This window comes from Neolamprologus brichardi, chromosome 13 (assembly GCF_056152115.1).
Source record: "Neolamprologus brichardi isolate AB-2024 chromosome 13, ASM5615211v1, whole genome shotgun sequence".
Classification (NCBI taxonomy): Eukaryota; Metazoa; Chordata; class Actinopteri; order Cichliformes; family Cichlidae; genus Neolamprologus; species Neolamprologus brichardi.
In genome coordinates this window covers 21,622,650-21,694,738 of record NC_142116.1, presented here as the reverse complement: position 1 = coordinate 21,694,738, position 72,089 = coordinate 21,622,650, and the positions used below count along the sequence as shown (strand labels likewise).

The 72,089-nt window shown below is 41.6% G+C and overlaps 2 protein-coding genes across 3 annotated transcripts; both read left to right on the top strand.

Annotated features, from left to right (window-relative positions):
• The first annotated feature begins 32,899 nt into the window (after nucleotides 1-32,899).
• sptlc3 (serine palmitoyltransferase, long chain base subunit 3) lies at nucleotides 32,900-54,752 on the top strand. Of its 2 annotated transcripts, none has more exons than XM_006806937.3 (12): nucleotides 32,900-33,155; nucleotides 36,670-36,861; nucleotides 37,591-37,745; nucleotides 39,040-39,188; nucleotides 42,506-42,630; nucleotides 43,858-43,951; nucleotides 45,861-45,966; nucleotides 47,135-47,354; nucleotides 49,626-49,752; nucleotides 52,558-52,693; nucleotides 53,744-53,873; nucleotides 53,959-54,752. In XM_006806937.3, the coding sequence occupies exons 1-12, from the start codon at nucleotides 33,054-33,056 to the stop codon at nucleotides 54,070-54,072; spliced, it is 1,650 nt and encodes a 549-aa protein (XP_006807000.1). In that variant the 5' UTR covers nucleotides 32,900-33,053; the 3' UTR covers nucleotides 54,073-54,752. The 2 variants fall into 2 exon arrangements, with proteins under 2 accessions (XP_006807000.1, XP_006807001.1); XM_006806938.3 differs by lacking the exon at nucleotides 32,900-33,155 and adding an exon at nucleotides 33,488-33,737.
• A 3,189-nt stretch (nucleotides 54,753-57,941) lies between these two features.
• On the top strand, nucleotides 57,942-68,876 carry ism1 (isthmin 1). Its single transcript, XM_006806939.2, has 6 exons — nucleotides 57,942-59,024; nucleotides 64,004-64,219; nucleotides 65,046-65,310; nucleotides 66,811-66,954; nucleotides 67,100-67,189; nucleotides 67,495-68,876. The coding sequence occupies exons 1-6, from the start codon at nucleotides 58,887-58,889 to the stop codon at nucleotides 68,010-68,012; spliced, it is 1,371 nt and encodes a 456-aa protein (XP_006807002.1). The 5' UTR covers nucleotides 57,942-58,886; the 3' UTR covers nucleotides 68,013-68,876.
• Nucleotides 68,877-72,089: the final 3,213 nt, after the last annotated feature.

Here is a 72,089-nt window from a genome sequence, read left to right as displayed (position 1 = left end):
CCTTTGAATGGAAAAATTGCATAGATTTTCCAAGCAAAGGGTTCTGCTAAATGTAAAAAACGGTGTATGTATTTGCATGTCATTAAGGCATGTGACACCAGCTTGCAAAAATTTGACATATTAGGAGGATGAAACATTCAAGATGTGGTTCCAAAAGTGGAATCAAGAGGCACCTTGAGTAAAGTTCTTAGATAACTTTTACAAACCAGAGCAAAACCAAGCTAGATGGTATCTACGGGCCGGCTGAGCCGCCCTTCATATCGGCAAATCTTGCCTGATCAGGACCCGCCCAGCACGTTTTTCTCTTTTTTGTCATCTTCTCCATGTTTGGCTCGTCACTACTCTTCACACCAACAGAACTATACCAGTAACAATGACAAAATGCAGGCTTATGTGCAACGTACCTAATGGCAGATCTGTGGTTGTTACCAGTGCTCGTGGTACACTGCTGCTGGCGTCACACAACAGATGCGCTGGCCTCTTCACGTGCACTAAGCAGGAGTACAGAATCGTCATCCAGGCAGGTAATTGGCTGATGTTTACACCGCCCTTGGCATGCCCCTCCTCCCCCGCTTGACACATCTGTAGTGTTCATTAGAGCCGAGGAGCCCTGTGCTATCCTGTGTTAACAAATCTGACTTCCCAGGCTGCTCAGTATGCAAAGCAAGTTTCCAGAGCTCAGTGCTTAGATTCATGTTGGGCCAAATCAAAAATTGAACTTGAATAGCCTTTAGACTAATTTTAGAAGAGAAAATGTAATGTAAATGCATTAAGATCCAGTTTACGCTTTGCTGAATCCTTTCATAAATAGCTACTGATGTTCCCTGGAGAGCTCATGCTATTTTCTATAAATAAGTCATGCTTTCTCATTATATTAATATCATGGTTAAAACACACACAATAAGGTTAAGAACTACCAGAGAGTGCATAGGAACAAAATGAAAAAAACAAAAAAAACAGAGGGAGCGATAAGAAATATAAAGCATATAAAAACTGGTATCGAGGAAAAAAGCAGCGGAAGGCTTACCCCAGGTGCTCAAACGCCAGATGGAGAAACAGCTGAATCAAGTCCAGCAAAATAGACTTGTCATCAGTTCCAGCCTCAAAATCTTCATTAAACCCAAACTAAAGAGAGACAGACGAAGTAAGCGAGAAGGGGAGACGTAAATGCTAACAACAGCTTGTGTAAGGACAAATTAAAATTTAAAGTGGTTTCACGGCACAGCAATTTAACTCTGAAATCCAAGGCTTAATAGATTAAATCACAGAACTATGTGCATGCCAAACTTTCTATTAATTAATGATTTAAGAACACAGTAATTACACAACCACAGTCTATGACTAGTGATTTCAAGAGAAAGGAGCGAGTGCTCTTCTATCATTTTCATTATGTAAGTCGGGATGTTATTCACCAAATGCATCCTTCATTGAATTACTGGATGTATTTCATAAAATTAGAATCATCTGTCACACCATATTCCCTCGTCTCTTTGAGAATGGCGCTACTTGACGACACGAACTGAACATAACTGTGAGTTATGTTTTAATCGCATTAATTTGCACACTTTGGAATCCTGACTGTTTATCGTGGGTATGAGAGTCTGACTCATCACATCGCTTCCTTACACCATTTGAAATATGAAAAACAATTTCCTAAAAAGCCTTTCATACTTACAGACTGAAATCAGATTCTCAGAGTGCTCGCTGTAATTATGATTAACACAAAAGTGCTGCAAGTTACATAAAGTAGTAAAGCATAACAGGGCTCGTATAGAGTTGCGTACTGTATGACTAAAAAAGTAGGACATGAGATGAGATGTAAAAAGTTAACTGTGCCTATAATAAGGTCTGGATGGTTAACACCGTTTGGCTTATTCTTAATAATATGCTTGGATATAATTTGTTTATATATGTTACATTACTGTGAAACTCAAAAGACTTGATAAAAGAATATTTGCATTACAAACTGGTATAGTGTCACGGCTGGCGCGGCAGGCCGTGTGGAGATAAAGTGAGGACCCAAGTGCAGGCAGAGGTTGGTATGAGGAGTGAGTTTATTTAAGGTGCAGATGGTGAGGACAGGAAGTAAGAAATAACTAAACTGGGAAAACCTAAATACATGAAACCAAAACTCATGGAGTGGCATGCAAAGGAACACAGGAAGGACCACGGAGGAAACACAGGGAGACTCAGGGACGATATCACAGACGAACCAGCAGGAGAAAACGCAGGGCTTATATATTCACAGGGGCAATCAGGGAACGGGAAACAGGAGGGAAACACAGCTGGGAGAAATCAGAACTGACGAGACAAGGAAGCAAAGCAGAATACACGAGACACAGACCTTCAAAGTAAAACAGGAAGTACGCAGAGACAGCCTGGAGGGAGAAAGAGAACATGGAGGAGCACATGACGGGATGAGGAAACACAGAACACAAGGAGTGGGAACACGGCACCAGGACTAACACCACAGAGGTCAACTATACGAGAGGAAATTACTAAATACACAGAGAACTAAACAGAATACAGGAAACCTAAACTAGAACACTGGACACTATGAAATAAACTAAGATACAAAGAGAACCTTAAACATCAAACATAATATAAAAGACGCAAGGAACTCAAACGCTGCGTCGAGAGACCCAGGATCCTGACATACAGTCACTCTTTTCTAAAACATAATCCAGTGATTTCAACTACTTTATTTCATTTCCTTCTTCTACATATCAACCTACTATCAGCCTCCTGGAGGATCACAAAGAGGTTTTATTTCCTGCTCAAGGACACTTCAGCATGTGCAGGTGCTGAAAATCAGACAGTCAGTCTCATGGTTGCTGTAAAACTTGCTTTTCTTCTTACGTAAGCTGGGAGTTTTGCATATAAAGTTACTGATGAATCTTCAATTCGGTTACAACAATTTTTGTTTCTCATCTATTAAACTTCATTTATTATTATCATACACTGTTTTAAAGGTGCACCGTGTAGCTTTTATAACCAGTGTTATATTAAGTCGGTGGACTAGCGGTATATAAAGACAATAATGGTTTGAATTTGCCTCATAAAGCACTTTCCCATATCTTTCAAGTCTTTTTGTGCCTTTCTCCATTTTAAGCGAAATTATAGGCAATTGGCCTCTGGGAAATCATTTCACTTGTGGTGGAGGGAACACAACAATGGACTGTAATAACACATGACCTTCGAGGTGTGAGGTGACAGCAAAACTCCTCTCCAAGATGGCCAGCCACAGCCAAATTAGTAGGTGCAATGTGTTTTTGTGTGTGCCTCTGTGTGTGTGTGGGTGCGCGTGCATGTGTGTGTGCGCATTTGTGTTTGTGAGAGGGAGAAAGAGAGAGAGAGGAGCCTCAAGGCATTACCTGAAAGAGCTATATGTGAGAACAAAAATGTCTGACACAGTTGGATTGGAAATTAAGCATCATGTGTCCTGCCTCCTTCACGCTCTATCTAGGCAGCTCCCTCAATTAATTTCCAGAGGTGAGAGTGCTCCTGAAGCGTCTATCTCCTGTGTGCTGCATATAAAAGGGGAAACTTCAAACAATCTTTCAAGCTAAATGTTTTGTTTACATGAAAATACACCAGGCTGGCATAAAGCTTGCTACCCCGGTGTGTGATTTTAATTAAGATGCTGGCACTGTGGAATCAGAAAGGCATGATGCCCAACAAAAAGTAGTTCTTTCGCTTTATCCGCTGCTACCTTAAAAGGCACTCCAGCGAGTCTCCCTTCCGTTAAACGTCCGTACCTTTATGAAGAACCACAAGCCGAAATAACACAGCAAAACTCACAAACTGAACAGATTGTGTGAAGAAGGGGCATGAAAGAGAAAAACGAGTAAAGTTCACATTGTGTACTTAAACATGCGGAAAGCATTCCCACCCTCATAAAAGAAAGTCTTTGTTTTTTTTACTGTTTTAAATTATGTATTGTTCATGCTGGCTTGTCGTCTTATTTTTTTGTTTTTTTTACTGGCGTATTGGCACTTTGCCGTGCATTATTGCCACCATTAACACCCTGTGCAGCTGGAGGAAATTAGAGTCACATTGTCTAGTGATCACGGCCTGCGTGTGCATGTTTGCAAACACACTGATAGAAGACATGGCACCAACAATAATCTGCCGCTCTCCATCCTCAGCAGTGGCAGAATTCAAACGCGGCGAGGTCAGAGTAGCTCCTGGCAGGCTAATGAAGCTGAACCATACACACACATGCACATTAAAGGAAAAAGCAAACTATTTCAATACACACACGCAAATCACTGATAGCGCAAGCTTTCATTAAATGGTTTGATGAGAATGTAAATTACACAGGACTCTCTCTCAACATCATCACAATCAAGAAAATTTGCAGCATCTATGCCAAAGAGCACTGAAGCTGCTCTGCCAGCATGCAGCTTACCAGACTTTGTGTGTTTTTCCTCTGATGTGTTTTGGTGTAGCTGTAGTTGTTGCCTATCCAAGACAGTCCAAATGATTTTAAATTAACCCTCGTAGTGTCTCCACAAAGACATTTCATCTGCATATTTCAAATGCAACTACGTGACTCTGAACAAACTTTTAATCTTGCTCTCCTGCTGATGTCCGCATTCATATGAAAACAGAATCTGTAATATAGATTAGATTCAAACTTAACCACACACACTGTAGCCCACAGTGAGGATATATATATATATATTCCCTACAAGAATGATATAGTTGGACCAGAGGCATTAAAATATTGTCCCTGAAAGTCAGTCCCAGTCTGACTTCATCATTACTGTGTCAGGGCTTGGACAGCCCCACATGGAGACCTCTGACTCGATCTACTGCCTTTCTGATTGCCGTGGGAGATTAGCTGACCTCAGGACCTGAAAGGAGCTGGTATTACTCACCTTGACCATGCTCTATGTGTTTGAGGGTTTTCAATCAGAGCTGGCACCAAGCTTCTTTTCCCCAGCAACAACACTTGGAGGTCAGTGTTCTCTATAAAATATGCTTGTGACAAATAGCTTTTAGAGGTAGATGTGTCTGCATAAAGGAGACAGGGAGGTAAAGAATGGCACAGAGCAATCTTAGGACACTTTCAAGTTTTGTCTTTTTTTTTATGTTTCAGACTCATTTTAAATGGATTTAATTCAGGTTTGTTTTTATCCACAACCCACAACAGTCTACAACAACAAAGTTGTGTAGAGTTTTGTATTCAAGCCATTTACTTGAATACAAAGTACCTTTGACAGGAATGAGACTCTTAAATGTTCTTGGAAATGATGCTACAAGCTTGACAAACATTATGCTCACCAGAATCACTCCAATAGGTTGATCCGAAGCACCGGGTCATGGCCATTTTTATGTCTCAGGGATGTTGTCTGAGAGATGTTCTCTTAGGTTTTGTCTCTCACAGGGCTTCTCCAACTTTTTTTTTTTTAGCTCAAATACCAGTTATAAAATGTTCTTCACACGTGGCTGCTGTACTGCTCGAGACTGAAAGAAACAAGTTTTGAGTTTGCTGGTGTGACTGTTAAATGGTGAGATGGTTTCAAAAAAAATTAAACATTGAAATGAAAGGGTGTAATTGGTGTAATTGGTGTAATGGCTGTAATGCGTGTAATGCGTACAGGTCTATTTCGGTGGTCGATTTCTCCCCTATAATTTAGTATCATCTGAGGATATTTAATATTTTCAGCAAAAGAAACAAAAGTTTCATATCAATTTTAAGCTTTGTTTTGAACCCACCTTTCATTTCATCGCTTTTAAGCTCAAAGACGCATTTCCACACCAGTGGTCTCAGAACACAAAAAACAACATGCACTGTCATCAGCACCCCAACTGACTGAACGATGACTGAGGGCAGCCTATTGGCTTGTCAGATGCTGATCAAAAGCTTTTGCTGCGGCCGTGCATGTCCAAAAGAGAAATATCTCTGATATCAGTACTCTTGGTGGAAAACTAACTGGACAGAGGTACCAAGCTGAGGCGCTCTAACCTATACTTGGGTCATTCTTGCACCAACACCCCACCCTTGTGAGCCAGGTCTTCCTTGCAAGCATAATGAGACACTTCCTTAGCCACCATCCAGTCCCGATACGTCTCCTATTAAACGTGCCGGGTTCATGTGTTCATTGGAAGCAGCCACAACCAATGAACATTGTATTGATGCAGGCTGTACACATCCAAGAGTAGAGACCAACTCCAAATGTGGAAGCTTGTGGAGTACATGCACGGACAGATGACTGCTTGCATTATATCCAGAGGAAGCCATACCTCATATTAAACATCCTGTATATGCATAAAAATTTATATTATAGTGCTGGAATATAAAACAAGCGGCACAGTGGTCTGTTGCCTCACAGCAAGAAGTCTAATTATAACATCAGGCTCAGGCCTCTCTATGTGGAATAATCATGTTTACTCCATAGCAGAGTACTCCGACTTCATCGTGGAGTACCCACAGAGTACTCTGGGTACAGTCCAAATACATGCAGTTAGTGGTGTTAGGTTCATTCTCTCTGTGTCGTCCCTGCAAAACACTGGTGATCTTTCCAGAGTGTAACCCACCTCTCACCCTATGGCAGTTTGGAAAGGCTCGAGCCCTTCTGAAAAAATGGATGGCTGGGTGGTCTTTAAAATCTATTTAAAACAGAAACTTAGAGTGTCCCCTTATGTCCTTTTAATCTAATTTTTACCTTAATGAGACATTTGTAAATTTTGACTGCTAAAACATGAATCTCATCTTATCCCTTTTTAGGCCTAGATGACATTCAAGTGTATTTTGACTTTCTTTTTCTCCAGTATTCCAAATAGGTTTAATATGGGCCAGCAGTCTCAGCAACGATGAACAGAGAGGACTCTTTTCTCAGCTGAGCTCTTTGGGTTTGGAAAGTTCTGGGACTAGATTTATGCTGATTTAACTATTTCAGAGCTCTGTTGTGAATGTTAATTATCAGTGGGTATGTGCCTACTTTATTATGTATCCATTTGTTAGCAGTTTTCTTTCTTTCAACCAAATGAAGCAGAGGGTGGGGTGATGATCAAATATTTTGAGAAATGTTCCTTATTATTACACCATGTACTTACACCAGCTTCCTATTTGCTTTTTGTCCCCAACCGTACATGATATATTTGGAACAAGTAAAGTGGTTCTCTCACTGAGCACAGTTTTCGAAACTATGATAAGATAAGAGCATTACACAAAGGGTCATTTAACACTGTAATAAGTTGCTTTGTATTTTTTGTTTAATTTAACGTGTGTGAGAAAATGGATTAAAGAGCCAACATTGCAAGGCTGCACCTAATACAAGGATGTTAATGTTAATATTTAATGTTAAACATAGTCAGTGTACCAGGATGTAATTTGGATGTGCTGATGATCATTGCTGTAAGCAGCAATCGGTCTCTTAAGTCTAACATCATTAGCCATGACTGGGTCCAAACTCAATCAAACACTGAGAGTTAAAAACAGTCCAAATGCTTTCACTTCCAATAAAATAATCAGTGAATAAATAATCCAAGCATCCATGAATAAAAAAAATTTCCGAAGTGTAACAGAGTTTGCAGTTAGCAGGAAGTTAGCTGGCTAAACGTGATATACTCTGAAATTGTATGGCAGGGAAAAGAAGCTGACAAGGGACCAAACTCAGAAGAACACCTGTGATGATCCATCCACAACATGAGGTTAGTCATTAATATACTGGTTTGGAGTATTCCTGATGGATTACTCCTAATCCTTAGCTTCATGTACCCATTCAAATTTTTGTTAGCATCAGACTGTGAACCTGCGGTCTGTAGTTACGTTGCAAGGTTTTAAACATTGAGCTTAAAGATGGCATGCACATGAGTATTGCTAATAAAAAGTTAGAGAGGCCTACAATGATCACAAATTAGTTTTAGGAGCTTCTTTATATTAAATATAACAAGATGCACAGCAAGACGTTAAAAAGACAGCAGCCTTAATGAAAGAAGCAGGAGCTTCAGAGAAACAGGGTTGGTATGTCATTACTTAACAAGCAGATACCGGAAGCCAAGCACGTTCCAAAAAGGCATTTTTTATAGGTACTCTTCTAGATTTTAATACACCCGTTTTAAGAAAAATATATATTAAATCCAATTGAAGTTAATTCTGAAATATTGCAAATTGTGGAACACTTCAAAGAGTTTGCCAAATGCACTGTATAGATTAGAAGACACCTATTGGGTGGAAAGTCCCCAAGCAGGCAGGCAGAATGATTCTCCAAGCAGCTCATGTGCAAAGTGCTAAAACAGAGGATACACTGTCATAACTGCAGAATAACACACTAAGCAGTGCTTAGGAGTGAAAAGCATAACACAGGATGATAATAAAATTGTACTTTTTCCTCAATTGCTACAAGCATCAATAATTAATTTCATATTTGGGGAAAAACAACTGCAAGTTTTTATTCCTAGCTATTCTAAACAGGCCTATAATTTTAAAAACATCAACAAGCATTTTAATATCCTGAATCGCTTTGATCCTGCATGCATTACGATCTCACTCTTGGGAATTTCTGGTATAATCCTTTTTGATTAGCATCTCTTAGCTTGTCCTACCTTTTTGTTCACCTCAAAACTTAAACACACACACACACACACACACATGAGAGAGAGAGAGGGGGGGGAAGAGAGAAGGAGCGATCAAGTCCAAAGATGTTTTAAACATGAGGGGGTTTTGTTGCCTGTGTTTTGCTCTCAGCCATAATTAAATTCTTAATTAGCAAGCCCTCTGGAAGAAATACATCAAGATAGAATTCAATTTAGAGCCCTTACTCATTTGGCCAACAGTAAAAGAAGAGAGGGGGGAAGAGACAGCGCAGAGGTAAGGAGGCAAACCTAGCAGCAATAAACGAGCACGCTGTTTTAACTTTGACTTGCTCCGTGGTAATGCTGCTCCAGCAAATATAACTGTTTCTGCTGCATCCATATGAAAAACTCAGTGAGACACTCTTTGCTACATTTTGTCCATCAACTGTGACGTACTGAGGAGATGTCATTATTAGTTTCTTTTGTTTCTCCAGCCCTTTTATTGTAAGAACTGAGAATATGACAGTCATTTCTATGTCTACTGGATGGACTACTTACCGTGTACCAGAATGCCCTGCTGCTGCATAGACACTCCTTAGACACGGTTGAGTTTTTTTGGAAAAGTAACTTGAAGCTAAAAGAAAAAGTATTGTATGTGCAAAAAGTAACGTAACCCTGTTGTACACATCTTATGATCCTGATCATCCTTCTCCTTATCCCTCAGAGTTAACCACGCCACAGTGAACCAGGAAACTTCTACCCACAGGCTGGCCTGACAACTTCAACTCATCGAAGTGGGAAATAGAGAATCCATTTTTTAATATGCCTGCTAAGGTCTTTAGTCATGCCTGGCCTCTCCCTGCGTCTGTCTGGCCTATCCAAGAACGGCTGCGACATAGCTCTGAGGTTCCGAGGAGGAGTGTGGATTTGCTGCAGCCCTTTGATGTGTCAGCAGTGCGTTGGCGGCACACCTCTGTGAAATATTGAAATGTGATGCAATGACGATAGGTAAGGGTGAAGAACTGCCAGGGGCTAACTGAATGCGCTCTTCCCTGCATGGCATTCCTTGGCTCTAGGTCCTCAATTCCTTCCTTGAAATTGGCAGATGTGTTGTGTGGTTGTGTGTGTGTCAGTGTGCGTGAGTTTGTGTGGAAATGCGTGACTGCATTACAAATAAGCGTGTGTCAACACAAGCGCCTGTTGAAGTGTTCGGTAAGCTGGGGTGCAATGAGGAAAACAAAAAGCCCAAGTGTTCTCCGGTATTGGTTTTGTCTAAAAATAAAGTGATATACAAAAATAGACTGATTTGGGAGAAGAACGCTCAGCTCAGCTACACAAACTTGTGGTGTGCTATAGTGTCAGCTCCCAGAGGGTCCCAGTGTACACGGAGGCAAGATAATAAATTTACTCATAGTCCGACCTTCGCTTGCGCTGCAGAACCCTACGGATTTGGAGTCTGACCGCAAGCACTCTGCATCCTGGGAGAACGGAGGCCTCACTGCCGGTAGCTGTGAAGCTCAGGTAGTGGAGCTGGGAGTGAGGAAGATGATTGTGCAGTCAGATCGGCTCTGCGGAGGCGAGGGTTTAGAGGCTTTAACATGTACGCAGCACATGTAATCCCCAAGCTCCAGGATAGGACTGCGTGCCAGTAGGATTCTCAATATAACTGCCATTCTGATGGAGGACTGAAAAAAGATATTTTATTGTAACAACATTCACTTAGCACATGCTGCAGCATAACAGATTCTTCATACGTGCCACAAAGTCCAACAGACTCAGGGCTCTGTGTTTATGTTTTAGCTACATAGTTAAATAACTCTGGAGGCTCAGTTTGGCTGCTTGCATCTCAGCCTACAAGTGAGTTTGCCTTGATTCATCAAATAAAATCAGCAGGTTTAATGAGTGCGTGGAGATCCTGGTATAACCTTAGTGTGCAGCTCTGCATGCTAAACCCCTTCATCTAATCAATGAAATAGAGATACTACTCAGAGCATGAGGGATAATGCTTCATTTCCCCTAAAAAGAACTGGAAATTCTCTGAGCTAGAAGATGAGGGCACAGCGGTCATCAAAGTTTTCTGCCTGTGTGTTCTCCCCCTCCTCTTTCCCCTATCGTACCTTTCCCTTCCCTTGGTTCACACCTCCCAGAGGGAGGGTGAGGAAACAACACATCAGCACTGCTGCACTGTGCAGGAGAACAAAAGCAGGAATACGGCACTCTTAAGTATAGCTAGAGTTAGTCACTAATTTATGCATTAACTGGGACTAAAAAGGCAAATCTTTTAATACCTTTGTCAACTTAAGAAATTCCACCAGTGGATGAATTTATGACACAGATGCCTATATCACAGATAAAAGTAATTAATTATTGCTATATGTTAAATTCCATACATATATGCTCATGCACAATAGCATTGGTTTGGGAACATATTTTTCTCACTGTATTAGCAAAAACAAACAAATACAGCTTCACAGAAAACAGATAATAAAAGTCTTCTTATTGTAAATCTTTTAGATGTGCAGACGTCTGGGCACCTTTTCATTTGCTTGACACCCTTCTGCTTTTATCAGAACTTCCCTAACTTGTTATGTCTTGCTGGACAGGTCAGTACCTTTCATTACAAATTGCCACCTGATGTCATTTACAGAGCTTTTTAATTCCTCGGACAATGTCTCTACCTCGGGCCCTTCACACATGGGTGGCTGCCACTCAATACAATCCCTGAAACCTTCTGACAAAGCAGCAAAGTTGCTGCTTCAGTTCTGCTAATGCACTGCCCACATTATACCTTCTCTGTGAACACAGCTCTTCAAACCTTGCAGTAACACTTAGAAATTATGGGCTCCTCAGACCTACTGACTTAGGACCTGCAGAGCATGGCTATAAAAATATATCAAAGGACTTCAAGCTGGCAGTTTCCAGTGACTGTAATGTCATTAAGAAATGGAAGTAAACAGGAAGTGGAGAATTCAAAATAAAATCAGAAAGACCAAGAAGATTTCCAATAAAACTGCGTGTTAGTTCAACACAGACAAAGGTTTAGCTGGCCAAGGATTGGGATACTCTTAATACAAAGATGGGGTCTACAAAAAATTGAATCAGTAAAGCTAATGCCTAAAATATACTAAATGCACAACAGTACTGTTCCAGCTACACAGTACACTTTACAGGAGCTGCTGGGCCCTGAAAACCCATGCCATGAAATGTGGAAGAATGCTATTTTTGTGCATTTGTTGATGCCAGAGGAGGTTTGGGATTTTAGAACTTACTGAGTCAGCAGAGCGTTGGTGACTTTCACGCACTCTGCGCCTCAGCGACCCCAATCTGTAACTTTACAGTACTTGGTCTGCCACTTGATGGTTGAGTTGCCACAGTTCCTGAAAGCTTCCACTTTACAATAAAAAAAATTGCAGTTCATCATGGAATATTTAGACTGTTGCAACAGTGGCATCCTATCCGGTCTTTAAGTCTGACATCATTAGCCGTTTCCAGGTCCAAACTCTGCTTCAGGTCCCAAAGTCAAATGAACACTCCGGCATCACTGAGAGTTACAAACTCAATTATTCCATCTTTAATAAAATGATAGGTGTGTTTGCTCTACCAGGTGTAACAATTAAGTATAAAATCCAGGCATCCATGAAAACAGGATTTATGAAATTTAACGGAGTTAGAAGTTAGCTCGCTAGTTTCCACCTAAACATGATATACCATGTTCTGACTGTGAGATTTCTGAAAAAATTAAAACCACAGCTCTGCTATCACTTCCAACATAAATGAAGACAAAAAAAAATAAACAGTAATGACGTTTGTAGGGTTACTGAAGTTGGGCTAGCTGGTATATAATGATGTGTTACGTGGTGGCTAGCTACTCAGCTATATAAACACATTAGCACAGTGAAGCAGGAGAATGAATGCTAACTTTTTTCCATTTGATAAAAGTAAATGTGAGGGTTCCTGATGGTTAGTAACAAATGCAAGCGCATGGCAGGATGCTGTAAACGGACCAACCTTAAGTCAGGAGAACAACTGAGATATCCACAATACGAGGTTAGTCATTAATATACTGCTGCATGGGCTGGGCTGTAGTTACATGTAAGGTTTTAAAAACTGAGCTTTAAAATGAATAGTGGTAATAAAAACCGAGAGAGACCGACTGTGATTACTGACTATTTTTAGGGACTTGTTCAGATTAAATAGAACAAGATACAAAGCACTAAAACACGTTAAAAACACAACAGCCTTAATAAACGAAGAGTAGTTTGGACCCAGAACCAGGGTTCATACGTCATCATTTAAAGACTGGATTACAGAACCACAACTCAGTGAGCTCTTTAGAAAAACCTTGAATTCAAAGATTACGGGGTGTGGCCTGATACTTTCCTACATATAGTGTATATTAAATCACAGAATTCACAGTCATTTTGGAAGAAAGTTTGATAGATCAATGAATTTCAACTTGAGCTCTTTTGTTAGTCGAGCACAATTAGCAGCATTTAGTGAGTAACTTACCTACTTTTAGGGATTCACAAGTGAACAGAGGCTGGCAGGGCAATGATCTGAAACGCACCTCATAATCCAAATGAACTGCTAAAATTAAAATGACAGTTTTTGAACAGCATTTACTGTCACATAACTTAAACACCATTCAAAAAAATCTTTGGATAGACCTTAAACATCTGTGCATGCAAGACATCCTAAAAATATCTCAACGATTAGAGTGAACTGCAGGGAAGAGTGGGTAAAATGTTCTACACTGACTCTTCAAAAAAAAATTGTCCTTTTTTCCGTGTTTTATGTGTGATAATAGGTCTGCAGAGCTCATATTGTCAGTGTGGTCAGTAAATAACTGATCCATTACCTTGATGCCATCTATTATGAAGAGATGGCCACAATCTAGTTATTAAGTTGCTGTGCCTTATTAGCCAATGTTCACAACTAATGACATAATGCCCCGCATTACCGACTGGTGTCATGCAATACCTCAAGCCATTCAATACCATGTTTCTCAAATTACTAACAGGATCTACTTTAAGATATACTATGAGAATGTGAGCAAAAATTGATCTATTTCCTAATTTACAGAATTAGATCAATGTATAAAGAAATCAATTTCATCACAATGTGAACACTAAAATGATCTGATTGGGTTATGCCAGCTATTATCACCATCTATAATACAGTCCTGCCATTTTGAAAAAAAAATTCTTTAAACACATTTATATGCATGAACAAATGATGTTATATTATTAGGTTAAAGTGGATTGTGTGCTCATTCAGCCTAAATAATGTGGTACAAGTGGCTATCTGAGCGAGAATAAATTAGATTTTATTCCCTCAAGTGTCTGCGTGTCATACTACTACAGAAGCAAGTCTTGGTTCAGGGCGTCCTCCCTTTTTTTTTCTCTAGTCAGTAAGTGATACTCATTTCAACAGAAGGAGAAGCTCTTGTTTTCTAGAAATCCCATGTTTCATTTGAAATACCTGTCAGCCGGGAGACTGCCTTGAGACAAGCTTATTCATTCCATCACATGTCTTCTCTGAGCACTTGCCCCGTGTGCTGCCATGCTGTGGGGAGTCCATAATATCACCCTCTATTAGGAACTTGACTTTAACATAGGGAGCAGCCCCATAATGGCAAGCAAAGCAGATTGATGCTGGTTTGAGGGGGTTAATTATATCTAGGTCACTGTTTTTATGAGTTCTAAGTATGAGTAAAACACTGACACAACTGAGAAAAAAAGCTACATAGGAAGAACGCAAACACAAAGGAGAATTTGCATGTTTGTGTGCCTGTGCAGACAAGAGATACACACATGTGCACATATACACACTGCATAGTAAATCCAAAAATACTACATTTAGAAGCCTCAAGAGCAACTAAGCCACTGGATGGATGCATGCCTGGAAACTGGGTCATCTAAAGCCTTAAATGCAGACTTTTTTTTCAGATTCCAAGTAATTCTTTTAATCTTCAACATCTTGCATTTGCATTTGCGCTACATGCTGTAGAATATGGAGAGCAATGTGACAAGCAAAGACTGTATAAGATTACAGTCTGAGCAGAACTGGTAACCATGGCCCACAACAGCTTCTTGAGAAATGGTACTTGTGAATGGAGCAGTGTCCCAGTGCATGGTGAAGGTAAGTATACATCATCCTTCAATTACTGCAAAACAAGGCAAAAATATTAAAGGGAAAAACGGTTTTTATACGTTCTTTATGCTATTAAGATATTTCTAAACACCCCTAAATGGCTCAAACAGCTCTTTTCACTTGCATGCACAAGGCAAACCTGAGGTGACATTAATAGCATGACATCTCATGCTGTGGCCTAACATTTCACCCCCTCCTTGGTCAGCTAATTGGGTCATTCTCACTTGGGTTTGTTAATGTAACCCTTGATGCTCTCATATGCTGTGTATTTCATATTTCTTCATTTCTGCTTGATCTGATATATCCTCTTTGGTATTCATAAGTTGCACTACGTTGCCATGAACTCTAAAACAGATTGCTAAATATATTTACATTTATACATTTGCATATCACAGCTCAGTGACCAAAAAGGTATCTAAAGACGGCCTCTGTGTTTAGGTGTTCCGCTGCTTTTCATTTTCACACTTGAGGCTTTGAGTTTGAAGATGTTAGTGTTTGCAGATTCCAATATAGTTTGATCTAATAATCATTTCATAACAGGAAGCACATCCACTGATAGCTTAAATGGGTCCAGCATCTGCCAGTAGCCACAGCTGAGACTATGGCTACATGAGGGCTGTTAATACTACCTCTCAAAAGTTCATGCAGGGATCATGTAATTGTGGGTTAAAATAAGCGGTTTAAAGTTATCTAATATTCTGCAAATCATAGCCCGTTATCTTTATAAAGCTACTATAGTGGACAAAAGCCTTGAATAGTTTGTTGGTTCAGGCCAAAAGACTTGTCCACCCCTCCAAAGGAATGAAATTAATTTTATATGACATGGTATTTCATACGAGAGATTGCCAAACAAAATTAAAAACTAAGGATTTTATGCAATACAATATACTAGTGCCTTCGTACAACAGTGCAAACTTGCTCTAATCAGAATAGGAAGACAAGTGTGAGGTCCAATCACGCAACTGAGCAATGAGCCATGCACATCAGTCGCTAGTATGAAAAACATACTTCTCACAGGTCTTGAACAGACAGCTTCATTAAATGATAGCACCAAGACACTCGTCTCAGCTTCAACAGTAACGAGGTGAACACAAGGATGTTGGCCTTTTGAGCAGAGTTGCAAAGAAAGCACCACTTCAGCCACTCTTCAGTGACATTTTTTTTTCTTCCATCTTTTAACCTTTTTGTTTTATTGGTAAGTCTCAGACACTTTTCAACTCCAGCTAGAAGCCAAGCATCACGATCTTTTAATACAAAACCAGTTCAACATAGCCAGGCTTTCTATGCCTGTTACATCCTGGGTTAATAAAGCCGATGTGCACTTACATGAAAGGGACATTTGATGCATCATTTAAATCTTCTTCTGCAAAAGTGTACCCAATGTGCCGGCTAATTGAGATGGACAGGTTACGGAGCGATATGGACAACGTGGTAGAGCAAGATCCAACACTGCAAACAACAGAGCAATGCTGCAGAAAATTTTAAAAGATCAGATGGAGATTTGTTAGATGTCCAATCCAAACAAACCAAACTCTTCTTGCCTGGCAACTAAAAGAAGCTTGAAAACATTGCATGGGAGACTTTGTTTAGCCTGCTGTTGGATCAGTGGAGTTTGTTAAAAGTACAGATAAAAACTAAAAAACTTTCAGAGCAAGTGAAAATGTTATGTTATGGCTTTTCTTAGACAATATTCAACAATACTACAAGAGGGATTTTGAAGCACTCTGTTAATAAGCACTCACCATTTACTTTCTTAGGTACACCTGTCAGCTGCTAATTAACACAAATATCTGATCTCAGGAAGGTACACAAGTCACTACGTTTAGTAAGCGTGTAGACCTGGTGAAGACAACCTGCTTCAAATCAAGCATCAGGACGGCAAAGAAAAAGAGATTTAAGTGACTTTGAACGTGGCATGATTGCTGGTCTGAGCATTTCAGAAACTGCCTACAGGGATTCACACACTGGTGATGGCAAACTACATTGTAGCCACAGCCACCCTGGGGCGCACTGACAGAGGCGAGGCTGCCGGACACTGGCGCCACCAGGCCCTCTGACCACCACCAGTGGGCAACGGGTGAAGTGTCTTGCCCAAGGACACAACGACCAAGACTGTCCAAGCCGGGGCTTGAACCAGCAACCTTCCGATTACAAGACGAACTCCCAACTCTTGGGCCACGATCGCCCCGCGATCAGGAAAGTACAGGAAACTGAGGCTACAATTCACAATTTACATAGGCTCAACAATAGAAGATTGATAGCTGATCATATCCATTCCCTTATAACCACAGTGTACCCATCTTCTGATGGCCGCTATACTTTTTGGTATACTACGCCTGCTATCACAGTGTACCAAAAAGCATTGGCATGAAAGAAGGTAAAATGTTTGTGCATATGAATTATTTTATCCTCTCCACTCACGCTTCTAAAAAGTGAGAAACTAATGATAACCATGATCCAGACATTAGAGAGCTACAGCTGTAAACTCAGTCTTTTCTCTAGGAAATATCTCAGCGTATAACTTCAAAGTGGCGGTGGCCATTTTCCAAATAATCATCCAGAACTTCAACTAGAACACCATTATGCGGCTACTGTTCAAAAATTCCTGTCTGCAATTTTAGCGTGCACCCCGGAGTGCATTATTAGGTTGCCGCTCTGATTTATTCTTGCAGACACTGTATATCAATCTAAACGATGTCTTTCATATCTTGGTCTGTTTGGGATGATGCATGTAAGCGCTGTTTAATTGAGCTGTTCAGCTCCTCCCCAGCGTCCCTTAGTGACATTTACTGGCAGTTCCGATGAAAAAGAGAATTTGCATTTCAAACACTGGTTAAACTATTCCCAAGGGAAATGCAATTTTTTATTCATATAACATTGATCTTTTCACTGTTGTTTATTACTTTTGCACCATGATTATTTGATTATTTCAAAATGAATGTGTCAGGATTGTTTACTGCACAAGGTAAGTGACACGAGGCGCTAGAGAGATCTGAGTGTTGCTCTTTTGAAGTTCAGGAGACAGCGTGGAACACACGCTGGGAAAATGTCCCTACTTTAATTCTATGTTAGAGGTAGAACTAAAAAAAATACATTACATATAGATTACTTTTCTACATTACTACATTTCACAACATATTAAAGCCTGATGTTTTAACAGCCTGATCTTCTTTGGATATCACTAGAAAGAAGTGCATGTTAGATACAGCTTTACTGGACATTGGCCAGTTTTCAAGTCCATATGATGTTGGACTGCAACTATGTGCAAACAGTGCAGCTAACTGTGCATTGTACTTGATGCTAGTAAGTGGGTGTCATGTTTGCTGCCACCTGCACACGCTATCTAGGCAGATCTCTGGATTGCATTTCCAGAAGTACAAATATGCCTGAAGGGCACTGCTATATGGCATATTCAACAAAAGAGCAAGTTTGGAAAATATCCCAACCTAAATTCTCCTCAAATTGCTGAAATTATGTCCAGTGGGATAAAAATGACAGCTAAAGAAGTCATTCTTTTCTCTTATAGTAAAAATGCCCCATCACATGTGGCAACATCCGCCTCTCTCCTCTCATCACCACCTCCAGCCCTCATAAATAATTAAAGATTTAATCTGTGATATTTTCAAAGGTCAGATGCACAACAAAGAGAGAGAAATGCCAGTCCTTCCTCTGCAGGAGCGCGCTTGGTAATTACTCCATACTGGGTTTATGTTTTCACCTTGAAAGCTCTATCAAGTGGGCCAACAGATACGATGCATGCGGGGAGGGGAGGGAGGCATGCTAGGAAGAAAAGGTGGCGAGGCCAACATTACCAAACAATACTGAATCTGCCATTGTCAAAAAATACACCTCATGAATGTTTTATTCCTTTGTTTGGAGCTGGGCGGGACCGCCATGGGCAGCTGTACTCGGTGACAACCAGAGAGGACAGCCCCACTTAACCTGGCCCCTGGTTCAGAGAAAGAGGCCACGGACACTTTCATGCATAAATGTCTGCTTCATGCATTTAATGGATGTGGTCCTGATGGATTTTTTTCTCCTGATGCATTATCAATGAGAGCTGCTCTCCGCATCACGGCTCCAGCACCGCCAGACGGGGCTCTATCATCTATTTCCTTCTTCAGTGCTTCTCTCAACTTAGAACCAATGGAAATTTAAAAATACACCTTCAGGTGAAGTTTGAATCTTTAAGTAGCAGGCTGTCTTTGAGGTAGCACGGGCACTTGTATTTCTTTTATGTTGCCAGGTAAAAACATGAGCTTATTACAATATTGGCATATTATCATTGTTATTATTATTACATGCAAAATACATCCATGAAAAATACAAAAGTAATCTGATTAAAAAACATAAGTTTCCATCTGACCTTTTCAAATCCCATTCTCTTTTTATTGTTTCCCTTTCTTTAATAATTCTGCTAAAGCTGTCAGGCTGAATGACCACTCACTGAATATGTAGGAGTTCTAAAGTGGGGTTTTTATTGAAATCATATTCAAACGCTCTTCCACTCTGTTAGCGTAGCTGACTCATCTGCTTGTTCTCTCCCTCAGATTTCAGCTCAGAGTGGAAGGGTTATTTCACATCGTGCCACCCTAGGAATATATGAAGCAAGTTTGCCTTCACTTGGAGGTAGCCTTAGTCTTACTCTTTCCCTCTCTCTGGGTGACACACTTCACTAGTGCTCCCTTTGTGCTGTCTTGTCCGTAAAGCTGAAAAAGAAAGATGCTGTCAGACAGATGTGAAAAGTTGATTGTGTTTATCTTGCAAACAGAGAGTACAGGACTTTGATTTGATGTTTTTTTGTTCCCCTACAGTCAAACACGACATCAACAAAGAATTGTAGGTTTTGTTGGGGTTTTTTTTATTTGTTTGCTTTTAAATTCACTCACTGTCATATGCGTTACTGTCCACCGCCCATACCAGCGTCTCTCCTCCACGAATTTCATTCACTCTCGAACATAATTATCTTTCTCATCTTTTTTCAGCATTATCGTCCCTTCACGCAAATTGCTTCTTGGTATTCTTATTTTTCTTGTAGTAAATCTTTTCAGTGCTTGAGAGTATGTAGTGATATGCAGGAAATAAACCTGGAAACCCAGAAACAGGAAAAGATGGCCATGAGCTATACTGTAGAGGAGAAATCTGCACAAAAGTATTTTCACTACATCCTGTTTTTTCAATTGAATGAATTCCATTTTATATATATATATATATATATATATATATATATATATATATATATATATATATATATACATATATATATATATATATATATATATATATATATATATGGCGTTAACGTTAAAATGACGTTAACGCCATAACCGCATTAACACGGCAAATCTCCGTTAGTGAGTTAGCGCGGATCGCCCCGTGCGTGGGGCTGCACGGCGTCAACGCGTTAGCACGGTTAGCTCATTAACGCGTTTCCTACTGTTCTTAAGTAGAATTTTCAGGTATCTGTACTTTACTTGAGTCTTTATTTATCTTGTAACCCCCTACATTTTTACACAAATATGTTTGCTTTCTTCTCAAAATGCTCAATAATTTAGGTTTAAGACGGGACTTAGTATTTCCCATCACTACATGTCTTGAAAACATAAAACGTTTGCTAGCCAAAGGTACAGCTGCTGTATGTTCAAGGGAAAGACAACAATGAGAAATAACTTCAGTCAGAGATGGAGAAAGATGTAAGAAAGAGAGGAGAGGAGAAGAAGAAGAGAGGTTAGATTATAAGGTAGGGACTGCTCAGTGACATTTGATAAACTGGAAATTGTAACCCTACATGTAATGTTGTAACTGTTTTCTCACAATGTGAAACGTCCAGCAAAACAAATTAAAGTATACTAACTAACTCTGTGTTATTCAAGCGCTGCATGATCATACTGTGAAGGCTAAACTCTTTACTTTACAGTATTGTGGTCACAGTTGCAGTAATGCACTGGAGCAGAGCAGCTGCGGTGATCATGGTCAGTGTAAGTTTACATCAAGGGCAGCAAACATAAAACTAAATTTAAGGTGGTGCTGATTAGACTGGCTCACAGAATCCCACATTTATACAAGCTTTATAGTGCATAGGGGTTGGAAATCAGGCCTCAAAAAGCAGGAGCAGAAACTGATCACGATCTCTAGGCAGTATCTACTGGAGCTCGCAGCAGAAATGTGTTTTGTTGATCTATCTCTAATTGATTCTTTTCCCCCCACTGCATCATTACAGCTGATCTTGGGGTTCCCACATCTGTTGGATCCCACTTTAACCCCTGACTACACTCATTTTCCTGTTTTGGATATGGAAGCAAAGTCACCCATCTTCAATATAAGCAACAGCAAACAGAGTTAGTTTTTTATTAATGCTCTTTTTTTTTCTCTGCTTGTGTTCCACATAGCAGATGTTCAAGCTGAGCGTCTTCATTACAGTTTGAATTTAAGTTGAAATAAAGTTTATATTCACTTCTGTTAATATTATTTTATTATGATGTTAACATCACAAGAGGTTCAGTAGCTCCAGTAGCTACTTTTTACCCATATACGTTGAGTACATTTCAGAGCCTGTACTGTTTCACTTTTGCTTGTGTAAAGAAGATAAATAAGTACTTAAGCTTTTATCGGGGCACTTTCTAACACAGGGATCTGTACCTAAGTGATTGCATGTACCTTTGCCACCTCTGCCTAATGCACATCAAGGCTTTTTCACACCACTTGAGATTGTTAGATGGCTATCTAGTTATCAATCTAGCCTTTCTAAGTAATCTCTAAGGATGTTAATTAATATGGAATGCAGTCCTTGTAATCAAACGTGTGTCAAACTGTGTGCGTCTACGAGCAAAAAAGGGAGAACGGGAATATGTGTGTGAGTGTGTGTATTGGTGCATGTCTTTCTCATCCCAGACACAGCTGATTCATATGAGTCTAAGGGGTGTTTATTTGTCAGAAGTTGTGTCTGGCACCCTGCATTTGTAGCACCCACTGTTTGTAACCTCCCCTCTGCCTTTGAGTTAGAATGTTTCTGTCAAGCAGCAAACCCAGCTTGGCAGGCCCAAAACAGCCTGCCTTTCCATTAAACATTCATGAACCGCAGTGCAGTGGCACCAATGCAGAAAGGTCACTCGAGAATGATCGGTTTTGTCGTATACAGCACCCTGCAACAACATGCCTACTTTTAATAAATAAATGCATTCCTCACAGTCCTGCACCTGGTACCCTGTTTGTTTTGTAACAGAAACAGAAGATGGTATCGCTGCACGTCTTCTTTACTGGATATTGCATTGAAGAAAATAATTTGAAACCATCCCTCACTCACTCAAATCCCACCCGTGACACTAATTGTACCGTTAAAGGGGCAGTTCACCCTAAACATAGCGGAACTTTCTCCTAAAGAATGAAGACTGCAGTCTACAACTCAGGTAGTTACAACTCAGGTAGTTTCAGAGTAACTAGCTGAAGTTTTGGGGATGATAGTAGTAGTTCAAAAATGTGCATTTGTAAATATCAGTGTCAGCATGCCTTGTCAGGATAAAATGACAACAGTTATCCTCTCAGTAAAATACCCGACATTCAAAATGAGTAGAAAGTTACTGCTAAAGTTTCCTCTATCTACACTGAGTTGAACAGCTGGCAGATGTGAATTCTCTCGGGCTTTGAGCACCAAAAAAGGCCCATTAGTATAAAGTACAGTACTTCTATTAATGGACTCTTTTGAAGTGCATAATTATGTTCAGCAAATGATGTCCAACAATGGCTTCAGGCATTTAATGAAGCAAGAGCGAGGTCTTTTATATTGTATAGCACGCTTCCTCCAAGTATAACTTTTTGCTGTTAAGCTCCTTTTCTCGCACAAATGTACTTGCAACACCGAGCAACTTATTGGTCACATTGTTATGTAAGCGCACAAATATGCATGAGCACCAGTTGCAAATGTTATCATCACCCTTTTGGTTGTTGTGTTTACGGACAGTTCTCTTAAGTACAAACTGCAGTGGTACTATAAAGATGCTGTGTAAATGGTCATAAAATGCGCACATTGTCATTTTATCTTTAGCAGTCGTGGGTTGTTTAAAGCACACAGACGTAACTGAGGCCATTAGAGAGTAATCACTGGGGATCTGATTCAATGTACTGGGAAGGGCTGCTGGAAGGGGCAGCAAAACAAATCACATTACACCTCAATTAACACCAGGGAGGCCTCTGGAGTCCAGTTTCATTCGTGGCAATAAAACTCTCTGTCTCTCACTAGCACACTTTCTGCATGCAAATGAAACCCACATTGCACATCTGATGCAATAAGCGCAAGAAAAGAAGAGAGACACATTTACTGTATGTGTGTATAATTGCAATTTCAGCAGAGCTAGTTACAGTAGTGAACTGCCGCCCCTCCCTCTGACCCTTCCCGTCTCACTTGGTTAATTATGAAATGCTGCATCTGCCTCAGAGGGCGTTGAGCGGATAAGACCACCCTGTGGAGTGGCTGGTGTCACCATCAAGAGACAAGGACAGTTCCACAGTGCAGCTCAGGGCCAATTACCCACCTGCTGCATGACTTCAGTTCAGGGGTGTCATTTCATCCTAATACCACTGCTATAATTGCTGTTGTTTTCCCAGTTAGAGGGTTATGGAAATGAGATCTTAAGTGCCACTCAAATTAGACCATGCTTTATAACTGGTCAGCTTTGTCTGAACTGTTAGATTCAAGAGCAGGAATTGCTCAGTGCCAACTATCATATTAGTATTAAATGTTCATTTAAATGGATTAGGGAATCTCGGTAACATATTAATCTAATTACACGGTCAATTAAGCTTAATTGTACCTGTTGAAACATTCTTATAGCCTATAGTGTTGCAGCTTTTTAATACATCATTTTATTTGTGGAAAAGAATTAATTAAAAAACATATAAAATGTAACTTGAACGTGTTCTCATTAAACAAACCCTTTCCATGCTACTGCAATTGCTGAAGCAGCATCATTGTTATTCAGCTGTATTATGGCAAGATTAAGAAACTGGAGCACATGGTAAACAAAACAGTAGCACGAAGACTTATCGCTGTCACTATCTGTTTTTCACACTGGCGTTCTGGAATAACGTGTCTCCTGTTAATTTCACAGTCAATTCCAGAGGCTGAATGGCGCTCTTCTTCTCTTGCCATTATTTCCCTCAGGGCACCACACGAGGGCTTCTAACAGCAGGGGACAAATCAAGGTCAATGAAAAATTATAGACACTGAAAGGCTAAGACCTGTACTCTATTATGGCCTCTATGACAATCATTGCTGATATTAAGTTGGATGGGTTTGTTAAAAAAAAGGGAGGAAAAAAAGATATCGTATAAGGCTTGGTCTCACAGGGATGCACTCTAAAATTGCCTTTCAAATTAAGTGTACAAATGTTTAGTAACTAAAGTAGAGAGCTTTCTATTCAGCGAACAGTGTAGTACAGATCTTAGCTGTATTAAATGTCCAGATAAGATGTTTTGAGTGGTAATGCAATCCTTCCCTTAGCTGCCCCTCACTCTGCAGTGACTAACCATTCAGTTCTATGCTTCAGCTGACTTTAGCCTCCAAACATATTAGTGAAGATGATGATGAGTGACAGGGACTTTTACGTCTCGCCCTAATTAACAAGACACTCTTGTCCCCCCTTAACATTTGCTATCGGAGAAGGGTTGACACATGCCCGTCAGTCAATCACCTCTCCTTCTGCCCCTCTTCCGAATGCACACGACCCTCCCCCATCGCCTTCACACTCGCAGGCCTGTTGCCACCAGTGTCACAGCCAGCTGGCATCAGTCTCGACATCTCTTTTTCCCTTCTTCCAAACGCAAACTGAGAAACGGCACAGCAAAATAAAGAATATGAAAATCTCCATATGCCAGAATCAAATATGTACTTTTCAGTGCTAGGAAATCTGTTTACCAGTCGGTCCAATATCGCTGGAGGAAAGCAGCTCTGAAGAGGCGCTTGTTTTTTATTTGGCTCCTTCTAAAATGAAATTGCGAAGGTAGCCTGAAAATAGCTAGTATCTTTAGATCAGCATACGATAATGATATTCATGTGAAGCCTGAGCTACAACGAATGCAGTCTGGTGGCACAGAGGTGGAGCACAGCGGTGCAATTTCTCCAACTCAACTCAGAGCATTACTGACTACTACTAATACTGCAGCTTTTTGTATCAAATAAAGAAGCACGATTTTAAAAAGCATCACCTACTGATGTAAGTTTGTTCACAGAATCTGTGACCACTGTAAAACAAGACAGAGTAGTACTGTGACATCTTTTCCCTTGGTGTAGTTGACCGAGTAGTAGATTTACTTTATGCACTAACAGTAACAGGAGCTTAGCTAGAGGACGTGCTAGACGCTTGAGAAAAACTGTGCTAAATGCATCCATTTGTTTGCATTGATCTTTATTTCATGGTGTGAAGGTGAACCATTAACGTCTTTCTTTGCTTTAGGAGTTTCCTGTATTGACTTTGGGATTCTTCCAAAGTGTGACCAGCCACTCAAATGTCCACAAATGAGAAGAAGCACTGAACAACACAGAGACTGAGAATTTCATGTGTTTTTTAAGTCAACTGGCTCTTTCCTCAAGCTTCCCAGAACGCCAACCGCTGACACATTCCTCTTCTTTCCCACAATCTAAATATTTGCATTGGTAATTACATTTGCACCCAGTTTTAGTTAAATGAGGGACACGAACGTCAAGCTTTCAGGGTTGCGTCACACAACCCAGGAAAGTGCAAAGCCCCACATAGCTTATAAGGCTTACTAACAGTAATTTCCAGCTGTAGTTGGAATAATAACAAACAGTGAATATAAAACTGCAGTACTTTAGTTTTCCATTGAGGCAAAGTGTCGGAAATGAGTGGAACTGCAGTGTGTCATAATGTGGACTGATACTCTCATAATAATCATGCTCCACTGTAAAAAGAAAAAGAAAAAGAAAAAAAAGCCATCTGTCTTTCCTGCTCTTTTTATTTCTCTTTCACTTTGACTGCATGGCAACTCCAACCCCTACTGGTCTCACTTATCTTGTAGCCTGACGCACTGATGTGCACAGCCGTGAGTGATTGCATATAATGAAATATTGCCGTTTAATATATCTGCATAGTGTGTACAGTGTCACTTTAGTGTCTTGCTTTAATCAACTTTTGTTACACACACACAATAGCGGTGTGGTTCGAACAGAGCACTGGTTTAGTTTCACAGAGAAAGTCTGAATATTTGTCCTTTTATCTTTTCTTTGCAAAAGCCGCACACTGATTTGATTTGAAAGTTGTTTAATTTACTTTTGAACAACAACATAAAAACAGATCAATATTTCAAACTGGCGAGACTGAGGCAATCAGCCCATCTCAGTCTGCAACAAAGCTCCATGAAATGTTTTACATCTTAGTCTAATTCATGCTCCTGTAAGCAGACATTTTTTTTAACATAAAGGAAGCAGAAACCTTAGAAAACAACAATTGTGCTCTCAGTCAGAAAGCCATCTATATAAATACGTGCTAGTTCAAATACGTGAAAATGCAATCGATTGTGCAGACAGTTTTCACGCTAAACTTTCTATAGGTTAGTTTGGAGTGGAAACAATGGTTTTGTCGCATGAGTTGTACATTCGATCAGGAGAAAAGCAGCAGAAACAAAAGTCCTGCTGGATTTCAGAACAGAATACTGTCGTCGAAGGCAATCTCTAAGGCAAAAAACACAGTTTATGACTGTAAATCGTTGGATGGACTAAATGAAATAATTCAGAACTAGAGTTCACTTCTTATCAGGCTACATTTCGAGGTTTTGCTCAATATGAAACAGAGTAAAAACAAAGTTAACAATCTAGTTAACAAGCATACATTTGCAGCTGCAAAGGTGGCACTTCCAGCTGACATTGGACACAATGTGAGCAACAGTTGATACCACTCTATATAATTTATGCAAGCTTTTGGTGAATTAATAGAGCTTATGGTGATATTACGTCTACAATATAAAATTCCCTTTAAACTGTGACTGAATATAGATCTACCTAACAGCATAGAATTGTTGTTTGTAACAAGTTAACAGAGGACTTAATTGGAGGCACTCGTGGAGCCACAAATTACAGACTTTGTTCATTTATTTAAGGTTAATTCAGTGTGTGGAAGCTCCATCGGTACGTAGTTTGAATTGTTCATAACAGCCAAACGTTAAGAAGGTCTACTCTCCTCTGTTCATTTCTATTGTTTTGAAATTGCTTCATTAATTTTTATTTCTAAAACAGCATGTGCTGTGTGTTGTGCTGCTGATTCAATCAGCTTTTTTTCTTGCAAAAGAATAACTGATTAAACTGTTATATAGTTGCTCTGTCAAACAGAAGTATAATGACTAACATCTGAGGCTGAGCTACCACTTCCCTCCACATATCCTCATTTACTCCTTTTTCTTGACAGCCCAGCTCCTATAAACTCCTTCCTTTTTACAGCGGGAAAATGGCTATCTGTGCCACTGTGTGTCTCATCACAGGAGACAACATTTTTTCGACGTTATCCTGAACGCAGCAAACTCCCATCTATCCTCCCGGACACGTTTTGCAGAGTTTGACAATGACTTCAAAACGGCCTAGTGTGGGAGGAGAAATCATCTGTTATTCAGCCCACGACGGTCCATACATCAGCTGCCCTGGAGTGGAGCTCGCTTCCAGGAGGCCCTCCCTTTTTTGTGCCTGTCCAGCTACCTATCTGGACGGCCAACTGACAACATCAAGGAGATTTAGAGCAGAGTCTCAGTGGGCCTGGTCTGAACAATCCCAGTAGATGGGAAACAGTAATTACAGCTAGAAGGCTCACTGAGAGTCTGGAGCCTTGCAGAGATTCAGTGTCATAAGGCCAATAGATTCCTGGTTACCTGGAACAAATGGTTGCTTCAGCTGTCAGAGCAGAAAAAGAGCTACAGATTTGAGCAAATTTGACTTCAGAGGAGGTGATTTAGTGGTTTAGCTGTCTACTTAGTGCCATAATTCTACCCAGATGGGAACATTAAGACTTTACGTTGACATTATTACTTGTGTATGAGTTATTTAAGATTAATAACACTTCAGAAGAGCCAATTTAACTTCACAAAATGCTTAGCTACCTATATTATTCTTAAAGTATATTTTAAATTCTCTCATGGTGTTAATAATCTGTGTTTAAGATCACTGCAATAAACTCATGTGGTGTAGACCAAGATGAGACAATAGGGAAACAATAGGCACATAAATACATGACATACCCTGAGAAGATAGTTTCTCAAGCCCTTTAGTGACTCATTCGCAATATCTGCAGGATTTAATTAGGATCAACACAGACAATAAAGTGCCACCCTGACCTACAGAGGCCCAGAAATTTACAGCAGGGTCCACACAGCCTCTGGTGGTGTCTGCAGCATTATCTATTTCTAAATCTTCCTGCTTCATATTCTCCACCATCTCCCTGATTCACTCGACAACTCTGTCATTCCGCCGCTCTCTTTTACTCTAACCTTTCAAGCCACAATCTCACTTTCTCCCACTCTCTCTATAAATATCTGTCTCTGAGACAGTCTTTTTCCCCACTTCTCCCGCTTGCTTCTGAAGAGAACAGGGGAATCTTCCATCCCCTGTGGATCTGAACACCCACTCAAGGTTAGCAGTACTGCAGATGCAGGAGCTAACAGATCAGGCTTTTAACCGTCACACAGAACTTAAGACATTTGTACAGGCCGTTGCATTAATAGGCCTCACTGCCAAGTACTAACTCACTTATCTACCAAACAAACAAAAAGCCCAAAAATATTATAGCTGGATTAAATTCTTAAATTTTTCATTCTGTTCCCGCTTTCTCCAAAATAATACAGCAGAAACACAATTAAACTTGTACATCTCATTTTGCTGAGTGAAAGCACAGTTTGTATTCTTACCCCTGCAAAGCAAAAGCAACAACATCTTCCTTTTATGCATCAAAGTTTTGTTATTTTCTCATTTCCCTTGGTGGTTTAAAAGGATAGATTTCTTTTGATCTGATGATCTGTACCTCCTAGCAAACTCAAAGAAAAACACAAAAACACTTAAGACTTATAAGGAGTCACCCTGAGAAAAGAGTGATTGCATTGTTTTCTCTAATGAATCATTCAAACTATGGAATATTCTTAATTATATCTGAAGCCATCCATCAATACAAACTGTCACTGGGCCAGAGGCGGTACACCCTGGACAGGTCACCAGTCTGTCACATGGATAATTTATGTGATAATTATGTAATATTTAAAACAGAAAGCATTATTTGTTTCTGTCTGGTCCATATCTATAAACTACTCCAGGTTAGTTTATTCGAAGGTTCCATGTGTGAGTTTCTACTTAACTGTTGGCATCATCTAACAACGCACACTTGAAAAAGCAGCTCATTTGCACTTTTTTGATTTATATTGGGATTGTTACTAAGAGTGGTAGGACATGGCAACGCCCCAACTGGAAAAACCAGCCAAGACTGATCACACCTCTCCTACCATTCCAACATCCACATCTAAGAAATTGGAGCTTATTCTGTTTGTTAGTCTCACACAATGTGAATGTCTACAGTAGTGCTTAAATTTAAAATGTAGCATAGCACATAGATACAATTTCAATATTCAACAAATAATGATTTTTCTTTCTTAATTTTCTCTGATGTGGGTAATGGGGTCAGCCAGGCCTGACGAAGAAATTACATGATTTAATGGCACCCCAGGGGAAGTTTAAATATAGCTCTGCATTCCAACTAGCCTCCGACGGCACAGCAGGACATCAGTTCATCCATAAACAAGTGTCCAAAGCCTGGATGGGCTTGGCTTTAAGTATTACTGAGAGCAAATATTGCACGATAGGGATGACGTGCTCATCTGCTATTGTAAACACATTTGCTCATTCATTTCATTATAGGGAAAACATGGGTGTGGGTGAAGGAAAGTGAAGGCTCTGTGTGTGGCTGTACATGTTATGGTGCTGTTACTGCACTGCCACAAGGTGGCAGGACAACACACATCTGCTCCACATGAAAAATCTTTATTAGTGTGTTCATCCTTGTTCCTCTTTCACAAGAGTCACACAGAAATAAATGAGGAAAAATGTAATTAGTTAAGCTAGTAACACAGTGAATGAAGGTTTATTGAAAAACATGCAAGCAGAATAAATATGGATTAGCATTCATCGTGTTTTTTTGTTTTTTTAAGAAAAACCCATCTTATTTTACATTCATATGAAATCAGTGTGTTCAAAAACCCACCAGGCAGCTTATTCCCTGTATAGTGTCTCACCAATCATCTGCATTCATGTTAGGAAAACTCATGTGCTGAGCCTCAAAAATGGTTTAACCACCAAATCTTAATTAACAAAACACCAGTAATGCAATAATGTGGAATTGAGAGAAGAGACGTCAAGGTGATGAATACAAGAAGACATGCTGTAAAAGACCTAAAACATCAATGGGGTATTTAACAGGACAGGTTTCAAGTGACGAATTTAAGTCCAATCCTCAGTCACACCGCATAGCACGAAAAATGCTCAGTGAAGTGTAACATTCAGTTCTCCCTGTGGAAATTAGTCTAATTCTGTGATCCTCCTTAAAGACTGATCACCTTTAGTTAAACTCAGAGCGACAGCACGCTCAAGTGCAAGCTGAAATATATCTAAAAGTTCAGTGCTGGAAACTTCAAACTGTAAATTGTGTTTGCCTAAAAGTGCGAACTGATTGAAAAATTAATAAATAATAATATTTGCAAACCCAAAAGGAACAGTACTTTCCAGATTGACGTAGCTAATGAAGCCTGACAGATGTAGGTTACATCTGGTCCCACTGGTAAAAAGCAATCCTCCATTTAAGACTCCAAGCTAAGCTAAGAGGAGGTGAGAGCTGTGGATACCTTTAATTTACTCAGCCTGCTGAATGCTACTCTCCATTCAATCATTCTCTCCGTAACGATTGGATGCAAGGCTGACTGGTCTGGATTCATCACGTCCTTTTCTCTACGCTTCACTCAAACTGCAATACTCACCGTCTCCCAGCACTCTTCTGTCAGCTTTCCTAGTTTACCCTTATGCAAGTGTCAGCCTGTGTTCCCCCCCCCCCCCCCCCCCCCCCGCCTCCCTGACAGCGGTCTTGAGTTATTAGACAACACCAAACCTCATCAGTTAGTGTCATGAAAAGGCAGCTCTGAGATGATGGTGGATGACACATGTCATCCCAAAGGGCTTTAGTGTTTTCAGCCAAAACATCACGCAATGCATTCAAAGAAGATCTGATTCTAGCAGCTTTGCAATTTAAATGAAGACTTTAAGAAATCTAGACACACGTCAAACAGACAGCACAATTTCCGATTGCCCTGGGTTGGGAAAGGAAGAAATTATGTCTGTCAAATGAATGTGAAAGCTATAGTCTCATATCTATAGTTATAAGTGATTGGTGTTTAAATGACATGAAAGTGAAAAGTATCAGATGGTGAAAAATGCCCCATATTGCAGTTCAAACACTGCCAGCAGAAGAGCCAGAAAGAAAGAAAGCAGCTAGTGTACAACAGACACTCTTATCCAAAACACTTCCTAGCATAATGTTCAGACACGCACTTGCATTCCACACTACAAGTTCCTCGTAACACTATCACTTGGATGTTCTGGTTCACATGTTCAGCTTGTGAACACCCACTGAGACAAACTCTCCTAAAGAACACGCCAAGGAAAAAAACCCTCATCTCTCATCACATTTACTGCCACAGCACCTCCCATAATCTGGTTTACAATGCACAGAAAACTTAAGTCCGCCACAAGACCACTGTGTAGGTGCTGACCTTTCACCAACAAACAATCGCTTTGTGCTTGCCCAAAAGGGAAAATCTCAAGAATGCAGGCAGACACCAAACTGTCAGCAGCCCGCATGCAGCAGTACGTTTACGAGGCTGTTTTGATTTGGCCTATGTCAGAAACAGTGTGTCTGATTTATGACGCTTTGGTAGATCATCAACTACCAAGACTAACTGCGGTGACCGATAATTGTCGCACACTTTTCGGCTCTCTGTGCTCTGCAAACTTAATACTTGCTCTGTGACAGTCGAACAAGCACAAGTTCAAGCTCGGGTATGAGGAAGAATGGCGCCTCGATGATCCTTGAGTCAGATTGAGACAGTTTATCAGCTAGAGATGAACCTGAACAGGTCTTCTAACCCGTGAATGCGCTGAGAAAAAAACCCATGTTGACTATCATATATTCTATTTTGAGCTGTTTTATGTCAAAATAATACAGTTTGGTACTGAATTGTGCAATGTTGATAGAAAGCCTAAAAGTAATAAGTAATGTGTTTAGCATGATATTACACTGTGATCAGATTAAAAGTTGTTAAGCAATGTTAGTACACCACACACTCAAATGTAAGATAAAGCTAGAGGAAATGACGTCTGCAAATTAGACACAAGATATAAAAATTGCTTTTCTACACTCTAATCATGTGTTATTTCATTGTCTGGTGTAGCTGAATGACTACCACCGTAAACCTCTATTAATATTCACACTTACACAACTATCTCTGTGTCAAAATGCTATATTGCAGTAAAAGCACTGGTTTTAAAAGCTTGTTAATCTAAAAGTCTCATTAAAATTAGCAAAATAGGAGTTAAGCATCAAAAGCAAAGGATAAGTACTTGATATGAATGTCAACGCTGATAGCTATGCTGTATTATCAATTATATTTCTGGATTTCATTGATGATGATGCTGCATAAGTAGGTGGAGGTCATTTCAAGTAGGTTATATTGTTGTAAAACAATGTAAGACAACTACTGAACAACTGAACTGAACTACCATATGTAGACTATTCATCTGCTAGGTAACAAATAACTAATAATGTAGTAAATGAAGAGTGCAAATATTAGAGTATATATTAAGTTGCACCTATCCATAAGAACGTATCTAACTGAGAATGGCAGTGGGTGCTGGAGCTTGTCCCAGGTTACCAGTACACGTTACCAGTCCACCACAATAGTAGTTGCTTAGCTAGTATCCTATTATTAGGCTCCATTAAATGTAAGTACTCAAATTACTAGAACTCTAATCACTAACGCAGCCTGAGTAAATGTGCTTTAATTAAAGCAGATGTATAGCGTTCATTTTGTAATGCAGCATTTTGTAATAAGCGGAAGTTTGGGTGAGGGGGAGGTATTCAAAATAAAGGAGAAGTCTTCCTATTTAAACAAAATCGAAACAGTAAGAATCGGAAGCGTGACTTTGTTTTGGAGAAGCCGCCAGTACAAGCTGAAACGTTTCAAAAGAGGCTTAACCGGCGCAAGAGAGAAGGAGGAAGTCACCTTTGGAAGTTGGGCACAGCACACCGGTTATACCTGTCAGTCAGAGCTGAGCCCGTGCTTTCAAGAACATGGCAACAATTGCTGCTGACGGAAACTTAAAACCATACTTGAGAAAGAATGGAGTGAAACGCGAACATATCGGGAAAAACGGCTATCATAACCACAAGGAGGTATGTCTGTCTGTCAGCGGAATGCATTTATGAAAATAATTTGTTTTATTTCGTGCGCTCTATGTGTGACCGGCTTTATAGCAGTGGCAAGAATTTTAATACAATATATTGTGTGTTATAGTTAAATAACACAGGAAGTTTGCTTTTATTTTGAGCTCTTCTTCGCTAAACAAGACAAATATGACGTCGGCATGTTTTGTAAGTGTTCACCTACTTAAAAAAAAAAAAGAGAAGTATCACACCACTACGAAAGTTAGGCAACACCCACAACTGCAACAGCATAACTGTGTCGTTACAATTGTAATATGCCATAGAGTTTTATAATGTGCCAGTTCTTAGTTTACAATCGATTTAAACTGTAAAATATCGACAGCAGGATGATGAGTGCTGTTTAGTTCCCCTGCATATAAAAATGGACAATGTAAAGAGCAATAATAATGCAATACCCCGCCCTGAAACCTCTTTTGACTCACATAGATTTTCTTTGTCTTCAGGCCGACATGTGAGCCAAGTGAAGTTAGGCTAGAGTTTGTTTTAAAATGCATTTGTCTGTTGTGTAGGATGCTGGTTGGTGAGTCGCTGGTGAGTGAGATGTAACTGATTTATCTGAGCCATGAAGGTTCAAGCAATGTCTATATTATTTAATAGTTGAATAATTGAAAACGTGGACAGTCTTAACTGCCTTACAAGTTAAGTTTGTATAACCCTACATACAAACAATCTATGTCGTAGCATATTTTGCTAAATTGACAGTATACAGTCTACAAGCTATAGCTTAGCATCATTTTTGTGGTTGCTAGTTTTTTGTAGCTATTTCCAGTACTACCTACGTATTTAGTCACTGTCTTAAGGGTTCTTCGCACTCCTGAAAATGTTTCTGTTAAAATGTCATAAAAGAATTTAAAAAATGTTTTTAGCTTGACATAACCTGCCTGAAGTGAAATATCTGTGCTTGGCTTGTGGTGTAGTGGGTTAGCTGTCGGCCATATTGCTTCATCAATGCCTCTGTGCTGGTTTTACAACATAAAACAAGACTTTCTGGTTGCCTTGTGCCCTTCAAAAACCCCAATGACACACATGCAGCCACTATGCTTGTTCTAGTTTGTTATTAAGAATGCTAGTTTATGCACTTAATACTTCTAGGCTGGACGACTCTAGGCTAATTTCACACTGCAGGCGAAAGCGCATCAAATCCTTAGCCTTAGGCTACGTTCACACTGCAGGCAAAAGCGCATCAAATCCGATTTTTTTGACCCTATGTGACCCATATCCGATCATGGTATGACAGTGTGAACGACACAAATCTGATATTTTCAAATCCGATCTGGGTCACTTTCGTATGTGGTACTGAATCCGATACATATCTGATGTTTTAGAAAGCGACTGCTGTTTGAACGGTCATGTCGCATCCGTCTTTTACATCACTGACACGAGACAGATGCCAATTATAATGTTATTTACATTATTATGTAAATAACAAAATAACTTAAAGCAAAAATTGGGAAACGTAAAGACCGAAGTCTTTATATTAAGGGCCATCAGTCAAACAATATTGTTTGCTCTGGGTCTAAACAGAGGCGTGAGTGACGTCTTCTTTTGCGCATGCGGGCCGCTTTGAGCGTTCACACTAGAGCGCGTTTGCTGTCGCATTTTATTTGTAGTGTGAACAAGCAGACAAAAAAATCGGATTTGATCAAAAAAATCGGAATTGAGCATTAAGACCTGCAGTGTGAACGTAGCCTAATTTGTTATTATGTACAGCAGGATATCCAGAAACAAGATTACTGACAGGAACTACAAAGAGAGAGCATATTTCACCTATACTGGCTTCTCTTTGTTGGCTTCCTGTTTAATCCAGAATCAAATATAACATCCTTCTCATCATGTACATACATCTTGATTAATCACACGCCATCTTATCTTAATGACCTTATAGTGTCAACCCAACAGAGCACTTAGTTCTCAGACTGCAGGTTTATTTGTGGTTCCTAGAGTATTTATTTAAAAGTAGAATGGGAGGAACAGCCTTTAGATTTCAGGCCGGGACCCGGGAACCCGGGACAGGAGACAGACACCATCTCTACTTTTAAGATTAGGCTTAAAACTTTCCTTTTTGGTAAAGCTTATAGAGCTGGATCAGTTGAACCTGAGTTCTTATGTAGTTACACTGCAATAAGTCTAGGATGATGGAGGATTCTCATCATGCACTGATGTGCACAGTGTTTCTTTTTCATTCACCTTTTTCACTCACTGTGTTTATACCCATGTCTGCATTTAATCATTAGTTATTATTATTCTCTGGCTCTCTTCCACAGCATGTCTTTTTCCTGTCTTCCTCCCCTCACCCCCAACTCCCCTGACCAGTTGGGGATGCGGGACAACTGGTGTTGTGAATTGGCACTATATAAATAAAATTGAATTGAATTAAATACAAACACAAAGTGAAGAAGAAGTAATCCTTCTTCTTCCAGCTGCTCCCTTTAGGGGTCTCATCAGGCCTCAGCCCTCCTCCTTCACTACATCTATAAACCTCCTTTGTGGTCTTCCTCCTTTCCTCCTGCCTGCAGCTCCATATTCAATATGGAGCTGCCAATTCCATATTATTTGTCCAGTGTTTCTACTGTCTCTAATTTGCACAAGTCCAAACCATCTCAACCTTGGCTCTCATGTCCAAACTGCTCAGCCTGAGCTGCCTCCCCGATATACTCACTTCTAATATTGTCCATTGAAAATCAATGAAAATCCTAACATCTTCAACACTGCCACCTCCAGCTCGGTGTCCTGTCTTTTTGTTAGTGCCACCAGTTCCAAACCATACATCACAGGAGTTTTCACTACTATCTTGTAAACCTTTCCCTTAACTTATGCTGCTGTCTTCCTGCCGCAAGCACGAGAAGTACTTCAATATGCACATATCTCACTAATATGCAAATATATGTAATGAGGCATAATCAAATTTTCTACTGAATACCTCTGGTATGACGTATGTATGGCATTGCTTTCTTCTTTCACGATTTTGCTGACAAACATGTCCACAGAGTAAAGCAGCATTAAATTGGTAAACAGTACTTAGACCAAAGTTATTAAACCAAAATGTATAAACTGAATATTATCTATTTAAAATGTATTCTTCATAACAAAACATTTACAATATTTATCCTTGTGATTCCAGTTTTAGGCATAGATTCGACGGTCAGTTGCCAGAACTCTTTTTGTGAAGTGAAAACCTATTACATGTAGTATATAATATGGTAACAATAGTTAAAGTATTATAACAAATTCAACTTTTCCAGAAAAATTTATTTTTGTCCAGTTATCATTTCTGTGGATGATCTTGTAGGTTTTTTTTGTAATAATAGGCCTAGTCTACATGTTACGGATGACTAGGCCACAGTCTCTCTATTTTTCAGGTTAATTGGCACGTTAACTACAAACCCTTTATTTGAACTCAAAGTGTGTGTCTGTGTTCTTGTGTAGAATGTAAGACAGCTTATGTGGGCTTTTTGTTGTATAGAAAAATGGCCAGGGGACCGACGTTGCCTCCAGACGCCACAAGCATGAGCCCTTTGAGCAGGCTCCCATGTATGTTGCCGTGCTAACATACCTGGGCTTTGGCATTGTCACCCTGTTTGGCTACCTCAGAGACTTCCTCAGAGCTGTGGGTTTGGAGAAGTGCAACATTGCCCAGGAAAGAGAGAAACAGAAGGTAAGTTACACATGCAAATAGTACAAACAGACATATTGTAGGGTCTCACACAAAATGCAGACACAAATACCCATGCAGACAGTTGGAGTAGAGTAACATGCATGTGGTGTCAGTACGTTTTGTTTTCCTCTATTTATGTCATTTTTTTCCTTAAGCTCTCCCTCTGTTTTCATCCTCTGTGTTCCTCTACACTATAACGTTGCCATGAGTGAGGCAGGACACCGCAGAGAATATCTGTTGAAGATCTAATTAAATCTCAGAGGATTCAAGCGCCTTCTTTGTTACTGTGCTTCAGATTTTAGATAAGGCCTTGGCATTGCCATAGTAGCTTTTGTGTTGCCACAGATTTGATTTTCCAAATCCAGAAATTAGAGTTAGGATATTTGTTGTTGTCAGATTTGTTTTTGTCTAGGCCTTATTAAAAAGGTAAAAGCCTTTAAGAAAAATCTGAAGCAGTGCCCTGTCATTATTTCTGTGACTATTTCTTTTGTCAGAAACCTAAAAAGAAATAACCAGTGAGTTCTGCCCTGTCTTTGAACAGGAGTCACTTTATGATATGACATATGACCATACCGTAAAGACTAAGTCTCACATAATCTTGAAAATACTCAAACATTGGATATTGGATCAATGAAGATTTCTTGGACTAGAATGAAAACATAAAAACACAAAAATGCTAGATCTAGTACCAGTTAATAAATGAATCGTGCTTATGCTTTTCCTCCTTAGGATTTTGTCCCACTTTATCAAGATTTTGAGAACTTTTACACTCGAAACCTGTACATGAGGGTACGAGACAACTGGAACCGCCCCATATGCAGCCTACCAGGACCTGTCTTTGACCTGATGGAAAGGGTATCTGATGACTACAACTGGACATTCAGGTACTGCAATCGAGTGATCTATGATAGATATACTGTAAATAGCATAAACAGTATAATGGAGGAGGTGAATCATTACGATCACTCACAGATAAGGTGAAAAACATTGTGTCCTGTTAAAAACACATGTCGAGGTCTGAGGTACATGGACAGGTGTGAAGAACTGAGTTAGTTTAGTAAGGGCCAAATTGTTATGGTCAGTCGACTGGGTTGGAGCGCCTCCAAAACGACAAGGCTTGTGAGCTGACCCCCACTGGGTTTTGGGTAATGTGCTGTAAAAATCTGAAAGGATGTGGTGCATCCTAGCTCCAGATACCACAGGGCATCCGCCAAGGTCTCGTAGAGTCCATAGCTCAGTGGGGTGGACCTTTTTTGGGCAGCACACAAAAGACTAATAGCATGCTGGCTTAAAGTGTTTTGGCTTGTCAGTGTATACCGCTCACCTTAAAAATGCTTAAAACTCGCCAGACAGTCTTTTTGCACAAAATCATCTCTCTTCTGAGGGTAAAGAGTGGACATCCCAGATTTAACTAGCTTGGTAACCTCTATAAGCTGTTTGCAAAGGTGGAAACATGGTTATTTGTCATCAGTAAAGATATGCCACTCCAAAGAATCTGGGTCATAGTTGATATTCCTCTTTGCTACAGAACAGGGTTGGAGAAATATAATATGGAAAAGAGTATGAAGAGAGCCACAGGGTAGAAATATGACATTATGAGTGTGACGTAAACGTGGATTACATATTTAAACACGTTTAATGTGACTGGAAAAAGTAGAGACGTGGTACTGTGGTGCATAGTTTTGATTGGCTTTGTAGCGGTATAAAGGGGTACGGGAAGTTTGAGAAGAAGTAGGTCAGATGACAAAAAGGAAAAATTCTTTTTAGATAGTTTTAGATTCAGATTACCTCTGATAGGGATGCACACTCTTGAACTCATGTGATGTTTACCTGAACTCGCTTTAGTGCCTGAAATGATTACAACAGTTCCCAGTGTACACACACAATCCTACATTTTATAGTGAAGCATAATCTCTTAATTAACACTAAAAATGTTTTATGTACAATACATAACTACTACTGCTTTTGGATCCAGTCAGTGCCACTGTTGTCTTCAAAACATGTTTTATAATTCTATTTCCCCTATCAATAGAAGAAGTGGAGTTTTTGATTAGCAAATAACATATTTAATTGAATATGCTATTTAAAAATTTGATATGTAATGAATTCACTGGGCATGTGTATGAATCAGGGAAAAACAGACAAACTAATTGAGTCCTGATGTTTGTATAATTGCAGGTTTACCGGGAAGACAATACACAATGTTATCAACATGGGCTCGTACAACTACCTTGGCTTTGCTGAGAACAATGCTGATTTCCTGAAAACTGTGGCAGACAAAGTGCGCCAGTATGGGGTTGGGGTTTGCAGCACAAGACAGGAAATAGGTGAGTTTGTGGTTAAGATTCTGTTGTAAAGATTAAAAAAACAAACCTATTGCCACTTTGCTTTGTGTCACTTCTCTCTGTGAGCTGGTTTTACAAGGGCAGTTGATTTGATTTAGGGAAAAAATAGTCCACCATACAAGAAAAACATAACAGCTATATGGTAGTGTTTATTATCCTTACATATCTTATATGTGCCTCTATTTTAAAAAAGTTATCTGTCAGGCCTTGTTGACGCTGAATGGTATCAAACTGAAAATGAAACTTGTCACCATCATTTTTTAGGTTTCCTGCATACGGCGTGCACATTTAAATATCTGCCAGTGGCTACAGTGTTGTATGAATTATTCACCTTTTGCTAAATTATATAGCATTTGGGCATACGTTGAGATCATTATATATCGGTCCAAAGTGAGAAGCTGGGGGGCTACAGTCTTGTGGAACCTAACATTATAAAGCACTCTTGACATTAAAAACCTATATGTACATGCATTCAAAGGAAGTGTTATAACAGCAAGGATCAGAAAGTAAATGGGATCTGTGGCTTCTGATGAAAGTCCTTTGAACTTCATTCTGAATTTGATGGTATTTAAGTGTTTATGTGGATGTAATATTCTAGAATTGCAATGGTGCGGCGAGGAAATCGAATGATTGGCCATCAATTGGGTGTTTCTTCACCAAAGCCCCGCTGATACACTTTACAGAGCTTGAGGAACAGGCGATGCAGAAAAGTGTTTCTCTCTCTCTCAAAGCAAACCTCTCAGCGAGGTTTGCGTTGTGACACTTCAGAGACCAATGTGTTATTTCTGCAGAGAGCAGGCTAGCAGTAGGTTAGCTGACATGCAAGTTCAGATCAAGCGGAGTCACTGAGCGTTGCAGGATACCAGCTATTTGACAAGAGGAGAGAAAATCAGAGGAACTTAAGGACATGTGATTGTTAGTTATGCGTATGTTTGGCAGAGCAAGTATGACTACAAGCTGAATCCCCCCCCACACACACACACACATGGGTGGTGTGGAGTGTGCACATACACACTTCACACCATCTATTATTCATCTATGTGATTTATTTATATGTTTATTTCCCTTTCAAAATTCAACTGTTTTAGCCTGGGTTTCTAATGCGTGTTTTAGCTGGCTCACCGGGAAGCTTAAGGAATAACAAGCATTCTTCCCATGAGACATTATTGTGCATAAATTATTAAAGATCCCAACGTCTCTGTGGCACTAGTGATGCCATCACCGACACAGCAGTTTTTACTGTTGACGTGTGGAAAATCTTCAAAGTCAAATTGTCAGGATTGCTTTTGACTGAATTGTCAGCAATTTAGAAAAAATACAACAAATGTAATTAAAAAAACATTTAGACATGTAATTCTTTTTTTTCTATTTCACTCTTGTCAGTCATTGACATCATTAATTTAATTTCATCTCATCTCGCCTCTCACCTTTTCCAATATTAAATCATCTTAGAAAATGCAGTTAAACACTCAGGTCAACTTCCAGTTCTGAACATTTCAATAAAATGACTCACAATATGTTTCGAGCCCACACAGGGAGTGTTTTTCTTTTTTTATTATCAAAAAGGCATTTAGAACTACACACAAAGTGCACTGAAAGCACACCCTGTGAATAAACACCCATGTCAAACATTCATAGAGTTACCTTGATGGGTAGCTTATTGGCACTGCTTTTCATGTAATCATTAATAGATAATAATGTCAAACATTCAGATGCATAAAAATATACTGGGTACAGCTACCAAACACAAGGTAGTAAAAATTCTGGTATTAGTATACTAGTGCAATAGGGCTGTTGTGCCTTTTTATATATTAAAACATGCTACACTAACTTTATAATGGTTCGCTGACTCAAGGTTTGTGTCAGAAATGATTAACCTTTGTTATTCTGTCTATTTTCTTGTCCTTAAAAAAGCCTCGGTCATATAGTTCCCAATAAAAGCAACAGATTTAACTATGAGAACTATCAGATTTGCATGCACAGTCTTCACTGTGACTGCCCTTCTCATCAACCAGCCTTGATAGCACAAAGGTGACCATGGTAACTCAGAGGAACAGTGACCAATTTTTAAAAGGTGTAGGTTTTATTTTAAGCAAAGTGATCGGGCTCCGTCCTGACTGTCTTATCTGTAGAGTATCGGGACCTAGAGTGGCCTTCTGAGGTTAACATATCAATAAGAAGGCATGGCACGCTTAAAAAGCCACAGCTCAGTAAAATGTTGTATTAAGAGAGCAAATGTCAATGCAGCCTGATTTAAAAAGAAGAAGAAGAAGAAGAAAGCGCTGCACATGCCGGCAGGGCCTGTGAGCCTGAGTGGTCGAGGAAATGTATGAATCGATTTTGGCGTAAGGCCTGATGGAAAGCAGGGAATGGGAATCGCCATAAAGACAGAACTGCTTCTCTGCGTTATGTTTTTTTTATACACATAACTCAATAACCATTTCTCCAGTCCTTCCTGAAACATCCAGGCTGTTTGAAGCTCGCTCTCTGTGGTTACTGACTGTTATTGATTAGTGCTCCACATGTGTGCAATTTATGCCCCATTTTTTAAATGTTAATGCAGTAGTGATGTATTGTATTATCTAAGCACTCATTAGAAATTTGCTTTACAAAGTAGCTTTAATTCAGTGTGCAATACCTGGTAACTACAATGTAGTATTACAGTAAGCACAGATGCACTGTAATGTTTTTGTGCTGTACAGAATACAACATCGTCCCTGCAGACATAAAATACAGTGTACGTGCACCTTTTATTGCCCACCTCCCTCCCCATAGCTCACAATTATAACAGCAATTCTTCTGTTTATCAGATAAGCACAAGGGCAGGTACCTGAAAATCCCACTTTATTGCACAAAATTGAAAAAATGCCACATCAGGTGACAGATTGCAATCTGATCAATTTTCCAAATGAATTCTGGTCTCCACCTGTCACATAGGGTTATCACCACCTGAGCTGGCTCAGTCCTAAAATGTACAACAGAACCATTTCAGTCCTCGCCAGACCTCCCTTAATATTACCTGGGATGAAATACGGCAGTTGAACTAAATTACAAATTTACCCCATCTTGGATCTTTATAAATCTCCTCAGATCCCCAGACAGCAAGAGCCGCTGATGCTGATCTAGGCGTTTGCTTCTGGGTCTCTTACTTTTTTATCAGGAGACATTCATCTCTGACAAACCTTGTGATTGGATGACAAAGACCGGCAAAGCCTAGAGACTAAAGGATTACCAGATGTGCCAACAGGTACAGTGATGTTGTCGGGGTGAGTCATCTTTTTCTGATTTCTATCATATAGGCAACCTGAGCATCCATGAAGAGCTAGAACAACTTGTGGCCAATTTCCTTGGAGTCGAGTCCGCTATGACTTATGGGATGGGTTTCGCCACCAACTCAATGAATATTCCAGCACTTGTGGGCAAGGTATGTGAGATTTTATACACTCAGCCTTATACAGAAAATCTTTGCAAGTGTAATTTTCACAATGCAGCAGATATCAGTCTGGATTTTTTCTCTTCTGTGGTATTGTCTCAATTAATGAACAGTCAAATAAACTTAACTGCAAACAGTCTGACCCACAGCTGCTAATTAAAATCATAATTACACAAAACAGTAGCCAGAAGGATGAGGATCTGGGCATGCATAGCTGCTTTCAGTCAGATATACAAGGAAGGGCAGATTTTGTTAAGAGCACTCCTCAAGGGTGGGATTACCCATCCTCTGGCCTCTCGGTGCACCAGAGTGGCTGATGCAGAGGCCTGTGGGTTACCAGGGGCAACACACAGCATGAATATCTGTGATTGGACTGGACAGGAGGAAGAGGAGGTTGACTGTTTAAGTGATGAGAACAGGGTCGTTTATGCAGCTCAAGAGGTGTAGCAGCCCCTTAGGCTGCAGCCCCCCACAGTAACCCTGCAGAGGCTGGAGGTCAACCCTCACTGCCAGCTCTATCCTACAGGGACAGGCTGTGCCAGGACAGGCCTTGCTGTGCAGGCAGACCAACATTAGAGTGACAGCTGCTGGTAGACCAGGGACCAGGCTGGCTGGACCCGAGGCCAAACTGAGCAGATCTGTCACTGAGACAGTGTCAACATAGCCTCTACAAGACTCATTCAGACTAATGAAGTCAAATGCTTAGAGCTTGTGCCGTATATATATGCTAATGCACCAGAGAGATTTTCAGTGGAACAACTGAATTAATTTGCATACTGATTTTTTTTAAGGAACATGGAGTACTGTGCTGTCGGTTATGAAAATTGCAATGCGTCTGTGGGTCAGAACTTCAGACATCAAAGAAGTAAAAAACTGCTAACATGCAGTACCTACAACTTATTTTTGCACAGAGAACCAGACCCAATTATGAATGAGGCCTGGATTAAGGGGCGGGGGAAGAGGTGTGAACTACCTTTGTTTAGCCACACATTCTTCAGTTAGAAAGAAAAGATCAACAGATCAAGTTTTACCTTTTTATCTGTAATGAAAAATGTATGTCATATACCCCATTTAATGTGTTTGCAGAGGCATTTTGAGCATTAGATTAGAAAATTTTGATTCAGCAATGCAGAAGCATAACAATTGACTATTACCCCGAAAGCACAAAGCATACCTTGTGAAATTTAAATAAAGTCTTTTCTCTTTGCTGTTCTCCAGGGTTGTTTGATACTAAGTGACGAGCTCAATCACACTTCTCTCATCTTGGGAGCCAGACTGTCAGGAGCAACCATCCGAGTGTTCAAACACAACAGTGAGTCCAATCACCTAGTACATAAATAGTCCATGCATCATAGTACAAAACAACACTTTTTTTATTATTATTATTCTTACGTTTAACCACCACGCCTTCTGTGCCTTTTTGTCATCAAGCTGACTCTTGAGAAAGTTTCAGTTACTGTTTGCAGCCACTTCTGCTCACAGTATCGGGTGTTTTCTTCACCTAATTGTATACTGGTGCAGCTGTGAGAAGCAGGTTCCTGTTCTTTTGTGTGGTACAGGATTTACCTTAGGAAAGACCTACATTCTGTGTTTAATGCAATAGGTTTGGTTTGAAATCACTTATGTTTTATTCAGCAGCAGCAGCCGTGAAGCAATAGTGAAGTTGGTTGGTTGAGGGTTTTTTTTAAACAAAACATCATCTTTACTTAAACTTTTTGTTCTCTGGTATATTGTCAAGAGGAAAAATATCAAGCGTGGATGGTACAACATCCATTGCTCGCATTAGATACATCCCTGTCCTTTCAGCAGACAGCACAAATGAGCCAGTCCTCTGGCAGCAAATTTTTCCTGACAGGTACAAGCAGAGTCAGTTATGGGTCCTCAAAGCAGATCCCAGAGGCCTGTCTAAAGGCAAAGAGCCCTCAGGCACCTGAGCTGCTGACCCCTCCTTGCCACTAATCCTCCTGCGCTAGGCACTCAGAAACTCTTTTATTTCTAATATTTGCATAGAGGGTTATGCCACAACAAAAGATTTGGCCACAACAAAAGATTTATGAACAACTCCAATGCTTGTATTTTTTTGTAGTGATACATATTGGTGCAAGCACTCTCTAAAATCTCTTAAGGTTTATTTTTAGCAGAGATGGAATTCATACTATGGAGCAAACAAACTGGTTTGTCCAGCAGATTTGTCATACATGTGTGTGAGAATTACCACGTTGTTTAGTTATAATGCACAGACAGTAGTCCTACTCTTTCGAATAATCAAATGTATTTATGTTTTATTTATTAAGCCAGTAGCGTGGTGTGTACCCCGAAGGTGAGAGCACAGATAAGATATCGTGGAATCATTTTATGGATCGAAGCTGAAGATAACCATCCTCAGTCATACAGTATCTCATATCACGCTGTGGCTTATCTTATATCAGTGTTTCACTGTGAAATAATCTTTTGCTCACTCTTGACTGTGCAGACAGAAAGCCACAGTGAATTCCTTTTTTTCATTTCTGCTTTCCTCAGCCGAGACATTGTTCTGCTAAGCCTCGGGAAGGAATTTTAGCAGCGGAGCATCTGTTGCCTCTCAAGTGAACCTGTTTTTGTTTTGAAGTAGGAGCATCAATCATCTATGACAGATTATTAGCCACGACAGCTTTCCTCACTCCTCAGCAGGAAATGGTTGGATTGCAGTCATACTTTGAATAACGCACTTTCATAACAACTGGAGCTGTTTAATACTGCCATCTGCTGGTATGCACTAAAGGATCATTAGTATTGTCATAACTGAGTTTTAGTCACCGGGAAATGTTTTTGCCAAGTAAATTTTTTGTAACAAAAACAATGCAGATTGCACATCACCGCTCAGGCTTAGCCACATTTTTAACCTAGTCAGATATCTCAGGTGTTTGTAAGCGTCACAGTGCAAGGGTGTTTCCAGTGTGTTGTTTGTGAAAGGTGTCTTTGACAAATAAAGTAGTGTCTTGTGAAATCCATGAAGTATCTGCCCCAGTGGAAATGATTTCTTCCCACTCTCAGGTTTGCGTTGATGTTCGGTGTTCCGCACAAGCTATAGCACTGGAGTGTTATCACGTATGCTGTGTCATAACACATATCCAAACTAGGATTGCCAGCATACTTTTTTTTATTGTTAGGGTCTGTCTTCTTTTGCTGTGTCTCTTCCTCTTATTCTCCCTTATGTGATGTTTTGTGTGCACGTATGTCAGACATGCAGAGTCTGGAGAAGATGCTAAAAGAAGCAGTTTGCTCAGGACAGCCTCGGACCCACAGGCCCTGGAAAAAGATTCTCATCGTGGTGGAAGGCATCTACAGGTCAGCCGTCATTACACCCCACACATTATAATATAGCTACTTTATAGCTAATTTATAACCTGAGGTTCCTGTTATGGTCTCTTGTTCAATCGCTTCCTTTTCTGCACTCTTGAATAATGAATGTCTGTGTGTATGCAAGCGTATGGCAGTGCATGGGTGTGTGTGTGCATGTGCATGTGGTCGGGTACCATTTGATTACCGTAGAAAGGAGAAAGGTATTGTCTGCCTCTCCTGCCAGTGAGCTATCCTGAGTCTTAGTGACCCTCTCCATCTGCTCATTAGCTCCAAATCAAGGCCAAATGGAGCCATAGAGATTGACTTGGCTACACCCCCAGCTCCAACTGTTTATCATGGCCATTTTCTGTTCTCCTTTCTTCCCTCTTTTTGCTCTCAGCTGCACTTGCATTTTAGTCCTCCTAAAGTAAAATATGATGCTGTGAAGATTACTTGTTTTATGTCAATTTTTTTTCATCAAAAAAAGAAGAAAGCCTTAAACGTGGCCATCAGCTGGTCTTAATATAATGTAATTAGTCCCACAACAATCCTGGTACTTTGAAAGACAGCCTAATTGCACATCCTCAGACTGTCTTTGTCAGACAGTAATGTCTAAGACATGAGAATGAAATGGCGCCTTTCAGCAAAGCACAGAAAGAACTAATGCTCCGTCTATCACCTCCCAGCAACATCAAAAGGCTTGGATAAAGAGTACGCATACTTTAGCTATAGCCCGAGTCTGCCTTTGATGTCCACATCGGTCCTGGTGAAACCCTGTCTTATGTCATTTGGGCTGCAGACGTTCTCAGCCATAGCAACCAGAGCAGGTCTGGGATTGCTCCATTCCCCAGCCGTATAATCACTCATGCTGTCTATTTGTAGCCTTAAAAGGTTTGCATCTGAGGGGAGGAAGAAATGGAAGAAAGGTGGGAGTAAAGTGAAAGAGGCCAGCAGGAAAGATTCTTGGAAGACTGTGCCGTGTCAGATTATATAATATGCATTTGTAGAAGCAGAGATGCTCTGCTGTGGATATGGTTAGTTCAGGGTCAGACTCTTTCCTTTTAAAGTTAATCACTTTAACAGTTTGGTTTGTAATTTCTTAAAAGTGTGTGTCCATGTTGATCCCTTTTTACACGTATGCTTTGTGTGTGTGTGTGCGATTCTCTGCCAATAGCATGGAGGGTTCAGTGGTGCGATTGCCTGAAGTCATCGCTCTGAAGAAGAAATATAAAGCGTACCTGTACCTGGATGAAGCCCACAGCATCGGAGCAGTGGGCCAAACAGGGAGGGGTGTGACCGAGCTGTTTAATGTGAACCCGGCTGATGTGGACGTGATGATGGGGACTTTTACAAAGAGCTTCGGGGCGTCTGGAGGCTATATCGCAGGGAAAAAGGTTACTGCAAGTTTACTCTCATTTGATCAGTGTTTCTCAGCATTTGTGTATTTATATTACATACAAGGGACCAAGTAAGCAGTCATGGTCCTCAGTGCTGCTTCCCAATGCATATAAGCTTTCCAGGACACTCCAGACTTGACACTTTTCTGACCTTTTTAGGGAGACTGGACAGATAAGACTCTATCGTCAACACGGCAGTGATGTTGTTACATTTATCAGCCTCCCTGGTTTTCTCAAAAGAATACGATCCATCATCGCTGTTTTCATTTCCCTCCACATCGCCAGTTCATAGTAATCTTGTGAAAGAGAAGAACTGCCGCAGACCTGTTGCTTTACAGAAGAATTAAAAATGGAAATAACACTCCTTGGACAAAATAGGGTCGTGACAGAATGTTTTAAGAAAATAAGCTGATTGGATTAATCGCACTGAAACAATCCCAACAGCCTTGGGTGAATTAGCATCACAGAAAATCAAATTAATGAGCCGGCTTTTTAAATTCTTACATGGTTTAAATAACCTGACAAGCATTGTGTAACACAATTAACCCTTCTGGCTCCGGAGCAGGTTTAAACATCACACAAGAGTATTTTCAAATGTTTAGATTTTGAAATGTAAATTTTTATGATGCATGTTATATTCTGCGCCACGGCTGTTTATTAAAAATGTATGGAAGTCAATTATACGCACTCCCTCTCGCTTAGCCCTCACATGTCCCACAAATGTTCCCCAGGCTGCGTCTCTGGGCACTTTTTTTTCCTTTTCTTTTTTTTACTCCATTAAATAGTACACTTTGGTACATAACCACACCAGTTTTGTGGCAGTTGATTAGAAAGCAACAACAGAAACGACCATGTTGTTTGAATTAGTTATTCAGAGAAGGACCCTTCCTTCTTTCCCCTTCAGTTTCCCCCAGCCCTGCTCTGCCATAATAAGAAGGTAAAGCTGGCAGAGGGCCAGCCCCTTCTTGTGGCAGGCATCAGAACTGCGCTCCAGATTTAACAGGATGACTTTTAACAAGCATGATAATGTTTGAAGTATGAACACTCTTCCTGGTGTGACAGCTGGCTGCAGTAAAGTCCTAAAGGAAAAAAGGCAGGAAAAGAGAGAGAACCTTTAGATTTGACGTATTTGTTGTTGTGGTGAAATACCCCAAGTCCTACATTAACTGGATTTGGGTTGACCAACAAAAGACTGTGCAGATGTGCTCTGGAAAACAGTCATGTTATAGCTATTTTATGAGGGTACCAAAAATAAATACCCCAATAAATACACCCAGAGTTATTTCTATGTCACTGCAAACTTATATTTAGGAGTCTTTATTCATTATGCCATCTCTGAAAATGTGGATGAGATTGAAATTAGGTTATTAAATAAATCTGTTGAAGTTTAAGTGGGCTTGCTGTTCTGGAAGCGCCTCTACTCCAGGGCTTTGTGAACACGTATTCCCACATCGGTGCTGTGGCCACCGTGCGGCTGAGGAAACCCTCTGAGCTGTCAGTCCATGCCCCAAGCATGAGATGAATTTTGGACGTGTCCTCTTAAACGGTTTATCTTGGTTGCACCGTAATCCTGCAGGACCACAAAGCTGTGAAAATCTCCCGCCTTAAACGAAAACAGATGTCAGGTTGTTTCAGGGTTCTTATCCTACATTCAAGCACTTCCCCTGAAATCCTTTCCCCCTCATGCGCTTGAGGAAGCCGCAGCCACCGCCCAGCAGGGACAGATGGTGGTGAGTGGAAGCGGTGGCCAGACAGCATCTCCGGCTTACGTGTCATCACCCCGCAACCCCGGCTTGCCACCGAGCAGCAGCCCATCACAGCTCCCCAACCTCAGGCCGCTTACACACATACGCTCTAGGGACCCGTGACCAAATCGGTTTCCTGAAATCCTCCTCTTCTCTTGTCAGCCACTAGCAGAATTAATCTCCTGCTGACATTTAGGAATAATGAGCACGACAGACCTCATTCTGGCTCATTTTGACTTTGGTTCTTTCTTATATTCATGTGTTGGCTTCCCCCACCCCAGAGTGGAGAGCAGGAAAGGATCCAGGACTATTTTACAGTCAGTGCCAAGACAGTCACAGTGACAGAGAAACGACTTGAAGTATTTTAATTGCTTCTCAGGTGTTGACTATACATGAGCTCTCCCTAGTGGTGTTCGAATATACTGCAGGGTCACACAAGAGGTTCAGAACTGTTGCTTTGTTTTCTGCGAATAGTTGTGCAGTTGTGCTTTTTCAGCGTTTGACTCTGTATCCCATGTTGCAGGAACTGGTGGACTACCTGCGGACACATTCTCACAGTGCAGTATACGCCACGGCCATGTCCCCTCCTGCCACTGAGCAGATAATACGTGCCATGAAGTGCATCATGGGAAAAGATGGAAGCACAGAGGGTAAGTATAGCGGCCGACACACGTTCTTTGCATGTCTGGTTTAAAAAAATTTCTACACCTTTATATAATTTTTATGGAAACAACAGCAAACAGAATCCAGAGGACACCACCGATGTTAACATTAGCAGTGAGACCTGCAGGGAAATGCAAACAGCTGCCTGGTCAGAAAATGTGGAAGTAATTACAGGGGTCTGCAGCGGTAAGGAGCAGGGAGACGAGCAGTCCCTGAGCACACGTGACCCTATGGTGGAGGAAATCATTTTCATGTGTGTGTTGTAGAGAACGCTGCTGCTCTGAAAAGTAGCTGCTCTAATGGCATCAGACACGAGGGCAGGGGAAGCGGTCGTTACCAGACCAGACGCGATACCACCGGAGCAATTCTCTCTGAGTTATTGTAGCTGTACTCCTGGTAATGGAAGGAGTGCTAACGGGAGTAGCATTAGTGCATCTAGTGCCTAGTAAGTAATGACAGATTACACATTAGAGTTATACCAAATTTACAGTATTTACAGCATGCGCCATGAGGCAAAGCTAGGCAGCCGTGACAAACAAAATGAAACGCTTCTGTCATCACTTCAAGGTAGGGATGGGTATTGATAAGATTTTCACGATTCCGATTCCATTTTCGATTCTGTTTAACGATTCGATTCTTTATCGATTCTCTTATCGATTATTTTTTTTAAAAAAAAAGGAGAACACTAAGGTCAATTAGCTTAGATCTTTGTTTTATATCTTCTCTTTGAACAAGATAGAAATTTAGGAGTAACATGGCCTTACAAACCCAACAGTGAGATCTTAACAGATCCAACCTACGGCTCTTCAATGGGGTGTCACAGGGTCCCCAGGAAAAAAAATTGTGAATGTAAAATAATAAAATAAATATTCTTCTGTAGCAATTACACAAGAATATCCAATAATGTCCCTGCCTACAATTAAACACATTCACTTACCGAAAATCGGGGGCATCTGCTGTGGCAAATGGGTGCAAGCCTTTTACCACAAACTTAGTCACTGCTCGGTGACGTTCGTCTATCCTGGCCTGAAAGGAGACGCTACCGGTAGACTGCAGCGAGAACTGCCAGCATCTGAGCCAGACTCTGTCTGTCTCTCTCATCACCTAAATGCACAGTAATGGCAGGTTTTGTAATAAGGCAGATCGCGCTAACATAATATGCACTGTTAGTTGATTATTTACCTGCAGCATTAACGGGAGAGGACGTGCAAACGTTACCGCTGCTGCTGGGTTGAGATTCACGAGTCCGGAGCGGAATTAAAAACACGACATTTATTTAAGGTTATCGTGTGTTTTGTGAGCAAATGCTTTTGCATATTCGTAGTGTTTCCTCCCTTAAATGAAATATCTACTTTGCAAGTATTGCAAGTTGCCCTGTTGTCATCCGTTCCCGTAAAGTATAACCAAACTTTTTAGCGTTTGAGCCGCCATGTTTCCTGCCAGGTAAATGACGCTCCGCAACGTGGTGACGTCATTCGGGGCGACTGGAATCGATAAGGGAATCGTTTGCAAAAATGGCAAACGATTCCAAGGAATTGAAACAGTGGGAACCGGTTCTCAACAAGAACCGGTTTTCGATACCCATCCCTACTTCAAGGACTAGACCCTGCTGCGTTGCGGTCGAGGTAGATGCTGCAGTTTCTTGCTGAGATGACTAACTTTTTCATCTGGCTCTGAAGCAGACATGCTTTGTATCTGACGTAGTCCGGTGAAATATCTGTTGTGGACAAAAAATTGCCTTGACCTGTCTTATAGATGAGAGGGAAAGCAGTTTTTCTAAACATCACTCCCAGTGTCCATAGAAAAAACAAAGAAACAACAACTTTAAAATCTCACTGTGACAAGAAACCTAACAGAGCCCTTGAATATCTGTGTCATAAGTCTTTATTCCTCTTCCTCCAAGTCCTCCTCTGTCTTCTTCATCTTTTCCCTTTGATGTTGAATTTCACACAAGTCCGACAGACAGCAACGTCCACACGTTCTCGCCTGCTCGTACGATTCCTGTGTCTGGCAGCAGGTTTTTGACCTTCGTGCCCTCTATCTTAGCAGAGAGAAACAATTTACAAAATGGGGCCTGGGCTTTTTTGGCAGATGTCCGAATGTTATGCCCCCCCCTTTCTCTCCCTCTCTCTCCTTCTCCCTCTTCTGAGATAAGGGGATTTAAAGTGCTCTCTTACGTCCCTTTGAAAGAACTGCCAATCTGTTCCCAGGTAATCAGAGGGAAACAGAGTTGTGTTCCAAGGCCGGCCATGCCAAACTCTGCAGCAGCTACAGAGCAAGCGGGCTCCCCAGTGATTCGCATTGTTCGGGAACACAGAGGGTCAGCAGAACAAGCCGCCTTTGCTGCCTGTGATTTATTTTCTAGTGCAGTGAATTTATAGGAAATGCGTGTTATGCTTAAGCATTATTCGTGTTCACTATATGTCAGGGCTACAATCTCGTGGCAGCCCACAGTCACTAATTCCACGCAAAATCCATCATATCCAATTTGCGAGACCCCCACTCTGGCAACATGCAAGCGCATATACCATGCTGTCAGGCGGACAAAACTGAACCATCTGCTGCTGCAGCTGAGCTGTAATCATGAACAACTTCATAGAGGAGGCTGGAATGGCCCAGATGGAGGTGCAGGACTCAGAATGAGATGGCACTGCACAGGACTCACAGTACATTAGCTGCTACTGACAGTTAATGTCCTCCCTACAGGGCGCGATAGAAATATAGAGGAGAAATTCAGTGAAAAAAGGTGCTTTACTCATGTACATCTGCTGGTGTCCTTGTTTTAATTGGAGGATTGAGACGGATTCGCCAACTGGCAGAGAACACCAAATACTTCAGATCCAGACTGAAGGAGATGGGCTTCATCATCTACGGCAATGATGACTCACCTGTGGTTCCAGTGCTGCTCTACATGCCAGCCAAAGTGGTGTAAGCACACAGAAACACTCGTGAAAACACTTTTACAGAGCCAGATGATCAGGATGTTCCTTGTTCTTAGCTTCAGTATAGCATCACATGCGTCTTCTGATCAGCTGTGTCTCCAGAGTTTCCATCAATCATTTGTGCAGTGTTATGATGTCTTTAACCTCTTAAGAGGCAACATCAGGTACTGATTTGGTATAACCCTAGACTCCCACTCGGGTATGTAATCAAGTGTCCTTGATTATATGACAGTCAACATGAATATCTGCACAAATACAAATTCTGCTCAGTTATTGCCTTAAACAGATGGCATCATCATATAGCCTGTGATTTTAGATCGCTCTGTTATCGTGAGTGTCAGTGTTTATTGTAATAAAGTTGAAATTTCACAGGTCCCCAAACCTTGTTTCAAAAAAAATAAATGATTTTTTTTCCAGAGCCATAATATTTATTCCTATAACAACACTGAAGTCCGTTTATTAGCATTGAACATATTTCTGTAGATACTCATCACCATGTTTATATAAAATATACCGGGTCAGATTCATCAAACCATTTTCAGGACTCATTTTAAGGTTTTAACCTCTTCAAACTGTCCACGGTAAAGTGCGCCAGAGCAGGTTGGCTTTGTTAAAATGAACAGATTTGCTCTGAGGTCGTCAAAACAATTACTGCACCCTTTTTAATTTATGGTACTTTGCAGAAATTATCACAAGCCTCGCAAACCACACGTCCCAATTGTATATTTAAACATTTGGAAAGGCTAGAAGGAACAACGTTCCTATGGATTTTAAATTTGATGAGGCATAGCACTAAAACATTTCCCGTCTTAATGTGACTTGCATGCTCATTTCGGTGAACTCAGAACTCGTAAATATGAGTTACACTGCTGTGTTATGTAGGTGCTGTAACAATATAATGTGACAACATTATAACTGACTGCATTCAGTCGGAAAAGGAGGACTCAAAAAAAGAGGAACTAGAAGTAGAAAAAAAGCCCTAAAGTCATTTGTGTGCTTTGTGTTTAACCCGTTTCTCTTTTTTTATGCTGATCAGGGCTTTTGCGCGAGAAATGCTGGCGAGAAAAATCGGCGTAGTTGTGGTCGGCTTTCCAGCAACGCCGATCACAGAGGCCCGAGCTCGCTTCTGTGTATCTGCTGCACACACCCGGGATATGCTGAACCAGGTACAAACACACACGAGCATTTCCCACTTTGATACTTTGGATATATATGAAACATACATGCTCTGAGACTTTCCATTGTCCTCAGGTGCTCGATTGTATGAATGAGGTGGGAGATCTTCTCTGCCTGAAGTTCTCGCGGCGGAAATATTCCCCTCAGCCCGACCTGTGCGATGAGACAGACTTGGAGCTGGACAGCTGATATGACCTTTGACCCTTTGACTTCACAGTGTCTAAACTGAGCAATCATAAGCACACAGTGAATTCATCAGACAGCAGGAGAAGAGCCAAATATTTGGTAGCTGTTTGGGTTTTTTTCTGTTTTTTCTGTGTGTTAAATCATAATGTTGGACTATGTATTCGTTCTTTTTTAAAAGAACTCTTGTTTTGAACTCTTGAAATGCCGTTTCTTTATGAATATATGTATATGTGAAATGAATGCACGAGCATCTTTTTGATTGGTGTAAATCTCAAGATTCTTGAGTTATTTATTCGTGGAAGAAAATCACATGTTGTTTTGTTCATTTTCGATGTTAACCTCCTCTGCACTGACATCTGAGGGCATTTTTAAAGATTAAAAGAGGGCTCACTTTTTTGCAGGTTTTTTCTAATTACTTATGTCTATATTTAGACGTTGACGGGTTTTTATGGAAGCACTTTTTTGCTTCTCCTAAATTAATATTTGAAGTTTTTTAGAGATGCCCATGGCACTAATAGTTAGATAGTAATACACAATCCTATTTACTTACATTTTAAGAAACTGACAAATCTCCAAGCTCCAAATTTTAAGGATTTTTATACCCATTGTTCCCAAATGCTGTGCACAAATACCTTCTAAATAATAAATTCACCTTCCAGATGGCATGTTTTCTTTTGTTTTATTTTCCAAAGAGTCTTCCCTTTGTAACTTATATCCTGATGCATGAATGTTTACACTACTTGTGGCTGAACAGATCAGGCAAAAGGAAGATTTTGTGTTCCACGGTGAACTGTTTTTATAAAAACGTCCCCAGTGAAACACCACTTTCATCTCCACAGTAAATGATAGCCTTTCTGTAAATAATAGATCATGCAGCAATTACTTCTTTGACATGCAGTTAAATCTCAACAGCCCGCGCGCAGAATAAAAAAGGTGTTATGGCTTGTTTTGTGGCGAGACTGCTCTTATTCACCGCGTCTTAACAGCTTAATTGTTGATGTTTTAAAGACCTGCTGTTCCCTTTCACGCACAACACTGCGTTACAGTCGTGAAGGTAAGCATGCCGAGCATGCGGCACCTGAGCCAACAGAAACCTTACCCAGCAATTAGCTCTGAACTCTAAATTCTCGTGGTATGTGGTAATCATTTGATTAACACAGGAAGGATTATAGATAGATGATGAATGTGTGTTCACAGTGTGTCGGATTTGGTCTTGTCTGCACTTGTTTTTCCTCGGGATGTTTCTATGTTTGTGTTTGCCTCGCCATAAACAGCATAGTGATAACATTTTACAAGAGGAGATTAAAAAAAATATGCAGTTCTTGGGAAACATAATGAAGTACAAACATAGATAAAAGTTTCCAAAAAAAACAGCTAACTCTTGAAATCTGTTCTCTGTACTTGATCGCTTTGTGCTGTAAGTGAATATCTCACATCTGGCTCCTATAGCCAGCAACAATGGAAAACAGTTTCTTTAATCCGCAAATCTGTGATGTCATACCAATGTGCTGTTTCATAAAGATCTGGAGGAGATGGGGAAAGGTGGCCTCACCCCAGCGGGGTGCTCTAACATCTAACGGATGCCTGTTATTAATTTTTGTTTACATTCACCTTAACTCTAAACGTGAGCAGTGTTAAAAATTCAGCGTGGGTTTGCAGCAGGAGGGAGACGTGTGGAGATAGAAGCTGAAAAGCTTGAATTCATCCTCTGCCCTAACACGGTGCGTCACAGACATGGAGTCTTCAAATACTAAGCTCCAGTGTTATTATGCAGAAAGGCAAACTCTAACGTGCCGAGACTTACCGGCAATATTTTTGCATAGCTGCACAGCTGGAGAAAGGTTTGCTCCAAAAATCTGATATTTGCCGATGACTTTTGAGCTTAAAATTAAGCTGGGAGAGGACAGCCTATCTGTGGCTTTTTTCCACCTTTTTGTTGCATTATTCAGTATGCAACACTAACATGTTAAGAAACTGAATGACAGTGACTGCTACAGGATAAATTTCAATGATCTCATGGCCCTAAAACATGAAAAAGAACACTTCTACTTTACTTGAAGCAGATTGCATAATTTATTTTTATTTATTTATATTTTTTTGTAAAATCCTACAGCTATCAGCAACAAAACTGTCATTTTTAGTTAAATGTGTCCTAATCTTTAAAAGACTGTTTAGACAAAAAAGCAATCATGCTGGCAATCGACCTACTTTTAAAGCTACAGCTGTCACTGACATATGGACTTTAAAAAAAAAAACTACTCCAAAAAATGTCAAGTTCAAACAGGCTCCTGAGGCAAACTGACAAGAGTTCAGTAATACACACTGACTGCCAGGCAAGGTGGGGAGCGCGAGTCTTTATGAGCTTCTTTCCAGTCACTTGTAACTGCCTTCAGCTTCAGCAGAAGTGGCAAATGGTCTGCGCTGGCATTCAAAACATCTGTGCAGCCAGACTACTGGTGGCAAGGCCCCAGAGACCTGCCTGCCTGCCTGCACCAGCCTCTTTTGAACTGCAGATCCAAATACACTGCACTTATTGGAATGGCATGTAGCTGCTATTCTGAAGAGGGATCCTCTGCTACGCCTTTGATGTCCACCACTGTGTCCAAAGCAGGCAAGCCATTCTTACCGCTCTCTGTTTTCCATTTAGACCGAGATTTTTCTATTCTAAAAAAGAGAGCGAGAGATCTGAAGTGAAACAGGACAGAACTTGCATGCTTTGGACAGCTATGCTTCTCCTGGGCTAAGAAAGACTGAAGCCTGGAGTAGAGCTGGCCTGGAAACTACTGATATAAGGGAAAATAATGAAAAAGGTCAAGGTTGGGGCAATAATGCAGAAGACGGCTGAAAGCATTTATTGTGTTTTAAACCCAACTCAGCCTCATCAGATATTCATGGGGTTCTATACATGATGTCAGGGGTACTCTATTAAATATTTAAGTTGTTGAACTCTTCAAGCACCTGCTCTTTATTTCCTAACGTTGGTCATTAGATTTATTTGGAATGACCATGATGCGTTCTGGTGCAAACGGGCATCAGGAGACTGCAGCTACACCAGTAGAGGTAAACTCAGGGCTTCAGTTCACCAGACCTGTGGATTTTTCTCACTCATCGCTATCCTACACCAAGATCCCAGATTACGCATGCACAGAAATAAAGCGTCCTTCTCCTGCGGGTTAAATTGTGCCACGAAAACCAATGTCAGGATGATTCCGGGCTTATTTTAGCTGTTACGACGCTTACAAATCATTTATGACCGCTAGGTAATAGGATCTTGTTAGTCGTCGTCAGGTGACAGATGACACGGAAAGCGTGGTCTTTTCCGGGCCAAGTGGATCAAGCAGAGCTGTCACCCACGTTAAAGCAGCGAGCGGCCCTGCTTGGTGCATAATTTGACACAGCGGCCTGTCCTTTGAAGCGGACAATAAATAGTCTCACAACAGCTAATCACATTATGCACCATTTGTCCTGCTTAAGTGAGATGTTACAACACCTTCTCCACAATCTGAGACGTGGCTGCTGCTGCTGTTGCTGCACACACGCCAACATGTGCAGACCTCCTGCAGAGCAGCTTTGGGTGTCTACCTCTGCGCTGCGAGGCGCTTGCGTATACCACTGAGCCTCCCAGGACCACCGTGGATACTTAAAGTCTCCATTGTCCAAACATAGTGGGGTTTTTTCCTGCTTGTCTGATTTGATAAGAAATTATGTCATATTAATTAATCTCACATATCAAACATGCTCCTTTAAGAAAATGTAACTTAGAAAATTTACTTCTGTTTTAAATATTTTGATCAGGTGACCAGAGGGCACTTTTGGAAATCGCCTGCAGCGGAAAGCAGAGGGTACCAATATACTTTCTGGGTGTTTCAGTTTTCACCTTTCTCAGGAATGCTGTGGACGTGAAAAGCTCCACCGGATTTCAGTTTTGCGAGAACTGGTTCAGAGGGACGAAAGAGTTAACCAGGGGAGGGCGCCTGCACGGGGGCGTTTGGTATAAAACCACCTCAAGAGCGCACAACAAGTACAGCGTGTGTCGGTAGTGTGATATGGTTTCTCTCCACCAGCGGCCTACGACTCGTTAAGAGACGCACGCGAGCCCGAGTCTTCCGTTTCTGCGGGGCCCGCAGTCCCGCGCGATGGATGCGCGCTGTTTATGAAGCAGACACAACTCCGTCGAGAAGTTTGAAAAGTGAAGAGCTACTTTTTACCTGCACTTTCCTTTATTCCCTCCAAAGTTAGGGCTCACCGGAGAATGCGCCGGTTAACGCGGAGTGCGCACATGACGAGAAATGCGTAAAGCGGCTGAGGTGGAAGTTGGGGAAACTGAAGCATGAGGCTCAGCGTGTGGGGGAGACACGGGGCTACAAGTTTCCCGAGCTCGGAGAAAGAAAAGCGTTAATGCTGCACGCTGGATCGACCCTGCAGGATTCGCTGCACCGCACTGATTGGCACATCAGCGTTGGCTCACCGCGTTTGTCTTCAGATCAAACTTTGTGAACCTTCAGTGAGAGGGACAACCTTCACGCAGGACAATACAAACATCTGCAGAGAAAAAACACTGGATCCAAACTAAAAACTCTTTCTCTCTCGCTCTCTCTCAACTATTTTTGCTGCCCCACCTCCGCTCCGTTTCCCTTCATTCTTTGTTATTTTTTATTTTTATTTTTTTTGCAATTGTGATTCCCGAAGTGGCTTCGAAGTGGTGTTGCGGCTCCTCGTCCCCGGCGGATCCGGAGATTGGAGTCTCTGCACCGGGAGGAGGCGGAGTCGGAGCTCCGACCACACCGCGGGCTCCAAAGAGCGGTCGCGTCAAGAGGATGGTGCGACTGGCGGCGGAACTGCTCTTGCTCCTGGGACTTCTTCTCCTTACCTTGCACATCACGGTGCTGCGGAGCAATCCGCTTCCCCAAGGGAATGTAACTGTGAGCCTGGATCAGAGCACAGCGCTTACAGAGGTGAGTGGGGGAAATCTGTGAGTAGCCTCGTTGGTGTTTTTTTGTTTAGTTTAGTTTTTCCATAAGGAGACATCTTCAGAGAAATTTGACACTAAATTTGGGAAATCTGAGGGGTGTCCGCTCGCAGATGGTTCTGATCAAATGTTCATATGAGTATGCAGCCCAGGTAAAACAAACCTTCATTACTTGGGGGGGTTGTCCTATGAGTGAATGGAGATTGACATACGCACGGGATGTCCCCCGGGGATCTGTGGTGAGCCAGCCGAGGGGTAGAAGATGAGGCAGGGTCAGAGATCAGTGCCCCACACCAGACACACCTCCCTGTTGTCGGGGATTTAAATGCTAGCTGCAGGCACTCCTCTGTCATCACGGGCTCATCACTGTCATCCAGGCCAACACTTGATAAGGCAGAGGGGTCAGAGCTGAAGCCCTAAAGGTGCCCACTTCCTGCACAGGGTGTGTTTGCAGGAAAGTCATGACATTTACCCGCTTCAGGTCAAACCTTAAACTTCACTTTTTAAATCTGATCCTGCGTTTTTACACCTATTAGTGTAAGCAAGACTGTAAAGTTTGGAAATCTCAAGACACTATGGTCAAAAGACAGTTTTGCTAAAAGCTTGTGGTCCACCACAGAAGGTGTCCCAACAAAAGTTCACTGGAGGAGACATTTGTCAACACGACAGCACTTAAGGCAGGTTTAATGGTTTTAACTGCCCATTTTAACATAAAGCATAAAGCGCACAGTCTCCAGCAGAGCCCCAAATCCTGACCTGCGGGTTAAGACGGGTCTGGGATCAACAGGCTTTTTTAGAGAGTGTTAAGCATCCTTCAGCTGCTTTTTGATGTATATTTAGCATGCTACTGAAATACTTTGTTCTTCTCCTGGTGATAAATGGGTATTTATGCCTACTGGAATGGTATCCCTGTGTAAATGCTTTAATGGGGCTTAGGGGAAATGAATGGAAAGAATTTTTACTTCACCAGATCACTGCCATCGTTGTGACACCCGCGTATATGCCAAACAAGCCCGTGTTGTGTGGGATATAAGGCCATGCAAAGCTGAGGAAATATTCCAGGAATTTATTGAATATTTGTCACATGGCCAAATGCTGGATCGGATGAGGAGTAGCAGGGAGTTTCTCCAGTTGAATCGCAGTAAAAATAAATAAATAAACTTCATTCATGCCAACTTATATCCCAGCTTCAGGATCCTGTTTGACATTCGTCCAGATTTACAAGGGAGAACGTGGCCTGTGACGAAGAAGCCAGACGAGCCTTCAGGTTTCTTTTTTGTAAATTTTCTTTGCTCACGAACGCTGCGACTAACTGCAGATACGCTTCACTGACCCTCCACTGAAGACCGTGATGTCATCTTTCAGCCGTGCTTGTCACAGCCCAAGGGGTGTATTGTCATCCCGAGGTGTCATATTTAAAGTGCCATTCACAGAAGAACAATTGGCAGGATGCAGCTCCATGCACCTGAAGTGGAAAGAGAAAACTCTTTTGTCTGAGGCCTATTATGATCGCTGGAGCAGGAAGGCCTCTGTGGCTGCGGGAAATTAGTTAAATTAAAAAATGAAAATGCATGCAGTCAGATTTTATGGAATTGTGCTTTTCTTTTCAAGAGGTCCTCCATGGCTTGTATCTTCACCGTTTCTTCATGTAAGCAAACATTTGGGTACGCCATGTGACTAGGGAAAGGATGATTTTCTCTTCCACCTACAGAAGCATAGTGTTGAAAAGCATCTGGCACAATGTGGACGGCCTTCATTTCCTGCCAGCTTCCCAGGGGGAAGGACCCCTGAGTTGCTCCCAATTGAAAATAGAGTCATGCCCCTTTAAGCAGCCCTCACAAAGTGAAAAAGGGGGAAGCGGGAAAAGAAGAAGAGATACTGTGAGGATGTAAAGGGGGTGGCCTGTGTGTGCAAGTGTTCATTAATGGCTTTTTTTGGGGTGGGGTGGTGTTGGGGGCATCCTGGGAGGCCCCCCAGACGAACCAAAGACTTGTGTGTCACTTTTGATCTTTAAATTAAAGCATTTTACTTTGTCAAGGCGGATCTCAGATGAGTGATCGGGAACACTGCTGATTTTTTTTAACATTCAAATGAGTTTTTTCTGTGTACTGTTACTGTATGAGAGCAAAGTTAGACGTAGAAAAAAAGCACATTCTTGGAGTGGCAAGTAGGGGAAAAAACATAAAATCAATAATTTGGGGGTGTAACATTTCATGACTTGTCCTTCAACACTGCCGAACTCATAACACGGAAATCTAGAGCGACAAAAAGCAGCTTATATTGGTGACCGATGATGTCAGAATGCTGTTCACATGCTAGCTCAATAGCAGTCAGAAAACCATCATCTCTGCTCGTGGCACCAAGGAAAGCGAGAAGCCGGCTGTTCAAAGGCAAAAGGAAAGAATGAAACATGAATTATTAAGTCAAGCTGATGGCTGCAACTCTGTTTGGAAGGACGGCCAGAAAAAGTAATTGTTTCTTTGGTCTTTGGTGGCAGAGAGAGAAACAATAAGACCAAGTGATTTGTAAATAACAGGGATGTTGAAGTGAAGTATCTACAGGCTGGGAATTCCACATTTTTAACTTCTGTATGTGATCCTAGCTCAGATTTTAATCTACTGCAGGTCTACCACATGTACAGAGATGCAATTTGCCATCACAGCAAAGCAAAAACTCTCCTTCCATCTTCTGTGACATTTGAGCAACAATCTTTAAATAATCTAGTCTGGAAACTATCTTTAAGCTGGCTCTTACTGCACATGGATACAGTGGAAAATTTACTGAATACAATTTGATAGTAAATGACTGCTTTTATTTTTAGTGCAATATTGTGCTTTCCCCCCCTTGTTTGCAATATAATTAATGTTTAAGCCATAGATTAGGTGGGATTAGTGCTGATAAACTACCAATATTTGCCTATTAGCTGCCAAACTCTGTTTACAATCGAGTTGCAGCTCAGCAAGCTTCAACACTGAGCAGCAGTGACTCCAGCATAATGGAGAACACGTTAAAGATTGACTGTAAAGTATTCATATTTGTGTCAAGACTAGATAATAAGTCTGTAAATACCCATAATATGAAACAACATAAGATTCTGATATGACTAGATGGCATAATTGAGGAATAATCCCTTTGTAAACACTGCGACTGGGTTTTCATGGTTAAAAAAAAAAGATTTCTACCTCCATGCTTTCTTTTGCAAGACAAACACGTGGGGAAAAGTCATTTTTGTGCTTTGATTAATCGTCTTAGAGTCTTTGGACAAGTTTCCATAAACGATGAGTTGTAGGGAAACGGCAAAAAAGTAACTTTTTGTAGCATTTGTATAAAAAAAGAGGTGGCCTCCCAGATAAGATCAACCACACCTGTTTAATTTGTTTACAGATGTGTGCTTGCATTTACACAGTGGACTGAAGCTGTGAGTGTTGCATTCAGGGCTGCCCCCCCTCGCCTCCTCCTCCTCCTCCCTCAGCGGGGCTCAATTACAGCCACTGAAATCTGAAGACTGGGAACTTGAAAGGCAGGGTTATCACATGGGCATCTCAAAGTCCAAGTACTTGTGATACATCCAAAGAGAGCCCTGTGATGTTCGCATAAAGGGTCGATAGCCGACGCTGCTGGAATGATGTTTTCCAGTACTGAGCTCTCTGCCGTAATTGGCTGGTTGTGAAGACGTCTGTGGTTTTTAGCTGGAATCTCCTTTTTCAGAATGTCAAATTTTACAATTGTGGACATAAATTGTCCTTAAAAACTTGTCGTCATATGTAAGTTATAACCTTTTTTGTGTGTGTGTGGTTCGAAGCAACAATTTAGATGCATCTGCTCTTCTTTCTCAAAGTTCTGGCCAGCGGTATAATCGTTGTAATTAAAGCAATCGCTCAAATTAAGAGATGGGATTTGAACGTTTTAAAATTCTTTGAAATCCATTATCACATTATCTCCATCTGGTTTTGAACTAAGGAACGCAGTGCTCAGTGGATGTGGAAGTCTTTCTGTGCAGCCGCCTCGCTTGAATACAAGTTACATTTATAATCCTTCCTCCCTTGCTGTGCCGTTCCATTTACAGCGCCTATATTGCCCCGGAGTGCACCTTGGCTGGACACAAACAGCTCCACTGGGGGCTTTTATACCCACCACAATGTGGCTGAGCTGACACTTTGTCTGTGACTGGCCACCGCAACCGTACAGCGCCGCTGCCATATTCTCAGGCTTCAGCCTGGCCACAAAAACACTAGGCAGGAAGAAACGGGACGTGAAAAAAGAAAACAAGGAGCGTGATTGATGGCTTTTTTTGATCTTATTTTCTGCCTCCCCACAACGGGGATGATTGCCGACTGCTTACGGCTGTCCAATTGCTCCTTCTGTGCATACCTGATAGGGGACAAACGCCTCAAGTGTCCTTCTGGGATGAATTTACAACACTCCTGTCAGTGCACCAAATGTTTTTCTGCCTACAAGATGGCAGATGTAATTATTTTTGCAATGTTTGCTTAGGTTTCTCTGTGTAGCCCCAAAGCAGGAAAACCATAGGTCCTACATGGCTCTTTTCTCCCAGCCACCATCAGCACATGCTATATATGTCTACGTTATATTTCTATGGTAAAGCAGAAGTATACTCTGTCAGTTAAAAATGGAAAAATATACAGTCTGGCTGTGACATTGGCTCTGAATGCAAGTTCTTGACAGATTATATTTTGGTTTAAGCAGGCAGACACACAGAATGTTTATTCCAGTGGCTCCTTCTTTCTGGGCTCCCAGTGGTCCACTGTCTGCAGGATTTATGACAGAGGTCATGGTTGAGTGAACCTCTGTCAACACGAGAGATCAATCTTAATGTTGCTGAGTGTGCAAACCCTGGATTTCTTACATATAGGGCTACTTAGTTTTTACAGCCAAACCAAACCAATTAGATTTTTTTTTAAAGTGATGACAAATTAACATTGCCCTCCTTTCTGTCTTCAACAGAACAACATAAATGCAAAAAGCAGCTCCTCAGCCCAGCTGGCCCCTCAAGACCGACGGTCTGGTCCAGAACACCGACTGGCCCATCGGCCTGCAACCCTCCCCTGGGCACAGGGCGGCAGCGTACACAAGGACGGCCCCGGCGCTTTCCTCCTAGATCTGCACAACTTCCCCGACCTCTCCAAAGCTGACATCAATGGACAGAATCCCAACATTCAGGTAAACCCACGTGTCTCCCCATCTGCCAGCATGCTTTGGCGCTTTTTGCCGCTTAAGACAAGACTACTCAAGCACACAGGACAGGAAGATCAAACAGGAAGAAGGAGGATAGTTTGGTGCACGTCGTTAACCCCCTTCTGTTGCCTTTCCTCCTTCCTTTTGCCCCCCTTGTCCCTTTTCATACTTCCTGGCTCGCAGCAAAGCTGAAGAGACACGGTGAAGTCTCACGTCGATCATAATGACAGCTGAAAAGCAGATGCTAACCGGCAATGCTTCACTGCTAACCCGTGTGATGGGAGACAGACAGCAGCTTATGTAAATGTGCGGCAGACCCTTGCCCATAAGTCCCTCAGTGATGCAGATGGTCGAGTAACCGCTGCCATGTTTAAATCATTCTCCTGTCTAATCTAGCAAGGGGGTCTTTCCATTTCTGAGGGCATCGCTGCCAGATCTGAGCACGAACAAAGTGTATTAACATCTCAAGATGTGGGAAGAGAGCAGAGCAACCAATTGAGCAAGGGCGTGAGGCTATGGAAGAAAGGGGGTCGGGTGGGGGGGTGTCTTTGATCCTGAGATTCATCTGGCTTTCATGGTCTGGAGGAGGCTGAATCGCCCTTTGAACTTTGTGTTTAGGTGGAGAGAGCCCGAGAGGTGGGAGGGTGACTGCGGGGCAGGGGTAGAGTTCCCCCCTCATCTGGGAGGCACATGTGTGAGGACAGAAAACAGGGAGTGGGTAACTCTGTGTGTCGGGGTACCAGAAAGTGCCACCATCGATAGTTCAATTCTTCAATTCTTACTGACTTTGAGTCGACTTCTCTTGATGCAGGTGACCATTGAAGTGGTGGATGGACTAGAGGGCCATGAACCTGAGAAAGGCCTCCGAAAGGAAACCAAGCCCAACTGGGCTTCGCCAAACTGGAGAAACTGGTGGCCTCACACTTCGTCGTCGTCCTCTTCCTCCTCATCGTCTTCCTCCACTCATCAAACAGAGGAGAATGAGCGCTCTTACGGGAGCAACACAGAGGACAGCAACTTCCTCAGGCCACCGGCAGATTGGGACAGGAGGGGAAGCAAAGCTCAAACGGAATATGGTGAGGATTACAGTGTGTGTGTGCTTACAGGGAAATTTACGCACGCTGCACAATATTTGGCCGCGTCTTATTCGAGCACCGGTCCTCGGCGTCTCCACACATGGCCGTCGTCTGACGTGGAATCTGTAATTTGCAGATTTGCTGATTTAAGCTGTCACCATAATAAGTGCAGTCATCCCAGGCAAGCCTTTGGGAGCCCTTGATTGAAGCCTTTAACACTCTTTTATGAGATGGATTCCTCTGTGTTGTGGAGCTCGCTATGTGACACGGTTTAAACGCCTCGCTACATCAAAGTTCGGGAGCAGGAGCCGGGCCAGAGGCGCCGTTAAAGTCGCCACACCGTCCTCGCGAGACTCTCCCAAAGTAACCCCACAGATAAATCTGCCGGTGAAGAATTTACGCTCGCTGTCAGGCAGTATGCGTCCGGCCCGTGTTCTAGCATGCCCAAACCAACATGGTTGAACAGGAATGCGTGTGCTGTGGAAAATCTCATTTTATTCACTTGCACTACAGTGATTAGGCTGCCCGAGATATAATGCTTTTTGTTTTTTTGTAAAACCAAAGCCCGCGTTTAATGTTTCTGGCTTATCGCTGTGGTCGGATCTCATTCGTCGGTCATTTCATACCACACAAATGGACAAGGGAATATTTTATCATCATTACTGTCTCGGCTTTAAACTTTATAAGCATAATTGTGGACAGGCAGTGAGGATCATCCACTCAATCGTCCCATCTGTGGTCTCAGCACAGGTTATTATCTATTTTTTTCCTTGATTTTTGGTTAGTGTTGGCACCCAGCTCTGTAATATGCTTTAAAAGGGGAGAAAGGGCAGCAGTAGAAGAAGCCTATCTGGCCTGTATTCATACAAAAAAAGCTCATAATGAGGGGCAGATGGCAGCGGGGGGCCTATAGGAAGGTTGGAACCAAGCCAGAAATACTTCCACCTCAAAATGCCCACATTAATTCTTCTCATCAACGGAGTATGGCTTTTAAGATGCGCGTGTGCGGTACAGCCATGGTGGTAGAGGAGTGAGGTGGTCGTAGAGCCTTATGTAACTGTTTCCATGTATGTGCATAACGGCGATGGGCTCAATGATAATTGAACTTAAACAATAATTTCTTCCCATTTCACTTCCCATTTTCAAACGAATATATCACAGACAGAGCAGCTCAGTGGCATCCGGTGCTTCTGTGCCTGGGATGCTCAGGTAGCAAAGAAAACGTTGATTTTTAAATTGTCTCCTGGATGCACAGAAGCTTTGTTGGAATTTCCAAAATGCTTTAACTGGCTCGCTGAAATTGCACTTTGACACAATAATTTTGCATTAGCGCAGCGAGCACGTGCATGTGGATAGATGAGCATATGTTGTATGTGCTTTGAGGAGCACACTACCCCCTCACTTGCCCGTATCCAAAACTGTCCAGGCTAGACTGATGTAAGTTCAGCATATGGCCTGCAACAGGGCTGAGGATCTTTCTTTCTTTCTCTCTGATCCAAGACTACATGGATGGAGAGGGGGACTGGAGTAGCTGGTCAGCGTGCAGTGTCACTTGTGGAAACGGAAACCAGAAGAGAACGAGGTCATGCGGTTATGCCTGCACAGCCACCGAGTCCAGAACTTGCGACATGCCTAACTGCCCAGGTAAAATCTTATCAATAGCAGACAAAAACCCACATCACTAAAGACATTATTCATAGTAAGGACACATGGTATGTATGTCCATGTGTTGATTTAGTGGTCTTTCATCTTTTGATCCAGCTTTCACTGTACTTTCATCTCTCTGAAGGTATTGAAGATGCCTTCAGGACGGCAGCTACTGAAGTGAGCCTGTTAGCTGGAACAGATGAGTTCAATGCCACAGAGCTCTTTGGAGTTGGTAAGATTTTTGCCTCCTCATGTGTTACTCCACACTATCCTTCATTCAGATGTTCTTACTCTATCAAAGGCATTTTCTTCCATCTGGCAGCAGTGCTCCTGCACACTCTCAGCATTCCTCATGCTCGCGCTGTGCTCCATTACTGTGCAACAGGACAGGAAGAGCGCAGCATGCAGCAGCCCACTCCCTCTTTGCTTTCTGTTCTTACTAAACTCAGCGAGCACACCTTGATTTTAAACATCTCACTTCTGATTTCATCCTCTGCAGTTGGAAAGTGTTATAAATTGTGTCCTGATTTCTTCCAGACACAGACAGCTGTGAGCGCTGGATGAACTGCAAGAGTGATTTCTTGAAGAAATACATGACTAAGGTGGCAAACGACCTTCCCAGCTGCCCTTGCTCTTACCCGACCGAGGTGGCTTACAGCACGGCGGACGTATACGACGCCCCCACGCGCAGAAATTTCCGCTGGAAAGACGCCAGCGGTCCCAAAGAGAAGCTGGAGATCTACAAGCCCACGGCTCGTTACTGCATCCGCTCCATGCTGACCCTTGAATCCACCACGCTGGCTGCGCAGCACTGCTGCTACGACGACAACATGAAGCTCATCACCCGCGGCAAAGGAGCCGGCACACCCAATCTAATCAGCACCGAGTTCTCTGCCGACCTTCACTACAAGGTGGACATCCTGCCTTGGATCATCTGCAAAGGTGACTGGAGCCGCTACAACCAGGCAAGGCCACCAAACAATGGGCAGACGTGTCCAGAAAACCCTCAGGATGAGGACTACTACAAACAGTTTGAAGAGGCAAGGGAATTCTAGCCTGCAAAAACACTGCCCATATATCCAGCTAAACCTCAGAAATGGCGCTGAAACCCTTTTTAATTCTCTTTTAGGTCAATTAACACATAAACTTTTAGGCTCTGAGGACAGACATACTGCTCTTATTGAACCACAAAGAATTCTAACAGAGTCAGAACCTGTTTTTTTGTTCGTTTTTTCTCACAAGGAACTTCTCTCAACATCATCACAACCAGGCGTGAGATATCACGTCTTTTTTTATTTGATTATTTTTTAATTTGGTTTTTACACTTTTAATAAATGAAAATGAAATTTTGTCAGTAATTATGTTGCCAATTGTAACTCGAGATTTGGTTACTAAAGGGAGGACTGACTTCATATTCTTAAAAGGGAAAACTGTCATTGTAGAACTGTTAATGTCATCGTGCCCGTGTCGATTGTGTGCGTGTGAGGCTCGTTCGGATCAGAGAGACCTGTGGTAATAGAATAACGACACCTCCCTCAGGAATGTGTTACCCAGTTTCCCTTAACTTTGTCATTCACAGTTATCCGGGTTTTTTTGTACGCTTGATTGTTTATTTAGCATGCACACGTTTTCATTTTCATTCATTTACCGCCCCCGTAATTTAACCGTGTGTCTCTGAGGCAGATCTTCATTGTAAAGCCTGCATTATTTTTGTAAAGTATTTATTAAGTCGTAGCCGAGTTTAAGTCGAGCGTCTGTGGCCAAAGTTGAGATTCCTCTCTGGCTCATGCTTCGCCATCAGGGTGCGTATCCATGTCTCAAGTTAGGGTTAAATAGAGCAGAAAGAATGTGTGAACTGTACGCGACAATGTTTCTTTTTTTGTTATTTTGAGATATAAATCTATAAATAAAATTTTTTAAAGCCAGTGAATGTGTAAGATGATAGAAAATTGAAATTTTAAGCCATATCACACAGTCCTAAGAGTTCTCCCCTGGCATCAGCGGGAAAAGAAAAAGCATCTTTAGCCGATCACAAGACTTTAATTAGTTCTATCCAGTGTGGCTGTCGGGACAGGCTTTTTGATGGGATTGTGATATTTCTTCAGAGGGCGAGGAGAATGCAAATTCTTTGTCTTTGGCATGTATCCTCACATTCCTGAGTAATTTCTCAGTGTACACACGCACACAGACACACACACTCGGTGCTGCATCTCTGCAGCTGAGACCCCTGACCGTTGCCTTTCCACTGAATGCTGCAGTCATTGTCACACAGAGAAAGCCATTCATGGTGCCCTCATTCCTGCAGTTTTGTGTGCAGCACAGCTGGCTGGGTGTAGGACTTGTCTTTATAATGCAGCAGGCCCCAGCACGTTCCACACCCCTCAGGCACAACTCGCAAACGCCTAGTTTTTTTTTTCTTCTCCCACTATTCGTAGAAATTTTCTCCGCACGCCTTTTTCGTCTTGTTTTTCCTCAAACATTATGATCAGCAGCCCACCTTCGAATACTCACTGCAAATTACATTCCATTTAAATGTAGATATTCTTCCCCTGTTTGCCTTTCCTCCTCCTGAGCGCTTTAAGGCTAAGATTACAGTAACCTGCATGGATCGTTATCTTTAGCAGCAGGTCTACTGAACAGGCCACGAAGATCAAAGCGGGGTGTTCGTCTTTATTTTGAACCATTAGTGCCAAGCTCAAATTGATGACATACCTCCAACCCCACCTTAACCCAGTATCTCTTCTCCAGACAGGCTCCACGTGTCTCCAGAGCAGGCGATTACTCGTACACCCGACTCATTTTTCATCTCTCGTTTTGTCTCCCCTCCCCCGCGAACACAAGGCACAATTTTGCCCCGTCTTCTCGAGCCCGCGTAGCAGATTGAGTGTTGTGAGAGTAACTGGCATGAAAATGTGCTGACCGTAGGGTGTCAGCGAGGCCTCGCTTTTGTGTTACTATTTCCACGAGTCTACTCTGGTATGCTTCAAAGGACGCAAAGCACCATATTAGTGGTATATTGTCAAGGATCCGAAAGGGCTCATTAAGCATCACCAAGATATGATTGTTGGGATTTTGTCTCTATTTTTGTTATGAGAAGGAAATCACGTCCAATGTACTTAAACAATTTTAGACCAAGTTTGACAGGGTCGGCTCTGGGAGTTCTCAGCGAACTGCGGGAGTTAAAAACAAAAAAGAAAGAAAGAAGAAAGCAGTGGAAACTTGGATGTGTTCACGTAGTACATCAAGATAAGCTTTAGGTGTTCTGCTGTGGGGTTTTTCCTAGAAATGGTTCACATTAAGACACTTTCAGGTGGTTTGTTTGCCATGCTTTGGGAGTTAAAGAGCCAGGTTTTATGGTGGCAATTGGGCATCTCTTTGTTTTGTGGTGTGGTGCAGATGTGGTGGGGCCATTTTTAGCCTCTCTCTTTCTCTCCCTCACTTTCCTTCACTCGCCGCCTTAGCTCTGCTACTTTATGGGTGGTGTAGCACAATGCAGGAAGTGTCTGGGCCACAATACCACAGGGCTCTAATTGCACGGCAAACTTAATTAAAAGGTTAGTCTTTCGTCTTCTAATCTGGAATAGCTGACCTGGATCAGGAGTTTGCTTATCTAGCAGCCACCTTCCCTCCACCTCCCAACCCCAACCTTCGCCAGCAATGCTCCGCTTGTAACACAGGACGGGCCGTTGGCACTCTGCCCCGTCACAGGCTCTCATCTGTGGCACAGCGACACAGGAGGGAGTGGGTCATGGGGGCATAGGGGCGTAAGTGCCTGCTCGTACAGCTGAACAAACAGGTCGAGCAGATATGGAACTTCTGAGAAGGCACGGTGCCTTGCTCAACCCCTGCTGCGATGACATTGCTGAGAGGGCAATGATCCTTGGCTATAGCATCTGAGGCAGAACGATGACAGAGCAACTTCCTGAACACACGTTTTGTGACACCTGCTCTTGTCTCGTTCCCTCTATAGGTCAAAAGTAAATCCACATGCACGTGTCCATCCCACAGACAGCTTCTACAAAACATACATGGAGTACGGTGTTCCAGTTACAGAGATGACACTGGAAGTGCCTTAAAGACATACAAGCTCTGTACTGGCAAAGTCTGGTCCACTTGAAGATCTGCTGGTTTGATCACAACTTTGCAGACCTGATTTTTTAAGAGATGCACAATTTAAACAAACAAAAAAAAAAATTATATGAGACAATAAATACATAAAAAAAAAAAAAACCAGCAAACGCAGAGTATTTGAAAAAGGCACAGTTCATTTTAAATCCATCGGATCTTTACAAAGAAATAATAATAATGCAAGCACTACACACAACATCTTTGAAATCAATATAGGAAACAAGGGAAAGCTGTGAGGTCTCAGTGAGTAGAACTATTGAAACTGTGGCTCGTTTCTAAGGGAGCCACGTGCACTGCCTGGTTTCAACCCCCTCTGTGAATACGTGTTGATGTTAGACACTGGCACAAAGTAGCAAAAGCGGTGTCGACGGGATGGTGTCCCTGAGGTGGTGAAGGAGGGGAGTCAGCATGAGCACGGAAGCTGCAAGGCCATGACTCACTGTGACAGCACCGCTTGGCATGTGAGGACAGCAAGCCAGACAGGCAAGGCTGCTGCCTTTGATCTTTATTTGCTCCACCGTCTGTTTTGCATTTAAGAGCCTTGCTGAGCGCGAGGCACTGGATACACCTTGAATGGCTCAGGATCACGGTCCACTTTTTAAAGACCCAGGATCCTTTTTCAAAGCTAAGGGGATTCAGGACGAAGAGGGATGATGTTTGAAGGCGAAGGTTTGGAGCTGAATGGGGCAGAGGGTCTCCCGGCAACACAGATTAGCTTTGATGAAAAGGGGGGCGCTCTGTAATAACACATGATCGAGCTGACGGACAATGTCGGGAGGGTGGGTGAGGGGAAAGGTAACACGTGTCCATTTGGATGGACTCTCGAGATGAAACCCAGGGTGAGGCAAGTGTGGAATAAAAACAAACACGCACATCACCTCCCAAAGCAACCTCGCCATCCAACTCCTGCATATTATTCCACTTCACCAACATCTAATGACTGTAACGTGTTCCATGTGATTGGAAAACTGGCTGGGAAGCATTCCACAAGCAGGCACGGTGCA

Bases quoted from the DNA above. Each gene is read 5' to 3' on its own strand.
- ism1 (XM_006806939.2), top strand. From the start codon at position 58,887: ATGGTGCGACTGGCGGCGGAACTGCTCTTGCTCCTGGGACTTCTTCTC. The intron at 65,311-66,810 runs GTGAGGATTACA...CTCTGATCCAAG, and splicing joins CAAAGCTCAAACGGAATATG to ACTACATGGATGGAGAGGGG. The intron at 66,955-67,099 runs GTAAAATCTTAT...ATCTCTCTGAAG, and splicing joins CGACATGCCTAACTGCCCAG to GTATTGAAGATGCCTTCAGG.
- sptlc3 (XM_006806937.3), top strand. From the start codon at position 33,054: ATGGCAACAATTGCTGCTGACGGAAACTTAAAACCATACTTGAGAAAG. The intron at 45,967-47,134 runs GTCAGCCGTCAT...CTCTGCCAATAG, and splicing joins GTGGTGGAAGGCATCTACAG to CATGGAGGGTTCAGTGGTGC. The intron at 47,355-49,625 runs GTTACTGCAAGT...CCCATGTTGCAG, and splicing joins GCTATATCGCAGGGAAAAAG to GAACTGGTGGACTACCTGCG.